This window comes from Rutilus rutilus (assembly GCF_951802725.1).
Source record: "Rutilus rutilus genome assembly, chromosome: 7".
NCBI classification, from domain to species: domain Eukaryota; kingdom Metazoa; phylum Chordata; class Actinopteri; order Cypriniformes; family Leuciscidae; genus Rutilus; species Rutilus rutilus.
The window spans coordinates 44,235,502-44,296,561 of NC_140221.1; the positions used below are offsets into that span (position 1 = coordinate 44,235,502).

At 37.3% G+C, this 61,060-nt stretch overlaps 3 protein-coding genes across 4 annotated transcripts in view; all 3 read right to left on the bottom strand.

The window, feature by feature from the left end:
- pxna (paxillin a) overlaps nt 1-5,829 on the bottom strand; it is a 40,358-nt gene extending 34,529 nt beyond the window's left edge. Inside the window, exon 1 of the mRNA XM_084415482.1 lies at nt 5,658-5,829. Coding sequence (XP_084271608.1) covers nt 5,658-5,670 — 13 coding nt within the window. The 5' untranslated portion in view covers nt 5,671-5,829. The remainder of the gene's footprint in view (nt 1-5,657) is intronic.
- Nucleotides 5,830-11,670: 5,841 nt separating this feature from the next.
- Nucleotides 11,671-20,389, bottom strand: crybb3 (crystallin, beta B3). 2 transcript variants are annotated; one of them, XM_084413635.1, is made up of 6 exons: nt 20,177-20,389; nt 16,183-16,265; nt 15,275-15,393; nt 13,474-13,606; nt 13,227-13,369; nt 11,671-12,092 (listed from the first exon to the last, which is right to left on the bottom strand). In XM_084413635.1, exons 1-6 carry the CDS (start codon nt 20,229-20,231, stop codon nt 11,819-11,821), a joined length of 807 nt encoding a protein of 268 aa, XP_084269761.1. In that variant the 5' UTR covers nt 20,232-20,389; the 3' UTR covers nt 11,671-11,818. The 2 variants fall into 2 exon arrangements, with proteins under 2 accessions (XP_084269761.1, XP_084269762.1); XM_084413636.1 differs by lacking the exon at nt 20,177-20,389 and adding an exon at nt 17,367-17,746.
- Nucleotides 20,390-21,035: 646 nt separating this feature from the next.
- tnks1bp1 (tankyrase 1 binding protein 1) lies at nt 21,036-53,254 on the bottom strand. The gene is made up of 10 exons (XM_084413634.1): nt 53,106-53,254; nt 46,367-47,307; nt 42,061-44,530; nt 27,777-27,886; nt 26,363-26,495; nt 26,017-26,182; nt 25,491-25,627; nt 24,773-24,921; nt 22,634-22,724; nt 21,036-22,093 (listed from the first exon to the last, which is right to left on the bottom strand). Exons 2-9 carry the CDS (start codon nt 47,290-47,292, stop codon nt 22,649-22,651), a joined length of 4,167 nt encoding a protein of 1,388 aa, XP_084269760.1. The 5' UTR covers nt 47,293-47,307; nt 53,106-53,254; the 3' UTR covers nt 21,036-22,093; nt 22,634-22,648.
- Nucleotides 53,255-61,060: the final 7,806 nt, after the last annotated feature.

Genomic DNA, 61,060 nt, shown 5'->3' on the forward strand with positions numbered 1-61,060 from the left:
TCTTCAAAACACAAATAAAGATATACTGAAAAATATTTAGCCAAAACTCGTTCATAAAGATATGTAAAATATATCCATATGAATTCTGACCTTTGACTAATTGACAGGTTTTGGTTCTTGCAGAAGCTCAAACGTGCTGCGTAACACGAGAATGAACCTCATTGGTTCTTGAGGAAGCTCAAACGTGATGCGTAACACGAGAATGAACCTCATTGGTCCTTGCAGAAGCTCAAACGTGCTGCGTAACACGAGAATGAACCTCATTGGTTCCTACTGAAGCTCAAACGTGCTGCGTAACACGAGAATGAACCTCATTGGTTCTTGCAGAAGCTCAAACGTGCTGCGTAACACGAGAATGAACCTCATTGGTTCCTACTGAAGCTCAAACGTGCTGCGTAACACGAGAATGAACCTCATTGGTTCTTGCTGAAGCTCAAACGTGCTGCGTAACACGAGAATGAACCTCATCGGTTCCTACTGAAGCTCAAACGTGCTGCGTAACACGAGAATGAACCTCATTGGTTCTTGCAGAAGCTCAAACGTGCTGCGTAACACGAGAATGAACCTCATTGGTTCCTACTGAAGCTCAAACGTGCTGCGTAACACGAGAATGAACCTCATTGGTTCTTGCTGAAGCTCAAACGTGCTGCGTAACACGAGAATGAACCTCATTGGTTCCTACTGAAGCTCAAACGTGCTGCGTAACATGAGAATGAACCTCATTGGTTCTTGCTGAAGCTCAAACGTGCTGCGTAACACGAGAATGAACCTCATTGGTTCCTGCAGAAGCTCAAACGTGCTGCATAACACGAGAATGAACCTCATTGGTTCTTGCTGAAGCTCAAACGTGCTGCGTAACACGAGAATGAACCTCATTGGTTCCTACTGAAGCTCAAACGTGCTGCGTAACACGAGAATGAACCTCATTGGTTCTTGCTGAAGCTCAAACGTGATGCGTAACACGAGAATGAACCTCATTGGTCCTTGCAGAAGCTCAAACGTGCTGCGTAACACGAGAATGAACCTCATTGGTTCTTGCTGAAGCTCAAACGTGATGCGTAACACGAGAATGAACCTCATCGGTTCCTACTGAAGCTCAAACGTGCTGCGTAACACGAGAATGAACCTCATTGGTTCCTACTGAAGCTCAAACGTGCTGCGTAACACGAGAATGAACCTCATTGGTTCTTGCTGAAGCTCAAACGTGATGCGTAACACGAGAATGAACCTCATTGGTTCTTGCAGAAGCTCAAACGTGCTGCGTAACACGAGAATGAACCTCATTGGTTCCTACTGAAGCTCAAACGTGCTGCGTAACATGAGAATGAACCTCATTGGTTCTTGCTGAAGCTCAAACGTGCTGCGTAACACGAGAATGAACCTCATTGGTTCCTGCAGAAGCTCAAACGTGCTGCATAACACGAGAATGAACCTCATTGGTTCTTGCTGAAGCTCAAACGTGCTGCGTAACACGAGAATGAACCTCATTGGTTCCTGCAGAAGCTCAAACGTGCTGCGTAACACGAGAATGAACCTCATTGGTTCCTGCAGAAGCTCAAACGTGCTGCGTAACACGAGAATGAACCTCATTGGTTCTTGCTGAAGCTCAAACGTGCTGCGTAACACGAGAATGAACCTCATTGGTTCCTACTGAAGCTCAAACGTGCTGCGTAACACAAGAATGAACCTCACTGGTATCATTGGCAAAATTTAATGTGAATATGTGGAGGGACAGAAATATCTCAGATTTCATGAAAAATATATTCATTTGTGTTACAAATATGAACAAAAGTCTTATGGTTTTGGTGAGGGCGAGTAATTATTGACAGGATTTTCATTTTTGAGTGAACCTTTAAGCCTCTGTTCAGTGAAAACCTGAAAGTGACTTCAGAACACCTGAGATATCATGCAAGAGTTATATGGACTATTTTTATGTTACTTTCATGAATTTTTGTCCTATTCAGAGTCTGACAGTACAAAAATAACCATGTACTTTCATCATATTGAAACAAGATGTTCAGGCATTCTGCTAGACAACATTTCTCATTTTGTGTTTCACAGAAGAAAGAAAACAATACAAGTTTAGAATTAGAACAACACAACCGAGTAAATGAGGAACTTTCATTTTTGGGTGAGCCATTCCTTTATCTCAGATATCAGACCATCAAACCACAGTGTTGCATTTTAATGAAAGCAGCAAACAGTGTCCACTATGTGTTTTTTGAGACATAACCACAATTTCACGCTTTACACATCAGAATAGTACAGCAAATGTCTGCAAACTCACAAGATGGTTCAGGTCAGACTCAAAATAAAGCTGAATTACACACAAGCCTTTATGATTCTCAGTGGATAATTGAGCTTCAATATATTGGTAAGATTGTTTTATGTTTTTGATAAGAAGTCTCTTCTGCTCACCAAGGCTGTATTTATTTGACCAAAAATACAGTAAAGTAATATTGTGATTAGAATTTATGGTGTTTTCTATTTGAATATATTTTCCGTGTGTAATTTTTTCCTGTGATCAAAGCTGAATTTTCAGCATCATTACTCCAGTCTTCAGTGTCACATGATCCTTCAGAAATCATTCTAATATGATGATTTGGTGCTCAGAAACAACTCTAATCAATGTTGAAAACAGTTGTGCTGCTTCATGATCCATTTATTCAGGATACTTTGATGAATAGAAATGTCTAAAGAACAGCATTTATTTTAAATAAAAATCTTATTCTATTATAAATTTCATCTCAATATTATTTTGATGCCAATATTATTAAATGCCAAAATGCGCATAAATTACGTGTGCGCTTGTTTGAGTGGGATACATTTAAGAAAACATGCGCATAAACTATGATGTAAACACATTTACGCTCGATATAATGACATAACTACATAAATTCGAAACTTTGAATGGAAACAGCAACTGAAGACTGGAGTAATGATGCTGAAAACTCAGCTTTGATCACAGGAATAAATTACATTTTTAAACATTTTACAATAGAAATCAGTTGTTTTAAATAGTAATAATATTTCACAATATTACTGTTTTTACTGTATTTATGATCAAATGAATGCAGCCCTAGTGAGCAGAAGCCTTACTGAACCCAAACACACAGATTTGCTACAGTGAATCAGACTTCTCTTCTTTAAGAGACATACATGGACATATTTGTTTGTTACATCAACAGTCTCAATAGTCCATCACTGAACAGAACGCTGACGTACAGGTTTTTTAGGTTCAAACAGTCGTCCACGGCCCACAATGCAGGCTTACGTTTACAGGAGAATGACCTGGCAAAAACACAGCTCACACACCTGCGATCTCAATGACTGGCTCGATCTACGCTCCACTGCTGAGGATAAAGCGATCGCTGTTCGTGTGCCATCGACGCAGGCCTTATGAGGAGAGGTGAACGTGCACTCAAGACAACATGAGCATATTCACTTTCTTCATGAACGCACGTTGCACAGAACTCTAATAATAATAATTGTGCAGAGATACACTGAAATCAGGTTGTGATGCCTTTAAAGCTACACTGTGTAATATTTTAAGTTGATTTTTAGCAAAAAACACTTTGTTCTTTCAAAATGATACATTCTCATTAATGTGTAATCACTTCAACAAACTAACTAAGTATTCTCGTAAGTGTATAATCTGCCATTTAGAATACATACGAGCGAGTCGCTCGAATGGCGGCAGCCATGTTGCGCCTCCATCTTGAAAATACATTAGCCAATGAGGGACATACCTGGAAATTCAAGCTTCGCCTTTCGCGTTTTTACACTCAGTGGCACCGTGACGAATGCGAGGGGGGGATTACTCGCGACTGCCGGCAGATTTGAAATAACACGGCCACCGTAGGAGTTAAAACGCCCTCGGAATGGGAGGGGCTAGAAAGTAATATTCAGTTGGTAGTCATAAACAATTTCACCGCTAGATGGGAGAAAATCCTACACAGTGTAGCTTTAATCAAACAGCATTTTCAAGTTCACTTTAAGCTATTTCTAGAGGCCTGTTTCTTGCTAAAACTTCTCATCTTGCTAATATTTATTGCACATCTCTCTGTGACATTTAACTTAAATAGAGCACCTACTAAATCTCTCTTTATCATGCGTGACAATCTGTGTCTGACGACCAGAAAACCAGCAGACAACATCAATGGAGCAAACGCAGAATAGTCTTGCGATGTAAAGACACTCAAGATGCCCCATTTATGCCAATCTGCATTACAGAGTTTTAAAGGTGCCTGTGATCAGAAAGCGAACAGATGTTCAGAACGGGACAGATAAGTGTGACGGACACTAAAGCGCTGTCAGGATGATACTGCCATACCACTGCTAAAAATAGATTTGTGCATTAGAAAGACTGAAGCTTTGCACAGCATCCTGAGTCAGTTGGTGAAAATATTGTCTCCCCTGTTTAGAATCTCATGACTATTAGCTCATGCAAGACATGTAGTTGCAATACGACACCTAAAGCAGTTTAGTTGCTTTAATTTAGCCATTTTAAACCCACCCTCAAGTTGTAGAAGTTTCTTTCTTCCGTTGAACACAAAGACATGTTAAAGAATGTTGGTAACCAGACAGCACTGACTTCCATAGTACGTTTTTCCTACTATGGAAGTCAATGGCTACCGTCAACTGTTTGACTACCGACGTTCTTCAAAATATCTTTGTGTTCATCAGAAGAAAGAAACTCATACAGGTTTGGAACAACATGAGGGTGAGTAAATTTCCTTTTTTGGGTGAACTGTCCCTTTAATTTCTGACCCTCACTTGTTCCATGTTTATGTCTAAACTCTCTGAGCCAAACAAACGCTTGTTGTTCGTCGTCGTCACAGGTTTACGAAAATAACTTTACTAAACAGCATGTCACTCATGAAGACTCAACTCAACAGCCTCAAGGCACTAATATTGAGATTAGTTAGATTAGGCAGTGCTGCTCTTTTTCTCATTGCCCTGGGCAACAAGTCAACAAGTTACAACACCAAGCTGTAGTTTATGGGATCAACTCTTACAGTAAGTGAACACAGTTCATTGACAACAATAACTAGCAGTTTTGTTGCTGATTTTGAAATGTAAGTGTCTCGGCAACTCGTGCGTGTTGATTCGTGCATTAAAGCCAATGCAATCATTAATGCACGCTATCAAGACCAACAGCAAGTTTTGGGCAATATTTGTGAAGTTTGGAGGTCGGGTGCGAAATGACACATTGTTGTTTTGTTGACACATTGCAGAAGCTGCAAAGACAGGAACTATAAACGCAAATAAATCAGCAAAAATTACAATCTACACTTCTGCATTTAGGGACAAATACAAAGCTCAAAGTGGTTTTGCACTAGCAAGGGTCTGATATTAATCACTCAATGTTGCAAGAACAGCAGCTGTAAAGAATGGATCAATCTGACTCTTGCAACACTGCAGCATCACTGCAGAACACCAAACACCTGAAGATATATGAATATAACGCGTAAAAGCAGCTTTAAACCGGCATCCAAGGCGCGCGAGCTTGTGTTTTTCAGCATGTTGCTGCAGTCAAGCATCGGCGCGCGCTGACGTTGGCAACAGCACAGTGTCCTACAGCGTCAATTCAGCGCTCTAGCGTCGCGTCCTTTCACGATTATCCGATGTAAAACGTCAAAGCAGCTCGCACTTACCTAAATCGTCCATGTTTTGATCCGGCAACGGGAGCAGGAGCCCGTGATTTACCGCTCGGTTCTGTTTCGGGTCTCGTGTGCGCTCCGCGATCGCACGCGGAGAAGTTTTCAACTCAAGTGCACGAGCTGCGCGAGCCCGTGATGAGTCAAGCACACGCCGCGCCCGCTCACTGTCCGAGGCGTTTAGAAACGCGTCTAAAACTATATATAAAATAATACAGAATGAACAAAAACAAATAATGTTCAAAATAACACGAATAATTTTAATGGGTGCAAATATTTAATACAATAGTACAAGTATTCAAACAATACATGTAAATAAAATAAAAATGTCTTTATAGCTATATATATTCAAGCAATAAAAATGCAAGAAATACATTTTAATAAAACATTATTTAATAAAACTGTATATATACATATATATATTTATAAAATAACACAAATAATTATAATGGGTGCTAATATGTCATGCAATAATACAAAATATTCAAACAATACATTTTAATAAAATAATAATAATTAAAAAATATTATAACATGTTGAAATGTAATCATATAATTTAAGAAATATTACAAAAAATAATAATGGGTGCTAATATTCAAACAATAAATTGTAGTAAAGCAATACCTATTACAATAATATAACATTTATTATATATAACACAATTGAATAATACTACAATTTAATAATAATAATAATAATAAAATGAACAAAAATGGGTGCTAATATTTCATTTAATAATAAAAATTATTACAATTATAATTAAACAATACATACAATATATCATATACAAACATAATATAATATATTCTAATATTTAAATAGAAAATAACATAACATACAATTTATGATAGAAATATTAATATTACTAATATTATAATAAATACTAATATTAAGTAGCCTACACCTAAAACAAAATGTACAATTATAAAAATAAATAAAACTTTATTTAGATAAAGTGTACAGACTATCAAAATACTAATAAATATCTAATTTCATGACAAATCCTACATGGTCAGAAACACAATTTGATTAAAGTATCTGCATTAGTTCATGAATCTCATGATAAATTTGCAGTCTTTGCTTCTCTGCAGGTGTTTAGCTCATTTGGACAGCTGTAATCACCCTCAGATGAAATGTCACCCCATCTTTCATGCAACACCTCGTCAACTTATACATTACATAGTGATCAAGTCATCAGAGCATTATTGCACAACAGCTTACACATGCTGTTATGGATTCTGCATACAGCATTCCAGCAACGACAACAGATATGAAATGAATTTCAGTGGCCTCCCACTAGTTTTTTTTAAATGTGAAGAAATCCTTTAATCATCATTCTGTTATGTGTTGGTGTGTGTGGCCCGTAATGGGGAGCTGTTGGCTATCATTAGACACTGGGATATCCCATCAACAGCTGTGAACGGGCTGCTGAAAGCCTCAGGATCTTTGGGAATCTTCTGAACACACTCTAAATTCACATGTTCATTTCCATCTCTGAAGTGAGCGGCGGTCACAGATGTGTATTCCTGTACTCGAAAACAAGCATTTTAATACTGAATTAAGACACGATTTCCTACTTGTTGCATAACTGGTTTCTTTTATATAATTAATTATCAAACATCGTAAGAAATTGCATATTTGTAATACTAATATAAATACGCAGTACACTACCATTTAAAAGTTTCAGATCAGTAAGATTTTTTTTTAAATACTTTTATTCATGCATTACATTAATCAAACGTGACATTGATAATGTAGCCTGAAAAATAAAATGTATCATGGCACAACTGTTTTCAACATAATTATATGATAATAATCATAAATGTTTCTTGAGCAGCAAATCATCATATTAGAATGATTTCTGAAGGATCATGTGACACTGAAGACTGGAGTAATGATGCTGAAAATTCAGCTTTTATCACAGGAATAAATTATATATTAACATAATATTACTAAAATATTTTGCAAAATTATTGTTTTTACTGTATTTTTTTAAATGCAGCCTTGGTGTGCATAAGGGACTTCTTTATAAAACATAAAAAAAAAACTCAGTTTCCAGTGTGAAGTAGATATTCCATAAGTTATATCAGCCACTATATTCAACATCTCTTTTCTCTGTCATTATTTAATCAGGCTACCATAACATTTTATTAGGGGCCCTATTCACAAAATGTAAAATAAGTCTTTGATGTCCCCAGAGTGTGTATGTGAAGTTTTGGCTCAAATCCCCAACAGATATTTTTATATAGCATGTTAAAATTGTCACTTTTTGCGGATGAGCAAAAACGCACCGTTTTTGTTTCTGTCCCTTTAAATGCAAATGAGCTGAAGCTTCCGGTACAGAGGGGGCGGAGCTTCAACAGCTTGTGTCCTTTTACCTCACACCGAAATGCACTGAAAATTTCAAAACTTTTAGGCTTTTATGTTCAAACCGGAGTCAGACAATGATGGAGAGACTCAAGAAGAAGTGACAACATGTAGAGCAACAGGACATTTCTGAATGGTTAGTTGATGAATTTATGTAGCTGACAGTGATGGGGACGAGACCGCCTATGGCGAGTCCGAGTCAAGACCGAGTCTTTGAAGGGTCGAGTCCGAGTCGAGACCGAGTCCGTTGGTTTTCAAATTCAGTCGAGTCCGAGTCAAGACCGAGTCTTTGAAGTGTCGAGTCCGAGTCGAGACCGAGTCCTTTGGTTAACATGGGAGGATTTGAACTTGAAACACAGAGTGTACTGACGCTGTGGTTAAAACAACATTGCTTATGTTTGTTCATGTTTATTTGAGGCTATAAATTAATTGGAAGATCGGTTCACGAGCAGCTTTAACTGATGCTCTACAGCGATCTGTCACGGCACATTTAAGAGCCACAAAACGGTATTTATTGTTTAAATTTCTTTTAAAAAATGACCAAATTTGAAAGGCAAGACTTTGTTTAATATGTTTAATATCAAAAGTAACCGAAAAGTAACCTGGTCTGTCCTGTCTGTCAGCGTGTTGTCAGTCTCCTCTCTGCTCCGCGATGTATTTTTCACTGCGTGAGAACATGGTGTGGCGTGAGAACGGTGTAGCTTGTCGGACATAGCGACAGTAACTAAGGGGGGCGGGTCTTTGCGAAGAGTCAATTAAAATTTTCTAGTGGTATGTATTCTAGTGGACTAGTGATGGGACGAGACCGCCTATGCCGAGTCCGAGTCAAGACCGAGTCTTTGAAGGGTCGAGTCCGAGTCAAGACCGAGTCTTTGTAAGAACAAGTCCGAGTCGAGTCCGAGAAAGCAGAAATCGGTCTCGAGACCGGACTCGAGTCCGAGACCGGACTCGAGTACTACATCACTAGTAGCTGATGTGTAGTTATCTTCTACTAGTCACTGATTAGCATATTCTGTCATGATAATCTATAAATCGTGTTCCGGGGGCGGGGTTTATGTAAATTTTAGGGTTGGTGATGTCACTAACCCGGGAGGAATGTCGTGTAGTCTCTACCAGCCATTTGTTGTAGTCCTTAAAAAACGATTTCTTTAAAAGCAAATATCTCCCTTTGCTTTGAACTTTGAGCGTTGTAACTTTGCAGATGTTGTTTATGCTCAAACAGCAACATTACACACTAACTAAAGTTAGAAAAGTGAAATCATAATCAACCCCCCCTTTAAAAATGCTAAATAAAAAAGTGAAAGAAAGAAAGAATGTACACTAGTTTTGTAGATTGACTCACTGCTCTACTACACATGCTGTTTTCAGGACAGCAAAGTAGAAGAAACTCTCACATGACATCATACTGTAATGATTTTAAATGCCAGGAAATCTCATAATTTCACAACTGCTGAAGCCAATTGCAGATTAACAAAACATTCTGAGAAACAGAGCACACCTAACTACACACACACACACACACACACACACACACACACACACACACACACACACACACACACACAAAACCTGTACAATGACCTGGATAACTGTGAACCTTCTCAGACAGATGACAAGAAACATACAATTATTAAAAGTGCTCGGAGAAACATGGCGATTCTAAAATAGAATCATTCTCTGAAAATATGTTCCTGTTCTGCTGTTTTTAGCAACTGCAGTCAGTTTCACAGAAAAACTCTTCTTCCTCTTAAACTCAGCAACTGAGCCGACACATCAGGCTAGAAAGAAAGCATTTATTTAAAAACTCATTTGAATAAATGTCACACATCTGTTGTCTTTTACAGCGAGGTTGTTTGCGGCACACTCTACAAACCACTTCAGAGAGTAAATAATGTTCTCAGTCATTTACAAGATAATACAGCAAAATAATTTTTTTTATAAAATAATCAGATATTTAGGTTTGGTGTATGCATATATATATATATATATAAATTATATGTATATAAATATAACATTTAGTTTTAATAATAGATAATATCAAATAATAAAATAACTATTTAATAAACCAAAGCTGGTTAGGTTTAGTGAATCTGCAAAATGTTACGTTTTATCAATACAATCTGTTGCACAATAATGTGAGATTCACAGTAGCTTGCAAAATATTTAGTTCAACATTTACAGTGTCATTTATCAGAGTCTCATCTGCCGATTTCTAACCAAAATCTGCCAGTAGGCCTATAGTTTGACAAGGCATAGAGAGGCCTAGTCTGGTTTGGTAACCTCATAGGTATGCCATGGATAGGCAGTTTGGACCGGCAGTGGAAGCTCGCCAGATGTTTTTCATCATCAGCCCTGATAGCAATGCCAAACCATGCCAAGCCCTGGCCACATCAGACTGGAGTTATTTCATTAGTTGTCGTTTTTGGTGGCTTCCACGCTTTGTTCTCCGTTCACATGACTCAGCTGAACTCCTGCCAAGAGCCAACGACTTACAAAGAGACAGGAAAGACATAAACATGATGAAAGGAAATGAAGAGAAATACTCACACAAGCACACCAAAATGGACAATAGCTGGCCTATTCATTGATTTCAGAAATATAGACAACGTGAAATCAACACAAAAAGCCATTCGCAACTCGTTTTCCCTTCATAATCAGATGTATTCATATCCTGAAAGCAATATGTCAATGCAATCAGTTTGATTACAGGTGTGATTACTGAAGCCAGCGGATTCCACTCCTGAGCTGGCAAGATGGCAGGTTCACATGTACCTGGCCATGTGCCAGTACTCTGCTAACACAGGGCCAGGACACATATTGGCATTATAATATCATATGTGAGTAGCAATTAAAGAGACCACTCACCATTTCTCCAGTCTAACAATTCCACGATAAGTTCAGAACACAACTGTACAGCACAATCGGTTTGCTAACAAATCCTGCATTATCCACGTAACGTTTTCCATGTGTTGAGAAACAGGAAGTATAATGTCCTCCCGCTGACCGACATTTGAACCGCCTCCTCTCAACCTGCTCAATCACTCTGTGAGTATCATACTATCTGTGATGTCACATGTTGACTGGGTCTGCAGGGTTATTATACTTAACTAAAACTAAAAAAGCATTTTCATTACATGAAATAAAAAAAACTGTATATAAACTTGATAATAATCAGAAATGTTTCTTGAGGTCGGCACCGATAGCCTCATGGGCAGCGTGCTGACATATGGCGCCGTTGTGCTTCGGGCGACCCGAGTTCGAATCCCGGCTCGTGGACCTTTCCCGATCCCGTCCCCCGTCTCTCTCCCACCTCGCTTCCAGTCCACTCTATACTATCCTATCACAATAAAGGCAAAAATCACCAAAAAAAATCTTTACAAAAATTAGAATGATTTCTGAAGGATCATGTGACACTGAAGACTGGAGTAATGATGCTGAAAATTCAGCTTTGATCACATGAATAAATGACATTTGAAATTATTTTGAAATAGAAACTACAAAAATATTTCACAATACTGTTTTTATTGTATTTTTCATCAAATAAATGAGACTTCTTTTTAAAAGCATTAAAAAATCTACCTTTGAGCAGTGGCGTATTATCAGTCTAGCAGAGCTAATATAAAAGCAGACACGAGCCAGAGGTCAGAGATCAAACCATGGGGCCGAGGCCTTTATTTCCAATGATAGACACACAAGAGGCAAGGCAGTCACTTTTGCTTTCGAGCTTTCTTCACGGCCCTCTGAGCAGGAGCGGGGCAGAGGTCATGGGTGACGGGGCGGGACGCCCTCCTTCAGCTGGCGTACGGGGCGTGGGGAGCGGGGTTGGGGGCGGGGTTGGGCGCAGGATTGGGGTTAGGATTGGGATTGGGGTTGGGAGCCGGGTCGGGGACGGGGACGGGGACGGGGATGGGGAAGCAGCCCCGTTTGTGCCACTGCATGTCGCGTACACGTCGGATGGACTGCAGCTGTGGTTCTGTGGCTCCCCAGTCGTTCCAGTGTTTGTAGTCACCGTGTTCAAACACGAACTGCCGGCCGCGGTAGCCGGGGTACATGTAGCCCACCCACCTGAGAAAACAGATCGCAGTGATACTTGAGTTTGATAACCAATCTGGGCTCTCATCCAGTCAGTGCAATGCCAGATTAAGTTGCGAAAAGATATCTTGAGGAAATACACTCTTAAAAAGAATGGTTTCAAAAGCAAGTTTTGCACAGTGATGGCATGGATGAACCATTTTTGGTTCCCCAAAGAACCTTTCAGGCAACGGTTCTTAAAATAACCACTTTTTTCTTTGGCCCTGTTTACATCTGGTATTAAGATGCGTTTTGGTCGGTCGGATCTCAAGTGGACGACACTAAATACAGGAGTAAACGGTGTCTAAAACGTTTTGAGCTTGTCCACTTTTGACCTCTTCCAGAGGAAGTCGAAAACACATTCGACAGGATTGCTTTTGTAGTGTAAACGCTCATGTGGTCGAGTGTGTTCAAACAGACACAAAAGACCGTATACTCTCCGTCTACTGATCTAATGAGTAACATTATGGGAAGAGCTCTAGCCAGACGGGATTTAAACTGTCGGCTGAAGACCCAAGTTTGGTTTGAAGATGAAAAACATACCAAGCACAATGTTCTCTCACCATTCCTGATTTCTAACACACACTCACAGTGTTCGGCTGGTCTTGTGGCTGTCAGAGCTGAAACTAAACCTGATGTTCTCTGTGTGTTTTCCCGTCGTCCCTGGTCGTGTTCATATGTAAATTCAGCTTATTTTGTCCATTAGATCAAAAGATCTGAAAAAACCCATACATTTACCCTCCCATAGACCCTCCCTGAAGAAATCAGGACAGAAGTGGTTGAAAGTGGACAAAAGAGACGGATTAAAACACCAGGTGTAAACTGGAATGTGCTCTCCTCGTCCACTTGTGATCCAATCGACCGAAACGCATCTTAATACCAGGTGTAAACAGGGCCACAGTATGAAGAACATTTTAATAATCTAAAGACACTTGACTTTTTCCACTATAAAGAACCTTTTGTGCAATGGAAAGATTCCATGAATATTAAAGGTTCTTCATGAAACCACTGATGCCAATAAAGAGTGTATTTAAAATTGATATATATATACATATAAAAAAAAAGATCAAGACCATCAAAGATCAAGATCATCTTGAAAACTGAAGGGTTCATAAATTAACAACTCACGTTCCATTGACAGCTTTCGCACTGGCCACACGGTCCTGGAAGCCATGAACCCACAGGCTGGGAATGTCATCATCCACGATTTCCATCTTTCTGCCGGCAAAGCTGCTGTTCTCGAACAGATATAGCTTGTGTTCGGCGCTGTCCTGGTAATGGACCATAAACACAAGACTCAGTGGAGCATGACAGCATCTCAGATCTTTAGGAGTGTGTGAGTGTGAATGTGAACGTGAATGTGAATGTGTCTCACCACTTTAAGAGGTCTGATGGACAGGAGACAGTAGCTCTTCTGGCTGTTGGTCCAGGTGGTCCAGCGAGGATATTCTCCTTTCTCCAAAACAAACTGCTCTCCCAGAAAGCCTTTCTGCTCAAAGGCGACCCATCTATGACAAGAACACATTCACAGACAAGCTCACATCATGATGGATAAATGGATGATTCCTATTGATTAAAGCAGGGATTCTTAATAAAATATATACTTGAAGTAGATTTTTAATTCATTTCGATAATTTAACAACACGTTCGCATGTTCACAATTCTCTGATCACATGACATGCAAGTAAACCAGTGTTATTTTAGTATCATTGATATGCTACATATTTTGAATTAGATATTATTTTAATATTTTCTGCTTTCATTTTAATTTGAGTAAAAGTCTTAGTAATTTTGTTGTATGTTGTATGTCTAGAGTATATAGTTTTAATTCTGTTTTAGTTTTTTCACTGCTAAAAATTATATTTTTGTCTCGTTTTCAGTGCAAATATCTAAACATTCTTAAACCAACATTTACATGAGAAGGCAAAATGACTTGAGATATTAAGTTTTGTTTTCTGAAAAATGTATCAAAGTTAAGTGAGATTTAGCTAAAAACAAGACAAAATATGGGGTCAGAAAATTAAACTTAATTCAAAGGGAAAACAGGATTTTTTTCTGACCTCATTGGCATTTATCCTGTTTTAAGCTTAAACTCACTTAATTTTGATGCATTTTTCATAAAATTTTCATTTTTCATTTTGCTTCTCATGTAAATGTATCTTGATTTAAGAATGTTTAGATATTTATACTGGAAAACACAACAAAAATACTGAGGAAGAACTTCTTTTTTGTGCAGTGTAGTTATTTAGTACTTTTTATTTAGTTGTAACTAAATGAAAACGGCTGAAATAAAATAATTTAAAGTTTTTTTTATATATTTTATTTTTCAAGTAATGAAAATGTTTTTAGTTAAGTTAACAATAATAACCTAGAGGTAGACAAATACAATATAGCCTATATAATTGTAACAGTGGTAATGTAATGCAATATTAACAGAACAATAACTATATATTATATTCAGAAACTGGCCGTTTATAGTTTGTTATGTAACCTGTCCATTTAGGTAAATTAATTAATGATAATTAATTTTGTGATTCCAGAATTTTAAGGAACTGTATGCAAAAACAACAGTAATAGCAACAAATATGATTTCACGTTACAACTTTAGATTGTTTTAATATATTATTTATAATATTAATGTAAATTATATTATTAATAAATGATCTATTTTATATTTAAATGATTTGAATTTTATATCTTAATTAAAACATAACAATGATATTTTAAGTCATCCTGTTGAAAGTTTGCCGAGGCCTGCATGAGAAGCACTGATATAAGTAGTTTATTTGAGTCGTATGAGATAATCATTCCTTCTGAATCCATATGCTATAATTTGCATGCACAACAGACTGAACCTTGTGAACGTGTGCTGTGCACTGACAACCCTCTCTTCCACCTTTTTTTTTTATATTTGCATATATTTACACACTTTTGCTTTTAAGAACCGTGTCAAAATTTGGTGACCTGTCCCTTTAAGAATCGGAGAGGTTAGACTCGAGGTTAGACCAGGGCTGGGCAAGAGATCCACTTTCCCTGATCAAACTCACCGCTTTCTAGCAATCCTGAGACCTGGATTAGCTTGTTCGTGTGAGTTTGATCAGGGTTGCAGCAGAAACTTTGCAGGAAAGTGGATCTCTGGAGACAGACAGACAATAGAGAACATGCACTGTACTCACGGGCAAGACTCCACTATGATTGATCCAACTTTTTCCAAGTTCTTCTCAATCAAGTCCTTGCATTCTGCTGACAGCTCGACCTTTTTCCCTCGGAAGTTCTCAAATTCATACAGTGAGACCTGTTAAGATCATTTGGTTTCAGCATTTACATGTAAAACCATTTATACAAATTGTCAATCATTTCAATAAAGAAATAGGTTCTTCTCGTTTCATAAATGAGGCCCTTTTGCCATTTTTTAATTTTTTTATAGCCTCAATTCAATATTTTAGAGTATTCGGGCTGACCAATAGATCACGGATCTGATCAAATCCTAAATATTTGCATCATTACAGGGAAGATCTTCCTAAAAACAGACATTGCTGCATTAAATCGGTAACACTTTATGATCAGGTTCCATTTGTTTACAGGTAACAACATTAGCCTATAATACATGTAACAAATGTATTGCTCATGCGTTAGTTAAAGCATTTACGTTAACTAATGGAACAGATACACTTTTCGTAGGACAAACAACTCACAAATGAGATCTCTTTAACATCTCAGTTGTTTCTCCTAGGCAGCAATGAGATTAAATATAAACCAAATGGAGACGTTTGCTTAAGTCTCCAGCTTCTTCACAAGAAGTAATCTCACATGTCTCCTCTAGCGTGTCAGAAGAGATCTCAATGTCTCCAATTGTTGGTGTGCAATCACAAAGTTAGAGATCTCAATATAAACTCAAATATTTCTCATCAAATTGTTCAAATTCAAATGATGTGAGATGCTCCACATTTATTTATAGCTCAATAATGTAAGTTGATACATAATGCTAACTGAGAATACAGTGAGTCTCATGAGATATAAAAGAGCAATTTCTGAGCAAAATATCCTCTGTGAATATTAATGGTATAAATGTATATATTTGGACCTTGTAAACCGCTCCTGCTCCTCCTTGGCTCTTCCCAGCAACTTGCTGATCTGGGACTCCCAGCTGATCCGACATGTCTCTGTCTGTCAAACACACAAAAACACGTTAGAGACGAGAAAGAACCATTCTGAATCACTGCATACGCATGAGCACTGAATACATGAGAACAGCAAGTAAATCAAACCAGATGTTATATGGAGAAAATATATGAGATCTGATCTTGAGCGGGCAGCGAGTTGGACACTTAGAAATACCTGAATGGCATTGCATAATATCGAAACAAAAATATTAAAACGAGTGGCATTTATTTTGAAGAGAGATGCATACTTAATGTATGAAATTTTGCATTTCTATTAATGCAAAAAAATCACATAAAAAATAGATAAGAACAATAATATTTATAAAGCACAATTCCTATTGCCCAACGTTAATTAGGTAAACATTTTTCTCGCAATTAACACAGCTGAGGATAATAAACATTGAAAAATTACTGAAAAACATCCAAAAGGAACACGATTAAACACCGATAATTATGTTCATTGCACGCATTTGTGTTTGCAAAAATATTCTTAACAAAACAAAACTAAGATGATAAAACATCAAAACAAGTGGCATTTGTTTTTTAACAAAAAAGCACAAGATGAGGTTTAACAAACATTGAAAAACGACTGAAAAACATCCAAAAGGAATTCAACTAAACACAGATGATTATGTTCACTGCACGGATGTTTCAAATCAAAGCAAAACAAATCAAAGCAAAATAAACAAAAACAAAACAAAACAAAAACAAAACATCAAAAGATCATAAAACCTCAAAAACATGTGCCATTTATTTTGAAGAAAGATGCATAAGCATGCTTTTAATGCAAAACAATTCAGGAAAATAAAAAAAGATGCGTGTAAGGTTTTAAACTATGAAACAATATATAAAAAAAAAAGTCAAAAAGGTTTTAGCAATAAAAGTTCCAAGAAGAACAAGACGACAACATCCTTGTTTCTGATAAAGAAACATCTATAAATCGTGCTCTCTGAAAAAAATATCGTCTCCTCTTTTATACCATTTTCTATAATAAATTCTAGGACAATTCATTAGATATTCAAACAATAAACCTAAGGCAGATTTTATGACAATAATAGATACGTATGAGAAGTAAGACTCTTTACCTAAGTAAATGCATCTTTACCTGTTTCTCCTGTCCGTGACCTTCAGCAGTTCTTCTCACCCCTCCACTCTCTCCCTCTCTCTCTCAGCGTGAGTGTGTGTGTGAGTGTGAGTGTGAGTGTGTGTGGAGGTGAGGGTGTGTCGGGTGAGTGGAGGGGACCCGGGGGGTATTTATGGTTTAATTCCGTCCACAGCAGCAGAAATGGGTTGTGCGTGGATTGCTGTTGATGCAGCAAGTCTGTCGGTCTCATTTGTGTCCGTCAGACTGCCTCTCAATAGGCCGAGAGTTGGCAGGAGTTGCCCACAGCACCAGCCTGCTCTGCTGCCAGCGTGGGTACAGCGGGCATCCACAGGGAGCGAGCCAAGAGGATTCAGACAGGATCAGCTGCTGTCATCACAACCTCTCTCTCTCTCTCTCTCTCTCTCTCTCTCTCTGTGGTCACTGCAGTCCCGTGAGCCGCCTCTGTGCCTTAACCCACTCACATTTCGGTCACTGATCCTTAGTTGATGGATTCTCAAACTTTGTGATTGTTTTCTATAAGTGTTTGCCCAAGACAAGCATGTGTGGAAGACTATTCCCAGGTTTCACAGACAAGGTTTAAGTCTAGTCCCAGACTAAAATGCATGCTCGAGCTGTTTTACGTGCACTGATATACCTTAAAATATGTCAGTGTCATTGTTTTGTCTCGAGATGCACAGCAGTAATGTTTTTTTCTAAGATACGTTTATAAAAGTTATTTAAATGTCCTGATTGAACTAAGGCCTAATCCTGGCTTAATCTAAACCCTGTCTGTGAAACCAGGCATACAGGTGCCACTTAAAGAAATCAATTCATTAAAAAATAAAATATAAATCACTTCTCAAATTGACAAATAAATAGTAAAAGTTTTAATGTAAATTTAACAGATGATTTTTTTTTTGCATTACAAAATATTTGGCATTTTACTTAAAAAAATTTTTTTACTCAAATTGACAAGTAATCATTTTATTTTTAAGTAACACGACTGTTAAAAAGTTTGGGTTCAGTAAGACAATTGTAATATTACAAAAGATTTCTTCTTCCAATAAATGTTGTTATTTTTATCTTTCTATTTATCTTTTTTTATTTTTTTTATGTAGGATATCAGTTTCCACAAAAATATTAAGCTGCACAACTGTTTTCAACACGGATATTAATCAGACATGTTTCTTGAGCAGTAAATCAGCATATTAGAATGATTTCTGAAGGATCATGTGGCACTTTTGAACGCCAGTGTACTTCATAATAATGGTCCAGAAATGGTTAGAAATGCAAATTGACTGAAAGTTCATCCTGACTAATTTGTTTACACAAACAAAAGTCATTTTTATTTGTTATATCAAGTAGAAATAATATAAATTCTTGAGGTAAGAATAAACTGTTACAGTGCATGATCTTGTTATATTCTGCTGTTGGAAGATTCTTACTTGAATGGCTTGTTAAAAAGCAAATTAAACAAATTAAACTTTTGGCCATCTAGTGGTTGAAAAAAATAAAAACGGCATGCATTTTGCGGAAGAACATTGTTTTGGTTGTGCTTCGGCTCTGTTACTGTTTGGATGAATATGGTTATAATACTGCTCATAAAACATTCACAGGCTTAAGAGATATAACCAGTTTAGATGGAAAGGATCTTAAGCTGACTAGCTGAAGACGTTACTGTATCTTCTTTACCCGTTAATAGGCATGGTACTTCATTGAAAATAAATTCCAGCCAGTGCTTTAAGTGGGCCGGTACGCGCCGGTACTCAGTACCGCCACTTCCAAATATAGCTCTTGAGCGTACCGCCACCTGTCTGTGCGCCCAGAACGTGCTTTTAGCGTACTGGTACGCTCGTTTGCACATCTGTTTTAATCCTTTGTCTGCGCTGCCGCTTTACTTCACAATGCACGCTTCCTCCTTGTTTATACTTTCGCCTGGCTCCGCAGCGCGAGTCTCCGCAGACTGCGCGCGCAATTTGCGCACCTCCCCAAACGGACGAGGTGTTTTGACGCGCTCGCCGTTGTACTAATCTTTGAAACGATAGGGGCGACTCGAGTAATTGTCCTCTAAACCATCAGGAATCAGCGGTGAGAAGATGAAAGCTATACACATGTGACAATGTTTATTTTAGTACACCACCACCAATAACACACTACAAACAGAATCGTGTAAAACCCAGTAAACCCTGAGATTATTACTCGTGACAATAAAACAAAATATATGGATATGAGAATGTGTATACAAAATAAATTAACAATATCTTATATTTTCTAATTTCACTAAATATTTCATTAAGTTTCGTGAAGATTATTCATTAAATTATGTTCATTAAAAATACTTTTTATGCTATTGTATGCTCATTTGACTTGCAAACCGGGTGCCGGTGTGGTGAGAAGTTCGAGCTCGTTATTTATGTTCAGTAGCTCTTTCTACAGTAGCTCTTACTAAGGGTATTTTTTCAATACCATTTTGCACATTTTATTTATGTTCAGTAGGCCTAGCTCTTTCTAGCTCAAACAAATCCACAAACTAATAAAAGGATTTATTATTTTTTATAAGGTCGTCTGTTGACTGCTGTATATAAAACCCCTTAAGTTGTTGTTACCTCAGGGGAGGAGGGGAGTCAGCAAAAAAATAATAAAAAATAATAATAATAATAATTTTTATAGAGTACCGGCACCTCTTTTGGGCCACTTAAAGCACTGATTCCAGCACAGAGCTACAACAACAACAACAATGAAATGAGCCTTCACAATAGATAATGCTTCACAATGAACTCTGTTAGAGAGCTATATGGCCATTTATCTGTTCAATAAAACACCTTACTCACCTGTTGAGTAATAAAAACGCCATCTCCAAAAAGCAAAGCCAAAGTTTATTATCATTTTGAGCTCTGTCGCCGCCAGCGGGTGATTCCTCAGAGTTTCGAGATTTAGCGGCTTCTTGTCGACCTTTCTCACTCGTTGTGACAACTAACCTCTGCCACTCTCACACACCAGACACACGTCAAAGTAGCCGGAGCAACTTTACTCTGTTTACGGATATGACGAGACATGCACGGGCGACGCAATTTCCCGCGAAAACCATCCCGACAGGTCTAAATAAACACGTGTAACAGGCTTACCAAAGTGAATCAGGATAATAAAAAATAAAAATAAATAAAAACACGTTTTGAAATAAGTATTCATGAGTTATTGACTTATTTACATTTTGTTAATTTTGAACAAAAGAAGTAACAGAGTGTAGGCTAGCCTACCTTTAAATAAATAAAAATTAACATAAATAAGCTGTACAGATCTCCATAGAACTGTATAACAACATCTAACCCTCAGGCTACTTGCATTTAAATTAAACGCCTACTGGAAAAGTAGATTTGAATGTAGGCCTATGGTTCTTGCACTGTACATTAAAATGATAAAGTGTTTATTAGACATCTTACAGCTCACTAAACCTAAATGTGTAATTCATAAACTTTTTATACAGCCATTTTCCACAAAAATATTATCCAGAGTGAGTAAAAATACATGAAAATGAATGACGGCCCATGGGACTTCCCACTTTTCCCATCAAATTCTCCAGTAACTGCGGTTTCCAAACACGAACCTCTCTTTCTATCACTGACTTGCTTAGAAAATTCACTGTGCTTGATCTACTGATATCTCAAATGGTATACAAAGACAAACTTGCTTCCCATTTAGAATTTGTTTTAATGAAGATATCCCTTAATTGTAATTCATAATTCATTTTTTGTAAAACACAACTCCCGTTGCCCAACATTAAACAGGTAAACATTTTCCTCTAGCAGCAATGTACACAGCTGAAGTCAATAAACAAACATTGAAAAAACATTCAAAAGGAACACAACTAAAAACACAGCTTATCATAATTCAGATTTGTGTTTTGTAAAAGTGTTCTTGGCTGGACTGTAAGGACGTGGGCAGCAAAGCAAAATAAAACATCATAAATGATAATCAGCCCGATTATTAGCTGATGCTTCTCTGCTTGCTTTAATTCAAGTAGAAATACAGAGAATAAAAGAATTATAATAAAAGTGAACGAGATCAAATGACCATCAAATGATGTTTAGAAATAGATCTTAAAGGAATGGCACGATGTAAACAGAACAAAAACAATTAAGAGCAAGAAAATGGATGTTTTATATAGCAATGCCATAATGAATTTCTTCAGACTTTTAGAAACACAACATTTAAAATCTGATTTAAAGAACAGTCTAGATCAAATGCAAAGTAATGCCTAAGACCTCAAGGCACAATTTCCAGTGGCGTGACTCATTTAAAGTGCATTGTAGCATGAAGCTATACTGACATCTGCTTTTCCCATGATCAGAGATGGACAGAAGACGACACGTGCGCTTTTGGCCCCTGCTTGAACGGAGGAAACGTCTTTAAAATGAATTGCTTGTTTTACCGTCCTGCTAAATTAATAAATGTAAACAGAATCAAAATGAGCTTCTGGTCCAAGACTGATAGTAAACAGCTCGTGCTTTGCTTGTGCTGATTATGATGCTGCAGACTTTCATGTTAAAAAGTAAAAAGGTGCATAACAGGACATCATCTTGGCAAAGCCTACAAACATTTTAGTCCAGGGACACATATTTGAAAAACATATCTGATAATCAGTCAGTATGAGAACGAAAGGCTCATTGCACTTCTCATTTACGCATGTCAGTTCCTTTGGCATCTTAGTGACTTCCTTCCAGATTTCCTCTCAACAAACTGCATCAGACCTGTGAGGAAAGACGGCAGAGTAAACGCCCGTCTAAAACTGGAAGAAGTGACATTTGCAACCAAATGACTGAAAAGTCAAAGTGATGTAAAAGTGGATTTTGTCACCCTCTACTGGGGATGAAGCGAGCGACATACGAACGTCCCACCCTACACTCTCAGAAAAAAAGGTTCCACGGGGTTCTATATAGAAACTTAGGGTTCTAGACTCAATTTTAAGGAGAAATGATTGCATAATACTTTCATGTTTAATGGATGGAATTTTTCTAGTGATAAAAGTATGTTTACAAGCTGTTTAATTCAAAACATTCAATTAAAGTTAAAAAAGAATTTCCCAACGTTAAATAATTCAAACTAAATCCATAAATTGATTCCGGAACCCCTAGAAGGTTCTATATAGAACCATTTCTTCTAAGAGTGTATGTGCTCTCTAATCATAATGAACTTTGAAGCAAATATGATGTGAAAGATTTGAGGAAAGCCCTCATCAAAAGTTCAGGACACTTCATAATTCAGGGAGGAATCAGGGGACACACACTCACCTGAGCTACACACATTCATGCTTCACTTTCAGGCTGATTCATTCGCTTCTTGGATTTGAGCTCAAGCAGCCATGAGGGTGAAGAGCCGGACCTGGATTTACATAAATCACAATTATTACACATAACACTTAACGTAATTCAGATCATTCTCATTAAATTCATCATTACGGATCCAGATGAATGTGCTTAAAGTTACTAAATGAAGCACCACAATAAACTATCTATCTATCTATCTATCTATCTATCTATCTATCTATCTATCTATCTATCTATCTATCTATCTATCTTTCTCGTTTCTGTCTTTGCCTGCGGTCCCTAATAAAAATAAGTGTACTTAAAGTTGTTAATTTTATTAAGTATACTGAAGTAAAGTTTAAGTATATTTTTAAGTATACTTTGTAGTATACTAATATCAATGTATTAGTAGTATACTTTTAACTATACTTTTTCAATATTAATTGGGACTAAACTGGCCCATTTTTTAGCATATAAAAGCATACTTTAAGTCAGTGTTACTCATTGCGCGGCTCGCGAGCCTCATGCGGCTCGCCAAGCTTTAATTTGTGGCTCGCATGGCGGTAAATAATATGGTGATATGATAATGCATTCACTACAGATGTTTCATAAAAACATTAATAACAAGTAGGGCTTTAACATAACCTTTTAAAAACTCAAAGTGTCAGCTCTATTACAAATAATTTCGATCGGATTGAAAGGGGTGGTTTATCGAGAGAACGTGAAAAAACTTGATCGACTGAAAACCGAAACTGAAAGGACGACGTATGACGCGCTGAACGAGCTGTTCTCCTGATGAATAAAATGAGTGTCCTGTCATTCTGTTCTCCTTTCACTCAGCATCTGTGAAGTGAAGCATGGACAACGGCTCACCAGTCCTTGTTTCAGATTATCATACAGACGACTGGTTTTGGGCATTTTTACCGCATGATAAATACAAACAGCACGGCACAACGGTTCATGTTCATATTCCGATTTGAATCTTGACTTATAAACACGCACATCAACCCGATCACGTATCACACCACGATGTTTGTTTAGCGTTCATGTAAACTACAATACATTCAGATTCATCAATCGAAATGAATTCAGTCCGACTGAAACAAAAGTTGTGCATGTAAACATATCCAGTCTCTGTGGAGTTGCCAGTTATGGCGGTCAAGCTCTTAATGCTGCATGCTCTTGGATGGTTAGATAAATACTTAAGGTGATTCTGGGATGAATATTTTCTGGAAATCCTGCTTTTTTTTTTTTTCATTAAAGGAAATTATCTTGTCTCAGTTACAAATTTGACTGATAAATCATGAATAATGTTTTTTTTTTTTTTTTTTTTTACCCTTTTGTATTTATTGCATTGCATATTGTATGTTCAGGGGTGACAGATTGATAGGCAGACATGGTATACTATTCGTGACTGGATGTAACTTTTGATACTTTGCGGTAAAATGGCTCTCCTACTGACTTTGTCCTATCAGTGCGGCTCTCATGAAAAAAATAGTGAAGACCACTGCTTTAAGTGTAACAGTAGTAGACGTTGAGTACTAGTTTACAACAAAATTTTTTATTTGTATTCCAACTATACTACAAGTGAACGTAGATATACTGATAGTTTACTAGATAAGTACTTGTAGCACATTTAGTTTATGAAAGTACACTTTAAAGTCTTCTCTCAGTAAACTACTAGTTTAGTAGTTTTATACTGCAAGTATACTTGTAAGTTTTCTTTAAGTGAACTTAACATCATACTTATTTTTGCACTACTACGTTCCTATTTAGGTATTATTTAGTATACTCTCCTATTTTTAAGTTTAAAAGAAGTATACTAAGAGCACACTTGAATAAGCTTCTTTTTTTGTAAGGCTTTGCAACGCGTTTCTTATTTATTTTTTAAGATTTTTTCTTAATTTGGTGTTTTTTTTCTTTAGCTGCAGTGTGTTGAGCTCTCTAAGCCACCGTAGTTTCACTCAGATATATGTCAAAAAGGAAAGGAAAGACTATCGTAACTTCTGTTTCATACGGATGTTAATTAATTATGGATCATTCAATTGAAATAACCAAAATGAATTCAACAGAATTGTGACAATTTCATTTCCAAAGAATGAGACTGTTTGCGGTCGCACTCACGCGCTGTCCTTGGCGTCCACAGGGGGTAGCACTCTGGGGCCGAGGGCCATGGTGGGTGTGCGGGGAGAGCGCGCGGGAACAGACGGAGGCGTCTGGGCTTCTGTTGGGCTTTCTGCTTCCACCACTCCACTTCTCCGCTTTAGCTGTGCCTGAAGAGAAAGACGAGACAACCTTGTTGAAACCACTGAGACTGAGACTAGAGTTGAGGCTGATTTATGCTGGTTAGAGCTGGTCTTGTTGGTTTACCACCACAGCCTCAAAACAATATAAAAAATATACTTTACAATAAGGTCTCATTTGTTAGCATTAATTAATGAATTAGCTAACATGAATTAACAATAAGCATGTGTTTTACAGGATTTATTCATCTTTGTCGTTAAAAAAAAAACCCCATTGACTTCCATAGTGTTTTTTTTATATATATATATATATATATATATATATATATATATATATATATATATACTATGGAAGCCATGGGGTCCATCAACTGTTTGGTTACCCATATTCTTTAAAATATCTTCTTTTGTGTTAGGCAGAAGAAAGAAATACTCATACAGGTTGTGGTGAGTAAATGATGACAGAATTGTTATTTTTGGTTGAACTATCCCTTTAAGGTCAAGCGTCCTAATGGAGACACCAGCATCCAAAACCTGACATATACAATACCAGCAATACTGGTCCCATCAGCAGGCACATATAGTGTTTGATGCTCTACCATGAGGGCTGAAGGGTTCATCCCAGGAAACATAGGGACTCTCTTCGGCTGGCAGGGGGCTGGCGAGGACACGGCGTCCCGGGACGGCTCTTCTTCTGATTCTGAGTCCCCTCCATTGAAACACTGATCTTTTGCATCTGTAATAGATTGATACATCACTGTTCAAAAGTTTGGGGTCAATGCTGCTCTTTTAAACGTTTTATTCAAAGAACCCTGGTTTCCACAAAAATATGAAGCAGCACAACTGTCTTCAACATTGATAATAATAGGAAATGTTTCTTGAGCAGCAAATCAACATATTAGAATGATTTCTGAAGGATCATGTGACTGGAGTAATGATGCTGAAAATTCAGCTTTGCATCACTTGAATAAATAATACTTTAATATATATTCAAATAGAAAATGTCTATCTTAAATGGTAAAAATATTCCACAATATTACTGTTTTTATTGTAATTTTGAAGCATTCGTGATCAGAAGAGACTTCTTTAAAAACGTTTGAATTATAGTGTCTATAATGATCCCACCTGTGGAGTCGCAGAACCTCCAGTCAGGGTTTGTTCCCTCCGTCAGCGCGGGAAGAGCGCCTCTCTGTCGGACGGCACGCGTCGGCATGGAACGCTTTATGCTTCGTTTCTTTGCCAGATCGACCTTCGACCGTAAAACGCTGGAGTCCAGCAGAGGAGCTGCAGACTGATCATGCAGAAATATACACAAATACACACTGAGAGAGGTGCATAAGGAGCACTTTTATACAATACAATAATATATATATATATTTATACACAGAGATAATGTAATGATGCATTATGCATTGCATTACATCATTGTAATATATAATAAAGAAAACAGTGAACTGAAACAGAAATGCACCTCAAGAACAGGTAGCGCCGTGGACTCCTCCTCATCCGGGACGTCTGGCGTGTCTGAACCAGTAGATGTGTTTCTCCGTCTAACCCGAGTCAGCCTCTGTAGGGCCTGACTGATTCTGCTCTCTGTGCCAAGACTGAACAGATGAAAACACAACTCTACAGTGAGAGAACTCAACTGTGATGCATTTCATGACCACTAGGAGACAGTCTGAGCAAAACTGACATCCACAAAACTCCTCTTATCGAATAAGCGATCATTGACATGAATGTTGAGTGAATATATACGCTATCGTTCAAAAGTTGCTTTCGTTGTTAATGTTTTTGAAAAGAAGTCTCTCATGCTCACCAGGGCTGCATTTATTTGATCAAAAATGCTGTAAAATCAGTAATAATGTGAAATAGTATTACAATTTAAAATAACATTTTTCAATCTGAATGTAAATCTAAAATGTAATTTATTCCCGTGATCAAAGCTGGATTTTCAGCATCATTACTCCAGTCTTCAGTGTCACATGATCCTTCAGAAATCATTCTAATATGATGATTTGCTGCTCAAGAAACATTTCTGATTATTATCAATGTTGATTTTCTTTGATGAATAGCGAGTGCAAAAGAACAGAGTGAATGTGAAATAGAAATCATGTAACATTATAAATGTCTTTACTGTCACTTTTGATCAATTTAATGCATCCTTGCTGAATAATTATATTATATTCTTCTTAATTTCTAATTCAAAACCCCCAAACTTTTGAACGGTAGTGCAATGGTTAGTCTAAAGGTAACAACTAACTATATTGTAACTTTGAAGTTATGTAATTACTTTGATAAATAAAATATTTTTTTACGTGGCACAAAAACAATGTGGTGACTATACGTCAAACTTGAACATGTAAATTTACATTAATAAAACTATAAAAAGCCTAATTTCTGCTATTTAAATGTAAACATGTAGATAAACAGCAGCATTTACCAAAATAATACTTTTTCTACTAAGAGGATATCAAGTACTACTGATTGAATTGGTGAATCTATTGTTTAACTCATTCATTGAAATCATCTAAACCAAACAATCTGCAGAAAAGAGTTGAGGGCATTTCAGGAGACTTGAGCCTTTTAGCACATTTACTCTTTAGACTTTGTACACCATGTGTACAAATGCAGAAATACAGTCATTTAGTCACCCGATACCAGTGAAAATGCAAATAGCTTGTTACTGGAAAAGCAACATTGTTTTGTCGAGCAGCTCAGACACTGAACATGTCAGTAGCATTGCTTTGCTTTTTAGTTACGTCCCCAAAACTGCTCTAATGCTGAACGAGTGCATGCGATACACTCTGTCTGCCGTCCTCAGATGTTCAAAAGACAACTGAAGGTTTGTTGCTGCGGTGAACATGATGACACGAGTCATTTCTTACCCATCAACATCGTCGTTGTTTTCACTTTGTTCATCGGTTTCCCCGATCAGATTCTCAGTGTCCTCTTCCGCAGCTCCATCTTCCTCGGGTTCACAGTCCTTCAACTGACCCTGAGAGCAAAGAAACACAGGACAACTTCAATACTCAGATTACAGTAAAGTCCTGCCATCTGGCAAGTGAAATGGTCAGCTGACCGGTGCAGTTTTTTGAAATTGCAACACAATACAAAGTTAAATCACATTGTAGGACAATCAACCAAAAGCTACATGACAGTCAAATGTCTGATTAAAGAGGAATATCAGTGACCAAAATAAAACGATTTTATTTAGGTGCATGTTATGTGATTATTAACAGACATTAGAGAACCTTTGATTGTGTTGTTAAATTATTGAAATATTGTCTTAAAATTACTTTAGGTCAAAGGGGATCAGCTGACAGAAAAAACCTTTGAATCCCTGCTTTTGAGGTTTAGATGCCAAAAATGTTGCTTTTGTTTGCTGTGATTTCATAATATCTTATGGTATGACACATTCCTGAAAACAGACACTACAACGAAACTGAGGAGCAAAATAATTATAGGTCTCAATGTTATGACAGATGACATTTCAGAATTTACATATACTGAAAATATACTGTGGCAAATAAAAGAATAGAAATATAATTTGAATTACACAATGCAAAATAATACAATTTCACAACAAGTAAAAGTCAGTCAAGCTTGAGTTGTCTATCTATATATCTATCTATCTATCTGTCTGTCTGTCTGTCTGTCTGTCTGTCTGTCTGTCTGTCTATCTATCTATCTCTGTCTGTCTGTCTGTCTGTCTGTCTATCTATCTATCTCTATCTGTCTGTCTGTCTGTCTGTCTGTCTGTCTGTCTGTCTATCTATCTATCTATCTCTGTCTGTCTGTCTGTCTGTCTGTCTGTCTGTCTATCTATCTATCTATCTCTGTCTGTCTGTCTGTCTGTCTATCTATCTATCTATCTCTGTCTGTCTGTCTGTCTATCTGGCCAGAAAATGCTCAATTCACATTCTATTGGCAAGAATTACAAAAAATGAACCTATCATTGTGGTGCAGCATCACACAAAAGTGATCGTTTCCAATGCAAAACTCTCTCACACACACACACACACACACACACACACACACACACACACACACACACACACACACACACACACACACACACACACACACACACACACACACACACAAAAATGACAATTCGAGCATAAATGTTTTAATGAGCTGGCATGGTCACAAGGGCGAAACTGTCCTTTACAAACACAGCAAACACACACACACACACTCAGTCATCCAGACTTGTTTTTGAACACAGAACAGATACTTTGCATTTCACATCCCTCTGCTGCTCAAAACATGTCGGCATGCAAGAATCGTTCCTAGGAAACAAAACACTTCCTCGTAAACAGAATCTCTGTGACACTGAGCAAATGTCCATCACGAGACAATCCAGTATATATATATATATATATAATATACGGTATAAATGACTATATCTCTGATCAGAATAAACAGAACCGATTCAATTCTCTTCTATATTACTGACACAACTATATGCCTATTGCAGCGTCATCTCTTCTCTTCTCTGATGATGTGGGCGGGGCAACCTGGCTGTCACTCACATGAGATCCACCAATAGCAAACCACAACCAGCCAATCAATTCCCCACGGACGAAATCAAGCCCCGCCCACATTTGTTATTGTTCCAGAAGCCGTTTCACTCGGATTTACATCACAATAGGGAAGAAAAGATGATCACGACATCCATTTCATGATGACTTCAAAAAATACACTAAACCATGTTCTGGTTTTTGGGAATCCAAATAAGACAACTGGAATTAACAGGAATTCTCTGTCCTGTAAAAACCTTATTTGTAATAGTCTTTAGTAATGAAATATGAATTTATATAAACTCACGTCCAAACACAAATGAACAGGAAAAAGTTCAAGAAATACTCTTTCATACAATACAATACTGTGCAGAATTGCTGACATGCTGCATATTACTGTATATGGCTATTGTAAATTTGCATGTACATCAGAGCAAACAAGGTCAATGTGCAGCTTTAGTTTGTGTAGTTACTCACTAGGGAGAAGACTACATTTCTGCTCTACTGCATACCTGTCAACATTTGGATACCAAAATACGGGAAATCTGAACGGGGGGGTGGGGGGGGGGGGGTTCTTTATTTATTTATTTTTTATTTTTTTTTATATCATGTTTCTTTATTTATTTTTATCAATTGCAACAATTAACTGCATTAATTAATCACGATTAATTGCCATTAAAAAAAACTTACTTTTTAACATTTTATAATGTAATAATTTCACAATTAATCTCCAAATTAAGGTAGAAAAACATAAAACAGTATATTTTAAATATTTGTCTAACAGGTAGGAAAAATATACAGAAATTGAAGTTATCAAACAGTTTGCACTGCATACAATTTAAATTGTACATAGATTAATCCTTATTAAAGTAAAAAAAGATCTTTAGTCAAGAGCAGTGAGTGCTTTTCTCTGTTACCTTTGTTCTTTGATTAACTTTACTGACAGAAAGCTTTATTGGCTACTGTCTCTTTAAAAACAGCCGCTGACGGATCTCACTCGCGTCTCATTCTCTCACAACTCTTTGCTTTCATTTACGACTTTTTTTTAAACTAATTTAAGACTGCTCAGACTGCTCTTATGAGGATACTCGACAAAACGAACATTTTGACATAATTGCGTGTGTTAATGCCATCTCTCTCATGTTCGTCCATCCTCGGATCATACCTGTCAACATTTGGATACCAAAATACGGGAAATCTGAACGGGGGGGTGGGGGGGGGGGGGGGGGGGGTTCTTTATTTATTTATTTTTTATTTTTTTTATATCATGTTTCTTTATTTATTTTTATCAATTGCAACAATTAACTGCATTAATTAATCACGATTAATTGCCATTAAAAAAAACTTACTTTTTAACATTTTATAATGTAATAATTTCACAATTAATCTCCAAATTAAGGTAGAAAAACATAAAACAGTATATTTTAAATATTTGTCTAACAGGTAGGAAAAATATACAGAAATTGAAGTTATCAAACAGTTTGCACTGCATACAATTTAAATTGTACATAGATTAATCCTTATTAAAGTAAAAAAAGATCTTTAGTCAAGAGCAGTGAGTGCTTTTCTCTGTTACCTTTGTTCTTTGATTAACTTTACTGACAGAAAGCTTTATTGGCTACTGTCTCTTTAAAAACAGCCGCTGACGGATCTCACTCGCGTCTCATTCTCTCACAACTCTTTGCTTTCATTTACGACTTTTTTTTAAACTAATTTAAGACTGCTCAGACTGCTCTTATGAGGATACTCGACAAAACGAACATTTTGACATAATTGCGTGTGTTAATGCCATCTCTCTCATGTTCGTCCATCCTCGGATGCTGCTGTTCTTCTTCGCGCGATTTTTCCCCCCTAACTAGCCTACTTCAGTGGAAATCCCGCCCTGCAGCCGATTCTAAAGATTTTATTGGTCATGTGAATCACAGTACTGATTGCCTACACCAAACAAACACTGATCCCTAAACCTACCCGTCATTGTAACCTTAACCAATGAAATTAGCTGCGGGGCGGGATTTTCGCTTAACTGGTTTGCGCCCATTGGGATTAAAAAAAAAAAAAAATTATAGAAAGATTAAAAATACGGGAGAAATACGGGAAAATATTTAAACGGGATGATAGCGGGATAGCAATGTAAAATACGGGAGAATCCCGGGAAAAACGGGAGGGTTGACAGGTATGCCTCGGATGCTGCTGTTCTTCTTCGCGCGATTTTTCCCCCCTAACTAGCCTACTTCAGTGGAAATCCCGCCCTGCAGCCGATTCTAAAGATTTTATTGGTCATGTGAATCACAGTACTGATTGCCTACACCAAACAAACACTGATCCCTAAACCTACCCGTCATTGTAACCTTAACCAATGAAATTAGCTGCAGGGCGGGATTTTCGCTTAACTGGTTTGCGCCCATTGGGATTTAAAAAAAAAAAAAATTATAGAAAGATTAAAAATACGGGAGAAATACGGGAAAATATTTAAACGGGATGATAGCGGGATAGCAATGTAAAATACGGGAGAATCCCGGGAAAAACGGGAGGGTTGACAGGTATGCTCTACTGTTCCAGGAGCACAATTAGGGTCGTCCCGTGATATTTTACTAACAATCCATGAGTCATGCAGCAACTAGTGACCTAAAACACACCGTCAAAATCTCTTTCCTGAAGTTACACAAACATTTAAAGATACATATACAGCCATCCACTATCATACTCATAGAGGCCATACAATACTGTTGAAAAGTATGGGGTCAGATAGATTTGTTTAAACTTATTTATTGAAAGAAATTCATATTTTAATTCAGCAAGAGCGCATTACATCGGTCGAAAGTGAGGGTAAAGACATTTATAATGTTACATAAGATTTCTATTAAAAAAAGCTGTTCTTCTTTTGAACTTTATATTTCTAGTCAGTTTCCACACAAATATGAAGCAGCACAGCCGTTTTCAACATTAGCAAGAAATGTTTCTTGAGCAGCAAATTAGATTATTAGAATGATTTCTGAATGATCATGTGACACTGAAGACTGGAGTAATGATGCTGAAAATTCAACTTTCATCACAGGAATAAATTACATTTTACAATATATTCAAATTGAAAACAGTTCTTTTAAATTGTAAAAATATCTCACAATATTACTGATTTTACTGTATTTTTAATCAAACAAACGCAGTCTTGGTGAGCAAAAGAGTCTTTTTTCAATAACATTCAAAAATCATGTCAACCCCAAACTTTTGAACAGTCCACCTAAAACCTCTCTATATAGACTACATGTGCACGCCTGTGGGATGGGTGCCAAATTAAGGTGGTCCAATTAAATTTTAGAGTTTTGGGAGGATCAAGACCTGTCATGACTGACAGAGATGCATATAGAGAAACAGAAGACCCATCATGAGAGGATGAGCAAATATAAGTGAGTAAAAACAAGCCTAGACAGCACGAGATTCCGAGCTAAAATATTCCAGGACGCCTTACATTCTGTTTAACAGTATTTCATGTGAACACACTGACTCATGCATGTGCGCTGACAGGAATTGTAATCACATTGTAAGGATTAATAATAATAATAATAATAATAATAATAATCAAAACCAATTGAATTCATTTAAAGTCCCAAAGAAATCAAAATGTAAGTTTTTTTTTGTTGCTTTTAGTATGAATATGTTAGCCTTAAGTAGCTAGTTTGCTCCAAAACAATGACAAAATTCGCATTTAGAAGATATAATAGTTCAAAACTTAGTCTCTCTCTTCTGCCATTATAGATCAATGATTTTGAGGACATCTCTCTGCACTTCAACTTCTCATCAGATTTTCTGTCCAATCAAATGCTCTCTAGAATCTGAAGCTCCGCCCCCTACATTATAAATAGACGCTGAAGCTGCTGCTGAAATCACATTTACTATTTTCTACACGGTGAATGGCAAACAGTGTGTGCGCTAAATAGGCGAAAGGGAACGATTCAGACAGTGTTCCATCGGGGCGAATGAAGTCTGGTATTAGGTTAGTGTCTCGCTCCGGTCCAGAGACACGGTATAACAGAGCGGATCATGTGATCGAGTCGACACAGACCAGTAAACATTTCGGACCCATTCGAATTCTGCACAGAATGTTGTGTTTTAAAGCGACATGAAGGAGATTGAGAGGAGAAACGGTTAGACAGACTCGGCATTAGCACTGACGAGTAGAAGAGATAACACCAACATAAATTACACTATAAACTTTTCAAACTACACATGCATTCAGGAAGCATGATTATGTTCACTGTTTTGCTTTATTAACAGTTACATAATAAATCTAAAAGGGAAATCTATTACACTGTGGCTGCCATAAGCTGTGAAATGCAACTTTACTGAGCTAAACGGCTCTCGGGCGAGCTGTGAAACGCTATTGGCTATTTTAAAAAGGGGAGGAGCTGCTCGATATGTCCCGCCCTGTCTTCCTGTTTCAGTGGAAATTACGTCAACACATTGAATAACGCTGCACGTTTCAAGGCACTTCAGTGGGCCTTTAAATTATAATGAATAATAATTAATATTAATACCAAGTTCTGGCTTGAAACACTAGATAACTCATTTGATAGCAATCGCATCATCATCTACATCAGCGGTCCACAACCTTTTTTGCACCACGGACCGGTTTAATATCAGACAATATTTTCACGGACCGGCCTTTAAGGTGTGGCGGATAAATACAACAAAATAAAATGATACGACCGGCATTTTTTAAATATAATAATAAACGTGAATCCAATGTGTAGGCCTACTCGCAACTTTATTAGCAGCGTCCTCGTAACATCGGGCCTAAAGACAACTGAGAAAGCCTGAACACAAACAGAATGCCCCCCAAAAGAAAAAAAAATCTCCATGTTTTCGGTGCTGATGCGTTCATGTAACATGTAAGGGTGGCGCTGCCAATAAAGCACCTAAAAGCTGTCACAACGAACCGGACAAATTAATGATTAGGCTATGAATATGTAAAATATAGCAGGAGACATTTTAATTGTTTAATAATAAACCAGTTTTTTTTATGTCAGTGTCGGCTGGAAAGATGAAGTTGACGATGCTGACTCGCGATCTTCGCAGTAGTGAACGCGCCAGAGAGAAATGCACATTTCATACGGATTACATAAGCAGAGAGCAGTCTGCTTTCTTGTTCTGTTTAAAAGTAGAGATTTCAAGCTTTCTATATATGTCTCAGGTCTGTGAGGCAAGTAGGCTACCTTATACGCTGAGTTTCGGTTCATTTATGAGACCGCCAGTTCACACGCCGGCGCCTCCGTGTCGTGATTATCTATTTTCTAATATATTTACTTCTTAATTATTAAATCCAGACAATTGGTTGATGAAACATTGATTAAAATTAAGATTCAATTAATACAAAACGAAATTAAATTTAAAGACAGGCTTTGTGCTTCTGTTTGAGGTCTCTGTGAAAGTTTTAAAGCAGTCTTTTAGTGCCGCTTTCAGAGCGCTCACGTCCTTAATGGAGAACTGTCCCGTCTGTAAAAATTTTAACAATTATATAAAAAAAAATTGTGTGAAATAAATTTCTAAATAAATGCAACTTACTGTCCAGTGCGACTTAGGCTATATATGTTTTTTCTTCTTCATGGCGCATTTTTTGACTGATGCGACTTATACTCCGGAGATACTTATAGTGCGTAAAATACGGTAAGTTATTTATTCTTTCTGTGCGGCCCGGTACCAAATGTCCCGGGGGTTGGGGACCCCTGATCTACATAACGCAGCTGACTGATTGATGTTGCATCAGCGGCCAATGAGCTGCGGCTCAACATTCAAATACCGGTAGTGTTGCCGTTAGCAGTCTGAAGCGTGCTTTCAGAAACCCTCCACCTTCCCCAGCTCCACCTGCATAGATCTGCTACGGGGTTATGTCTTACATGCTCACATGCTGTGAATGTATTGGCAGTAGCAAGTCTTGGTACTTGCTCTGCAGCAACAGCAGCGTAGCAAATCTATTTCACTAAGACCAAATACATTAACATTGCCATATCCATTACTATGCCAATCTCTACGAGAGTTGTCATGACAAAAATAATTATAATAATAATAATAACAGATGAAAATAATAATTTGGGCCTCAAGGTCCAACCTTTCACAAAGAAAATCGCAACAGTGACTTTCCAAATAACTTTGAGCATGCAGTAAAAACTAAAAACAGGAATGTTTTGGAACAGACTCAGTGTATTGAAGACCTGTCAAGAAAGCACAATACCTTAAAAATGGTCTGGTAAAGCGAGAACGGGAAAGAGAGAGAGCAGAGCACACACACTCTTACGTTATTTGAGTTTGACGTTGTCGTGCGTTTGCGCAGGGAAAAACGCTGCCGGCTTTGCTGAGACAGATTCCGAAGGGACCGTCGACCACGAGAAGCAAAACTTCTGAACGGTGTTATGGCCCTCTCAAACCTTCCCACTCGTTCTTCGTCGTCCTCCTCTTCGTTTATTACTCCCTCACGCTCCAGAGTGCCTGAAACCAACTCCACCGCCTCCTGTAATGAGCGACGCATGTTGCCCATCCAACCCGTCACTTGTGTCTGCACCTCGGAGAGTTTCTCACCCAAGAACTGCATCTTGATTTACCCCAAATTACAAAGTATGTCAGGAAAGTCAGTGGTATCTGGTGGTAACGCAACTCTTTCAGTGGGTTTCTGGGAATAAATCCCAGATGTGAGGTCTAGGGGGCGTTGCAGCCAAAACACACTGGCATCTCTGTAGGCATCTTGACTTGTAAACCAAACTGGACCGACCAAGTTTATGCCGATCTTCAGGTTGTCTATCAATCCTTGACGCTCTTCCGGCACTTTCCTCCACAGAGCACATGTAACGTGTCAATCCATTCTGCGGTTGATCTCCAGTGAAATCTTCCTGCTTGGATGCAGTAGAAATACAAATCAGGGGAAAAAAATCTTCAGACATCCAATATTGAAGTCCAGAGAGCACTTGTTCTTGTGCACTTCTCCCAGATCCCAATGGAAAAGCATAGCAGAACTTCGGCAAAAAAACCTCTTATACCTGTCCCGCTGCAGGTACGAACAGGTACCGGAAACAGGCACAGCCCTCAAATGAGTGACAACATCCCAGCTCGGAGAAACAGAGAGAAAGGGGGGAAGGGACGAAAGCTGATCGAGGAAAATCACCCGTCACTGACTGCATTTGTAATAAAATGTAGAAGGACACAGAGAGAGAAAACAGGAAAGAGTTTTATGTGGGAACCTTTCTGTACCTGTGAACTTGCTAAACCACAAAGCCCTTATGCAAACTACTGCTGAATCAGGTGCTTTGTACTTCACTGTGCATTAGTTTGACTATTTGCCATGAATAACAAGCTGTGTTTGTCTAGTTTGAGCCATAGCCTAGATTGCGTGTGCATTAGACTATACCTGACACCAGCTGCCACACTATGAGGACAAGAAACTTTGTAGAAGTCATTTATAAGTATAAAGTTAAATTGATTCACAACACATATTGGAATATATACAGTACCAGTCAAAAGTTTGGAAACACTACTATTTTTAATGCTTTTGAAAGAAGTCTCTTATGCTCATCAAGCCTGCAGTTAAAAATAAATAAAATAAAATAATAATAATAATATTATGAAATATTATTACAATTTAAAATAATGGTTCTCTTTTTTAATATACTTTAAAATGTAATTTATTTTTGTGATGCAAAGCTGAATTTTCATCAGCAAGTACTCCAGTCTTTGGTGTCTTATGATCCTTCAGAAATCATTCTAATATGCTGATTTATGATCAATGTTGGAAACAGTTGTGCTGCTTAATATTTTTTTTATAACCTGAGATACTTTTTTCAGGATTATTTGATGAATAAAAAGTTAAAAAGAACTGTATTTATTTAGAATAGAAATCTTTTGTAACAATATACACTACCGTTCAAAAGTTTGGGAACAATAACTTTTTTTTTTAAAAGAAATTAGTACTTTAATTTAACAAGAATGCGTTAAATTGATAAAAGGTGATGGTAACGATTTATATTGTTAGAAATGTTTTTATTTTGAATAAATGCTGTTTTTATGAATAAATGCTGTTAACGTTTTACTCATCAATGAATCCTGAAAAAAGTATTCCAAAAAAATATTTTTAAACCTAAGAATATACAGCAGTCCCAGACGTAGTACTGAAGGAAAATGAAATTGAGCGGAAGTACGTAGGAGGGCGGAGCCAGGCTATTATTGACCCCCGGTGGTTTAGAAAAGCACCTCAATCCAAGTATTCTTCAACAAAAACAACACTCACCAGTCACAACATCTATTCACACTACACTTCAGCATACTAAAGGATAGAGTCGAACAGTATTAGTGAACTACAACACAACATATCATGACTGAACACTGTTCAACAGAAGGGAAATTATAGATGTTTCCTCAGGCGAATGAAAACTACTCCCGAAACAGATCCACTTGACTTTACTGAGAATCATATTTCATAACCATACTGCGGAACAGCTCAAACGGCTTCTTTAGAATTACATTTGATTAACAGCAACAGCTTAAGAGGTGGAAAGTTAAAATTATACTATAATCACAGTGAATTTCAAAGGAATCCAGGAAAATATTATCTTATGTTTTAATATTACCTCTTAAGTCCACGTTCAGGTGGATGCTGATTTTTTCCCCAAAACTTATTGTTATTTTTTAAAGAACTGATTTATTAAAAAGTTAACAAGAGTACATAAATCAAAGGAGGAGGAGGAGGTGGTATGTCAAAAATTCCATACATGGACACATTTTCTCTCCTTTTCCTGGTGTAAACTCTCAGTAAGACCCGAGTCGATGCACTAAAACGGAAAAGTTTTTCCTCTGCGTTTTTCACGTACAGACAACAACGTTTTCAAAACGATCACAGATCTGCGAAAACAACTAAACTGCTACTATTCTGCAGTCAGGCCAGTAGATGGCGATGTCACGTTGTAAAAAAAGAAACACCACGCGCCCATAGACTGAAAATGTAATACACATGCATATGACTACCTCGTTTTCACAAATTCATGTTTTTGTAGTTTACACAGAGACGTTAACGGGATCGGTTTCAAAAACTTGCACTCTGAAACCCGTTTTCAAAAGTTTGCATTTTCAGGCCAAATGCCATTGTCGTGTAAATGAACGACTTAAACACATCAAACGATTTCTGTTTTTAGTTGAAAATGGCATTGTGTAAACAGCCTCTAAATCTGTAGCTCCAAATGACAACCAAAAAATTTAATAAAATTAAATATATGGCAAAAATATTTCAATCATTCGGCATCAGTCCACATTTGCTATTTGTTTCAAACATTATGAAGATTATAGAAAAAAAGAAATATGTCTGTTCCCCGTTTCACAGGAATCAAATGCAAGTTCAACTCTCTAAACCATAATTAGTGGTGCTTTCTAAACTCAGTTGTACTGTAACTCATACTTTGTGCTTGATCAAATCCAGTTCATTCTGTCATCATTTACTCGCCCTCAAGTTGTTCCAAACCTGTATGAATTTCACACAAAAGATATTTTGAAGAATGCTTGTAACCAAACAGTTGACAGTAGCCATTGACTTGCAAAATACTATGGAAGTCAATGTCTACCGTCAAATGTTTGGGTTGGTAAATGATGACAGAATTTTTGGGTGAACTATCCCTTTAGGAAAATGTAATGTTGCTGTGATTACATTACTGTGTATGTAAACAGAATATTGTGAATAATGTAATTCTGATCATAATTAGAGTAACCACAATCACACTGTGGTTTATTGCACTATACAGTGAGTCAAGTATAAAATTCAATTGCATTTCTGCCACTCAAGAGCCAGGGAATATTTAGCATTTGAAGCAGACAAATAAAACAGCAGCAACAAACAGGTCTAATGCATTTGAATTGAACATTAATGTTTCTGTGTACAAGAGAATAGCGACAAAATGGCTGTAAAACAACTATACTTCTTAGTGAATAATGGCAAGGAGCAAATAAACACATTTAAAGGCACAATATGTAACTTTTTTGCTTTAAAAATAGCAAAAAATCACTATATCTATGTTATATATTTTTTTAGTTGTGTACTTACATTATCCCGACTGTTTCCAACAACTTTCAAACCAGGAGAAATTTGTAATTTAATTCGAAGACACGTCCCTTTTCTTTATTTCCGTTTTGTCGCCGTCAATGTCGTCATATCCGCGTTGTCCCTGGTTTCCGCTCGTACTGCCATAGCAACCAGAGCTATGAACCAGAGCCCTTTGATAGTAACCAAAGCGACAGACGTGGACAACTGTGTAGTTCGCAATGTCTATTTGCACGCTATTGTTGTTTCGTTCAAACATTATGGACCATGGCAAGCAGACTTTGGATAAAAAAGGAGAACTAAAAGAAGAATCAATATCAGCGCGGTGTTTTCGAGATGCCGAGAGCTCCCATAGACAGTATATAAACGAGAGCTCCACGTCCGAGACTTCGACCGCTCCTACATGTACTTTATTAAGCAGGTGAGCACATTTACATAAAACTAATCAATGTTATATAGTTCAACAATGATAAAATGTTAGAATATGATCTGTATGTTATTCTAATGTTGATCTAGCTTACTGCTAGTCTCATACAGACAAACTAACACATAAATTTCAACACATTCAGATGCAGTTTAGTGTGATAGTGTAATGTTAGACCAAGTGAAACAGCGCTGCGTTACCTCACAAGTTTAATTTGTCTAATAAACTGACCTGTGAGTAGTAATTCTGCACTTGCGTGTAGTTCGGTATGAAATGTCCATATTCCTTTTATATCCGCGGGACTCGCGTCGCGTGTGGAGCTGATAGCTGTCTCTAAGCAATCCCGAACTGCTTCATATCACAGTCATGATAAAAGCATCGATGTATTCAGTCATCCATAAACATTATTAGATCGGTCGGCTTGACGTTGACGACAAGATCCATAATTCTTAGCAAATGTTGCGTCATCAAACTACGCCTTTGTTATTGTAAAGAGGTTAGCGACCCCTAGCGGCGAAAAATTCCATACTGTACGTTTAAAGATGTTCCCCCACCTCATGTAAACATCCTAATAATAATAATTCAATTTTATTTATCTTCATAAAAATTACTCATTAATGTATTATTATATTTGAATTGAACATTTTGTGTTGCAGTACAGCGAGTGGCTGTAAAACAACTATATTATATATTAGGGAATAATCAAAATAATGGCATGGAACATGTTAATGGGTCAATGACGTGACGGGTCATTTTTTTGTCCAAAGGCCTTAATAATAATAAAAAAACAAATATATAACATCCAAAGTATGTAAGGTAGTACAACTTGATCTCTTTTACGGAATCCAAAAGGTTTTAATTATATTTTAAAGGTATTTTAAAGATTTTGAAGTGTCAAAAGGTCATTCGGTAAAACCGATATAGTAAATATTTAAATGGAATAATATTGTTTTTAATAACTAAAGGAACTACAATAATACAAATATAAAGCAGATAAGGCTCTTTTTTTTTACATTTCCCCTTTTCTCCTTTCCCTGTGCAATGTTTTACTTGAATATGTTGGAGTGTTTAGAGTAGTCCAATAAATGATTACATTTATGAGATCAGTGATAATTTTATTTAATATTTCTTCTGTGGTACACACTATATACACTAACTCAACATCAATGTCAAATCAGTTTTTAACTTTCAAATCAGTGGTTTAACCGAATGACTTTTTTGGTGACAAATTTTTTCCATCTTGTAAAAAAATGACAAAAAACAGTGATAATTGATTGTACAAACCACAAAATCTTATTGTTAACACCTAGGTAAACTAAAAAATGGTTTCAAATATAGTTATATCTCCATTCTATTTTTTTACACTTTTAAAAACCTTATTCGTCAATGACCCTAATACAATTGAAGAGATTTGCCCATATCATGTAGACATCCTAACAATAATTTAATCAGGATTAACTGTGCAAGAATCAGTCATAACATATTAGTGTACATGTAATCAAAGGCAAAATTTGTGCAAATGCAAAATGTTAAGGTACACTTTGACAGTCGATAGGTGTTCTTTGAAAATTCCACAGGCCTGACTCAAAGACAAGCATTGTGTAAGAATAAACACATCCTACAAACACACACACACACCCAACACAAAACCATCTACTGCGGTGACATCACTCTATGCCGTCATAAAACACCAATGGGAAATTCCAACATGAAAATCAATGGAAACAAAGGCCCTGCCCTGAAGACACTGGTCAACCCTACAAGAGGAGCAGCAACAGAACAAGGCTTCTCTTACACTGCCTGTAAACTCACGGCAGATTATGTTTGTTGTCACTAATAAAATCATGCGATTCTCTATATGTCATATTAAAAGCAAGAACTTTTTGGCTTTGCGTGCCATTCTGTTCTCTTATTAAAGGAGAACTCCGTTAAATTTTAACATTGAGCTAATTTTTTTGTACATTTGGAGTGCTGTCAGTACAGAGAACAATGACAAAAATCGGTGTTGCCTACACCGTGTTATCCTCTTTTTAAAATTTGCACCCTGTTGACTTCAATGGGTCAAGTTTTAAACCTGCTTTTAGCCTCTTTACATCCTTGATGTGTCATTACAAGTGCACAGGTCAATTTAATATTTTAACGACCATTGGTCTCACCTCGTCAGATTGTGTTTCTGGCAGCAGCAGATCCTCTGGTTTGGACTCGGATAAAGTTGTGTGTTTAGAGGAAGAGTTCTGTGGACTGGAAGCTTCAGGCTCAAATCCCATCAGGTCCTCCACATCTCCCCGTTCTCCACATGGTTCTTGGGATCCAGGATCAGTGGACACTGGTTCTGGCTGGAGACTCTGCTCAGGTTCTCTGGATGGAGGCGGAGTTGAGGAACGTCTCGCTCCGGTTCCCCATCTTCGTGGTTTCACTGAGAAGTCGTCGTAAAGCACTTGGTTGAGTTGAGGAGAGACGGAGGAGTCGAGAGTATCTAACGATATTAAATCAAAACTCGTAGGAACTTCCTCTCGATGAATCTCTACTGAGTTACACTTCTCCATCTCCATCTCTTTCTTCAGTCCGTCATTTTCTCTTTCCTGTCTAAGCTTTTCTTCTTCTTTCTTTAGTCTCTCTTTTTCTCTCTCTCCTTCCTGCCTCAGTCTTTCTTCTTCCATTCTTTTTCTTTCTTCAATTTCTCTCTCTTTTTGAATTCTCTCCATTTCTCGTTCTTTTCTCAGTCTTTCCTCTTCTTTCTGTCTTTCCATCTCTTGGAGTCTTCGTCTCTCTTCTTCCATTTCTTTTTCTTTCCTTAATCTCTCCATTTCTTGTTCTTTTCTCAGTCTTTCCTCTTCTTTCTGTCTCTCCATCTCCTGGAGTCTTCGTCTCTCTTCTTCCATTTCTTTTTCTTTCTTTATTCTCTCCATTTCTCGTTCTTTTCTCAGTCTTTCCTCTTCTTTCTGTCTCTCCATCTCCTGGAGTCTTCGTCTCTCTTCTTCCATTTCTTTTTCTTTCTTTATTCTCTCCATTTCTCGTTCTTTTCTCAGTTTTTCTTCTTCTTTCTGTCTTTCCATCTCCTGAACTCTTCGTCTCTCTTCTTCCATTTCTCTCTCTTTCTTTAACCGCTCTTCTTTTTCTCGTTCTTTTCTCAGTCTTTCCTCTTCTTTTTGTCTCTCCATCTCCTGAATTCTTCGCTTCTCTTCTTCCATGTCTTTTTCCTTTTTCAGTCTCTCTTTTTCTCGTTCTTGTCTCAATCTTTCCTCCTCTTTCAGTCTCTCCTCTTCCCTTTCTCTCTCTTTCTTTAACTGCTCTTCTTTTTCTCTTTCCTGTCTCAGTCTTTCCTCTTCTTTCTTTCTCTCAATCTCCTGAATTCTTAGTCTCTCTTCTTCCATCTCTTTTTCTTTTTTTAGTCTCTCCTTTTCTCGTTCTTGTCTCAATCTTTCCTCCTCTTTCAGTCTCTCTTCTTCCATGTCTTTTTCTTTTCTTATTCTCTCCAGTTCTCTTTCTTTTCTCAGTCTTTCCTCTTCTTTTTGTCTCTCCATCTCCTGAATTCTTTGCTTCTCTTCTTCCATTTCTTTTTCCTTTTTCAGTCTCTCTTTTTCTCGTTCTTGTCTCAATCTTTCCTCCTCTTTCAGTCTCTCCTCTTCCCTTTCTCTCTCTTTCTTTAACTGCTCTTCTTTTTCTCTTTCCTGTCTCAGTCTTTCCTCTTCTTTCTTTCTCTCAATCTCCTGAATTCTTAGTCTCTCTTCTTCCATGTCTTTTTCTTTTTTCAGTCTCTCTTTTTCTCGTTCTTGTCTCAATCTTTCCTCCTCTTTCAGCCTCTCTTTCTCCAGTTCTTTTTCTTTCCTTATTCTCTCCATTTCTCGTTCTTTTCTCAGTTTTTCTTCTTCTTTCTGTCTTTCCATCTCCTGAACTCTTCGTCTCTCTTCTTCCATTTGTCTCTCTTTCTTTAACCGCTCTTCTTTTTCTCGTTCCTGTCTCAGTCTTTCCTCTTCTTTCTGTCTCTCCATCTCCTGAATTCTTCTCCTCTCTTCTTCCATTTCTCTCTCTTTCTTTAGTTTCTCCTGTCTCAGTCGTTCCTCCTCTCTCTGTCTCTCTTTTTCTTCTTCAGTCCTCCTTTTCTCCTCTTTAATCTGCCTCTCTCTTTCTAATCTCTCCTGCTCTTGTTGTCTCTCCTTCTCCTTTTCGGCCTGCCTCCTCCTCTCCTCCTCTTTTCTTTCTTCTTCAATTTTTCTCTTCCATTCTTCCTCTTGCTTTCTCCTTTCTTCCATCTGCCTTTGCTTCTCCTCTTCTTGTTTTCTCTCTTCCTCTTGCTGTCTCTCGATTTCTTTTGCCTTCCTCTCCTCCTCCAAAAGTCTTTCCCTCTCCTGCTGCTGCTTTCGTTCTTTCTCTAACTGCTCATCTTTTCTCTGTTTTTCTTCTTCTTCCTTTTGCTTTTTCTCCGCATCTATGCTCATCCTAACCCTTTGGTAAACAGGAACAGCGTCATAGTTCTCCTTGTCCTCTTCAACTTCATGGTCTTCCTCTTCTTCTGCGTTCTCCACACTAGAGCTCTTGATTTCTGGTGTATTTGGTGGTTTATCAACAGGAACCTTCTCTGTTTCTCTTTCAGATGATCTCTCATTCATCTTCTCATACGGTGGACTGCAAATAGAAGAGTTTGGAAATATGTTACAGCTTTGAAAGTAAGGACGACAAAAGGCCAGAAATATATAAACATACATAGGCTACTTGCATTCCTGCCAACATTTTCATTGCCCACACCACATAATAATGATTATCTTTAGCTATGCATTCACTGATAAAAGTGATTCTGTGGTGAAGTAAATACTAGAGAAAAAACAAATGTAATGTAGTTAGTTCAGGAAATAATTAAAAAAACTAAGTAAATTCTTTAATAATACTTCATTTAAGCTTGTAGAAATTGAAGTAAAAATATCAACGTTATAAAATTAAGTAAAACCTACTCAACTTTCTGATACTGGGGTTCCCATAATGCAGTGGGGCATGAATAATTAATAAGGTTGCATGTTCACTGTTTCCAGTTGTAAGACTTTCGTTACAGCGCAGCGCTTCTGGGTTGTACGTCAAAACGCTATTGGCCAGCATCGGCCAATAGTGAGCCTACGTTTTGATGTACAACCCAGAAGCGCTGCGCTGTAACGAAAGTCTTACGGGGTTGGAACAACATGAGGGTGAGTAATTACTGACAGAACTTTCATTTTTGGGTGAACTATCCCTTTGATAGAGATATTAAAGTATCCTAATGTACAATCTAGGTACTATTGGTTAAACATGCATTGAGGAGAATATGTTAATGATCTCCACCCTGGATCTCCACCCATTTGCCTCATCTTTTGGTTTCCTGTCGGTCAGGTTTGGTGTTGGTATTCCACTCATGTTTAACAATGCTTTGCTCAGGGTATAAGAAGGAAAGGTAACTGTTGATCTGGGAGAAAGGCTTTAACCCCGCCACTCCCGCACACCGGTGCGTAACCTCATACTAGGAGAAAGGCCTCTTTTACGGCCTCTTCTGCACAACAGTGCATTATTTGTTACAACTAAGTTTTCTATACAGTATGTTGTTCCATTCTACTGTCTGTATATTTAAACATGTAACTTAATAAATAACTTTGCCTGCTTTAAAGGCTTTGAGAATCTTTCCTTTTATCACTGATTATGTTGAAAGCTAAAGTGATTATAACTTTCGTTATCTAAACGTTCAGGTTAAATCCTACGTTTTCCTATCAGTTCTAAGAAAGACCTTTAAAGAATAAGAGGTTAAAGAATAGCAACAACTTTAATTAAGTCAGATTAATTATATTGGAGTCTGATAAATATTTGAATTATACACGTCATCCTTCAACTGCCTTTTGTTCCCGATTATTGTTTCAAAATAGCAGCGTAAGCTTCCAGCCTTACACGGTTCTGACTAAATGTTCCTTGCTTCAGACAACAAAAAGTCGGAAGTATGTGAAACAAAATATGGAAATATGCATGGAAAAATGTAAATTGACATTCGCAACACTAGGCTACTGATGTGTCAAGAGTTTATATACAAATATGATAATTAAAAAAAAATGTTTTATACACATACTAGCGTAGAGTGAAATATATATTATATAGCATCTTGATTGGTTGTATCATTGTAAAATCCTAAACTATACTGTTTTACCACCTATATAACTCTGCTAAATGCAACTATAAGGCATAAAGATATTAAGGTCACATTGTGACCTTCTATAAAGCTGCTTTGAAACAATGTGTATTGTGACAAGCACTATATGAGTAAATCTGACTTGATGATTAATCATGCTTTAGAAAGCTAGACATAAAAATTGATGAGCAAGATCAATTGACAGTTCTAGTATTAGTTCTATCAACTGAGCCTTGATAAATGTTTTGTGCTTAGAAAACACAGATATTATGAAATACTTATTAAGGGTCAAAAGAGAAAGAGAGAATGCAGGCTTCACTAACCTTTGAGGAGCACCAGTGGACGGCAAGCGCGTCCTCGGCGTGTCCATGCTCAGACTCTGGATTCTCTGTTTAATGTCAATAGATATTTCAGCAGGTGTGATGTCTCTTTTGTTGAAGGTGTCCCTGCGCTGAGATGCTGCAGATCGATCGAAGAGGAGGCTGATCCGTCTTTTAATGCTGCCTCCAACGAGCTCCTCGTCTCCCTCCTCTTCGTTCTCCACCGGAGACTTGGACTCAGACACTTCTGAAGGAGAAAGTGGCGGCTCCTCTTTCTCCGTCTTGCTGCTTTCAGGATCTCTCCCCACAGTATCGGGCTGAGACGGTGACTCGAACCTGGAGGTCAGATCCGCGGAGAGACGGTTTCGAGCTGGCCAGCATCGTGAAGGCACTTTGACGTCTGCATCAGTGTCTCCTTGTGGCTTCTGGATGAGAATCTTTTGATCCCGAGAACCCAAGGATTTTGCTCTGCTCCTGAGCTGAACGTTCTTCATATCTTCAGCGGTTACATCAAGCTTTAAGTTTGGACCAGTTTGGTCATTAGAACCAGTTGTGTCAGGACTCTTAGGCTTAGCCTGTAAGTCAGGTTTTGGGCGGAGCGGGACGGGTTTAGGAGCTGCACTTTGATCAGACCCATTTACCGTGCCATTTGAGTCTGATGTTTCTAGACCACCAGCACGAGTGTCTGTGGTGTTCAGAAGCGTTTCAGAAGAGGCGGCTCGATGGAACTGTCTGCTGAAGTTGGTTTTGGGGGCCCGGATCGGGCGGACGGTTGCATTCCTTTGCAGGGAAAATGGTTTGGCTGTGAAGTGGGGTTTCGGGTTCAACGCTGGCTTCTCTGTGTCTCCTGGGACTGAAACTGAAGGTTTGTCTGGGTTAATGAGCGATTGGCCCATTTCCCTTGTGGTCGCCTCCACCTCTGCAGCCATGGCTACACACTGCACCTGGATGGGAAAACAAAAGAGAAACACCTCTGTGGGATCTCAGTGGTATAAATATACTTCTTTAGGATGTTACTATAAACACGCTTGGAAGAGATTGACTTAGTGGTGGAAAGAGTACTGAAAATTTGTACTCAAGTACAAGTACTGTTACAAGTACTCAATTACAAGTAAAAGTACTGGTGTCAAAAAAGTACTTAAGTAAAAGTACAAATTACTCTTCTCAAGTAGAGTACTAGTTACTAGTTACTTTTTAGCTGGCGATAGTTAATGTATTACCAATAAATATTCAATCAAATCATAGATCTATGTAGAAAATAGCTAGTTTAACACATTTTTACCTTATTGACAAAGGACATTAATTAGTGGTCATGATACTGGATACGACACCTTGAAAAATTTCAATATTCAGTATCATTTTCAGTACCATCAGGAAACCCGCCACATACTAAATTAAAATTTTTGTCCATCCATTTTGTCAAGGCAATCATTATTTTCAAGCTTCAAAAAGCACAAAACTCATTGTAACAGTAATCTATTTTATCTTTCTGGGCCTTGCAAGTGGTTATGACATTGCAGTCTATGTGGGGTCAGAACACTCTCAGATTTCATTAAAAATATCTTTATTTGTGTTCTTAAGATGAACGGGTTTTACAGGTTTGGAACGGCATTTCAGTGCAAGAACACCTGCTGATTCTTATACCATTCGGTTCAGGAACTTCTTTTCTACCATAAGAAAGAGTAAACAGAGCTTAATATCAATCCGCACGAGCGGCAATCAGGTCAACACTAGTTAAGCTAGCGCTATAAAAATGCCGTCTGCCGGAAGCTAGTTATTTTAGTCGATACATTTTAAATATGGATATTTTTCTTACACAAACGCATCGCTTCACTTTAGAAGGCCTTTATTAAGCCCCGGAGAGCCGTGTCGAGCACTTTAATCATGAATAGATGTGCTTTGATGGACTTCCAAAGACATACACCCATTCACTTCCATTATAAAGCTTGGAAGAGCCAGGACATTTTCTAATATAACTCCGATTGTATTCGTCTGAAAGAAGAATGTCATATACACCTAGGATGGCTTCAGGGTGAGTAAATCATGGGCTAATTTTCATTTTTTGGGTGAACTATCCCTTTACCATATAATATGTTGTTTATTTAGATAAATCGAATTTAAAATAAATAAATTTGGATTTAGATTTATGGGCCAATATATCGGTTATCGGCTTTCAAATTTAAAGAATATCGGTTATCGGTATCGGCCACAATGTTGGTAACCAAACTATTTTGGTCTGTATGTAACGGAGGCCAGCTGGTTGTTGCTGTGCGAGTAAACCTCACTCCTCTGATCTCAATAGGCGCTGCAGTCTTTAGCCTCCTTGTTAGAGCGCCTGACTCTCACGCCGGAGACCAGGGTTCGAGACCCGCACAGAATGGACCCGGATGGAGGAGTTACATGTAAATATATCTAAATACCAAATCAGATACAGCTTCTGAAAGAAATCATGGCCACTGTAGCCTTAAAATTTTATGTGTAGTAAATCCTATGTAGAATCAAATAAATAATTTATTTTTAAAGCTACTTTTTGTAATGTCTATTTCATGCTTTTCTCATTTAACACAATAATGACTTTAAATGATCTTTTGGGGGTAATTTCTCAGCCAAATTTTATGTGCGATCAATTTGCAATTAATTAGATTAATTAATCGGCACATCATGTAATTAATAAGATTATAATATTCATATATATGTGTGTGTGTGTTAATTTACATGAGAAGCAAATTTGGATGAAATATTAAAGGTGCTCTAAGAGATGTCACGTGTTTTTTAGGCCAAAACATTTTTTTGTCACATAATGCAAACATCTCCTCACTATCCGCTAGCTGCCTGTCCCCTGAACACACTGTAAGAAAACGCGATCTCAGTAGACAGCCCAGGCTCCACAAACGGCAAGAAAAACAAACTGGCCCAGCCTGGACCACGAAACATAACAAATAGTGTTCTAGCCAATAACCGACAAGAATGATTTGGGGGTTAGTGCACATGAAGGGGGGTGTGGGAAGTGGAGGAGAGAGAAGCATGAAGAGGGAAGTTAGCTAGAGGAGAGATGTCCTAAAACAACGACTAACGTTAAAATGTTATATTCTTGAGAATTTTGATATGGCCGACACACGACCAAAGAGACGACGTTCCGATGAACAAATAACAAAGAATACGGAAAAGGGAAAAGGAGAAGGAAGAACTCCGCCGGCAGAAGGGCTTCCAATCCGACATTCAGGTGGCTCTGTTTTTGCTGGACAGGCGGTAAATCCAGTTTGGTTTTTCTAAATGGTTCATGACTGTTTCAGGAAGCACGGAAGGGAGGGGGAGGGGAGGGGACGGGATGAGGAGGAGGGAGGGTCGAGCTAGCCTCTGTTTTGTTTGACAATACTTCGAACGTCAACAAGAAGTGACGTCACCCAACATCTCTTAGAGCAGGGTTCACCAATCTCGGTCCTGGAGGGCCGCTGTCCCTGCAGAGTTTAGCTCCAACCAGCTCCAACACACCTGTTTGAAAGTTTCTAGTATGCCTAGTGAGACCTTGATTAGCTGGTTCAGGTGTGTTTAATTGGGGTTGGAGCTAAACTCTGCAGGACACCGGCCCTCCAGGACCGAGATTGGTGAACCCTGTCTTAGAGCATCTTTAAGATTTTAGATGCTATAATTGACAACACGTATGTCAAGTGATATACATGTTGCTTGCAAAATTATTTATTTTAGTCACATGGCTACTTTGGAATCACTGTCAAATGGAGAAAGATGCTTCCAGATGATGTAGTTGCAACACCTACAAGCACGGGTATATGGGGCCATGCTTTTGATCTTTAGTAGTATTAGCCCATAAAGCATACATGGATGAACACTTTGAAAATCCATTGGAAATTACATGCCATCCTGACTTTTCTGGTGTACTATTATAGGACACACTAAAGGATTTACTTGAAAATGTTAGGCAAGTGTGTAATAGGATTGTAATTACTATTAAAATTACTATTATTTATTAAAATCTGTAGGTTAAATGTCAGCCATATATAAGAACAGTTTTTTAATAAGAGAGTTTTCTGGTCCTGTGTTTGCCCTTTTTCAAATGAGGTGGCATTGCATTTATGTTTGTCCCTAAAGCTTTTTCTCCCACACATTGTGTTGTTCACTTTAGTGGCTAGCAAAAAAAGAAAGAAAAAAAAAAGCCCAGAACTATGAGGAAACATCTGAGAATCAATATAAATGCAGTACAAGTGAGATAAGGAAAGTGTTATGTAATGCCCATGAAGTGGTCGAAGGTTTTTGGGATTGTTTAATCAATGTGCACTCTGGAAATATTTGTCTGTATGTTCTATGTTTGCTGTTCTGATTTAGTAAGTAAATAAACAGTCACTTAGTCGACACTTTTATGTATCATTCAGCATTTTCGCTTTCAGTATGAACAAAAGAATAGCTTGCTCTGGAAATTTGTCACATAGCACCTGTTAGGACTTTAGTTGGAACTTGGAAGATGTGCCTTAGCCACCGCAATGGTTTGCCTGGTTAGTTTTACCAGTTTGTCAGTATCGGTGGATGCCATAACAACCTTATATAAGAAAAAACCTTGTTCATAAGATCTTCTTGGTATTTAAACAGAATACATGCTCGCTTAAGATAAAATGTATTTACTTGAGAAGCAAAATAGATAAAGATTATAAGATGTTTTCAGAGACTATATCTACTGTTTATATTTCTCACCCCATATTGGTGAAGCATAAAACCTCAATAAATATAGTTATAGATTTATGCTTAACATAAAAAAAACTATTTGCTAATAGGATAAAAATATATATTATAAATACATTTCATTCACAATATAAAATAAGAAAAATATTAGAAATACTATTAATCAAAATATATATATAAAAAAAACAAAAACATTTTGTGCTATGTTAAACAAGACAAAATGTTGATAAAGAAAATGAGTTTTTACAGTGTATATAGAAGAAAAATCGTTTTTCACCACGACACACCAGTAAAGCAAACATGGCAGCAAGCAGGTTGTGTATTTCTGTTGCTGCATGTGACATGCTATGCATGCTAACAGAGCTCTGAATAAATGAATGAACACTTCAAAGCAGCCATAAACTCAAGAAATCAGTGCACTCTGGGAAAGACACAAAGGCCAACCCAGTTGGTTTAGCTCTGTGAGGCCATGTTACTCTGGTTGGGCTAGATTTTTAAGTTTTCCCATCCAACTAGAGTTACTCACACAAGAAGCGACTAGACGTTTCTCTGCAGGCTATTTATTACACACCCTGCGTGAACCACAATAAATGACCAGTATCACTCCCGCCTGATGTTTGACTCTGAAATCATATCAAATGCCATCCACATGGACAAATTTCTCATTTGCAACAAGCTGAAATAGCCTGAAGTGAACTGGAGCAATCTGAATGTTGACATTTCGAAACCGTTGCCAATGTTCTCTTATCATTGTGCAAAACTCACAGTGCAAAACAAGTGGTTAGAGCCTGGCTTGTTGTGAGTGTTTAGGACAAAATCCCTACTCAGACTGTGAGCCAAGTTAGGCAAAGATGAGTTCTTTCTGACTTCCAATGGCCACAAGCAACAGAAAATCCTTCAAACGAAAACACTGAAACATTATCCACAGGTGGAAAAAAATGCTCACTGGCTCACTTTGGCTTGACATAAATCTGTCTTCGTTGAACAAACCAGTCTAACAGCAAGCCAGTATTGTCAGATGACATGTATAGCTGGAGAAAATATGTTATTATACTCAGAATATATTGTAACGCTAATGGTTGACAGATGTTTTGTCAGCAGCACAACCGGGTTATCAGACAATTCCTTATCGGTATTGGAGCTGCCACTATGCAAGATGTTTAGAATTATAGCTGCTAAATTCTTGAGAAACATGTTCAGCTCATGGAGACACTTTAAAAAAATGTGATTATTAAAATGCATACAAGTCGTTCTCCGCTTATTGAGATCCAATCATTTTGACACTCTAATAAAATGAAGACCTGGTGGTCTAAGGACAGAGTTAATGTTCAAAAGTAAGTAGGTTCACACACAGCATATCCAGTTTACACTCACCAGGAACATATGCAAATTATTATGCACAGATTTGCATGCTGAGCTTATTACATCCCAATGGACAGTCCAGAGAGGAGTTTTCTTTTTTTTCGTCAGTCAGGTTAAATACTATTTATTTACTTGCATTTCTGTCATGCTTGTTTGAATTTAAAATATATGTAGTCTACACTTCAAAATAACTTTTTATTTAACATTTTACACTTTACTAATAACCAACGACATTATCATTATTGAATGAATTAAATGTTCATTTAAATATAAATGACATTAAACTTTAATTGATGTTTTCATATATGCATGAATGTAGCTAAATGAGCTCTTGCTGGTAAGCATATAGGCTATATAAAGTCATTGACTTATTATTAATGATTTTACATAGGCCTATGTTCTAAAATAAAAATAAAAGCTTATATAACAGGGGCACAGTAATCTACACCTGTTGGTAATAAGTAACTTATTAGTATGTCTCTTACAATGAACCATCTGTCTTTGAACCCTGCATAATTTCCAGCGGTGGAAAATATACAATATTTTTGCAGTTTATACATAATAATTAACTAAATATATATAACAACTGAAATAAGTATATAAGTATATTTACATTGGAGACAGAATGAATGTTATCATTTAGCATATTAAATCCGCATATAAACAAGTTCAAACAATGTCCATTTACCTGTAGAGTGATAGAAATTATTCCATAAGATTATACATATATATATTCCAAGCTCAAATACACGTCTGCGTCATTTAGGGTTATAGGTGTGCAGTTCAAACTTTAAAGAAAGGAGGGCGGGTTGCAAATTTACGAATCCTACTGCGACTGCTTGTCTCATGAATATTAATTTGACGTCCCTTGGTTACCTTCCGGGAGTGTCCACTCCACGCAAACTAATTTATATTCATAAGCAAAACTTTGACAGAGTTTGATTCGTTTATTTGATAACTGCGTTGTCTTTCGGCCAATCAGCTGAGCAAACGGCACATTGCGTAATTAATATTCATGAGCCAGGCCGGTAATGACGTTTGCTGTCATCAGCACTTGTAGCTGCGGTCTCGAGGTGTTGCGCGTGGCCACTCCTCTTGTAAACGTGCTTCTTCAACCGGAAAAACCAGTAGAGCTGAATGGAAGAAAGACACGGGGTGTGTAGAAAACACTGTATAAGGTGGGAGACACAAATATAGGAACATGCTCCATTGTAAACAGCGTGGAATCTAATTCATTGGCTTGACAACAGCATATTGTACAAACAATTCATTCAAAATCCCTAACAACTTTCTGACTAGAATTTTGCACATGTATCAGGTATTCCCCAAATCCCTAGACTTCCATTGAAACATTGTCTGTACACTGAAGGCTTTTAAAACGTTAAAATTCGAGACATTGCTTTGTCAGCCAACATCAGTGCTTGTCTTTATAAACTTTAAGAACTTATGAAGCTAAATAGTTATTGTTTTCATCTACTGTATTGCTGATTTCAGATGAAATATGGCCTGTCATCTGTCCATATTTCTAATCCACACATATTTCCTTTAGAGTAGAGTAACACTCCTGTTGGTGCAATATTAATTTTATCTGTATACTTTTTTATTATATTTGGTGAATCGTAAGCAATGGACACAAGAAGCATTGTTTATTTTACTGTTGTTAAATAAACAATGTTTCTACATCTTGATAGCAATCACTAAGTTAAGTGGTCTAAATATATATATTTATGTGTGTGTATAAATATCGTCTGTGGAAGGTGTAGGACCATAAAATGTTCGTCCAATCATTGCATACGGACCGAATGCAATGATTGGACGAACATTTTATGGTCCTACCTACGATGTCCTACCTGCCTGTCAACTTATGTATTTTTGTAACTTTGCTTGCGCACCTGCTTGTGCAGATATCACACGTCATCAGCGCGTTTCATGCTATGCAGAGTCAAGCCTGGTTCATACTCTCTGTGTCCGCATGAGTGTAAAGGTGCACACAGCAAAAATGGCGTCACGTTTCACGTGGAGGTCTGCACAGCATATTTTTTTTTACTTTGCGTGCGGCTTCGCTGCCAAAGATGCACAGGTACGTTTGTTCCGGCATCTTAATTAATCGTTTAGCCTACATTTACAAAATGATGTTTAATAAAAATGTTAATGAATTTAAATGAAAATGTTTAATGAAATTAGAAAATATTTAAGAGATTGTGGTTTAATTTAGTTTTATTCGTGTTCTCATATCCATATATTTTGTTCTATCGTCACAAGTAATAATCTCAAGGTTTACTGGGTTTTTACAAGTTTTTTTGGTTCTTTCGTAGTGTGTAATAAAAACAAACATCGTCACATATGTACTGTGGTGGATTTTTAATAGATAAAATAGTAAACTGTATATTAAACTAACTTTATTTCTCTTTTTAGGCCTAACATGATAACACTTTGAAACACAATGTACTAAAATGTTCTGTCCTGTTTTTGAATGTTGTATGTTGTGTTGCCATACCCCTTTTACTTTGGTTGTGTGAGTGTAAAAATAACAAATATGGGAATTGAAACTAGACAGATGACTAAATTTAACCCTTGTGATTAACAATGAAGTAATCATTAAAACAAAGTTTGCTTTGCCTAGTAACAGAAGGGTTTGCATATGAAGAACCAATCAAATTCTTATCATTTTGCCACACCTCCCTATTCTATAAAAACTGTTGTATTTGTGTTAGCTGGTGGGATTCTCAATGGGATTTGTCTGAGATCATCCGGCCTTGCTTCTTCTTGGGGGAGATTCTCTGAGAACTGCTCGGCTCCCAGACGATGTCGATGTGTAGACGTGCTAGAGTATAGAATTAGACTCAGCCGACGTCGATGTGTAGACGCGCTAGGGTATAGGGTTGTACTCAGTCGATGTGTAGATGCGCTAGAGTATAAATATTATAGGCCCAGGTAGACTTCAGATGAGATAGGATTTAGTTAGGTTTAGGGAAAAATCTACGACAGTACCTTACTTCTCACCGCTGCTTCCTGATGGTTTGGACAATTACTCCAAATTGCCCCATCGTTTCAAAGAATAGTGCAACGGCGAACACGTCAAGTATAAACGGCAAGTCCGTTTGGCGAGCACCGAAACAGCAGCCACCTTTTACAGTTCACATCATAACTACTGCAATTTGTAAGAGAAACCCGTGACGTTATACTCGAAGTGGTTCGTGACTTGAATTTATTCTTTTCAATGGCAACACTATCAACGGCGAAATAAATCTGCAGCAGTCAGGTGGTACAGGTCAGTGCTCTTTAAGTTGTTTATGTTCATTGTTATTGTAATGTTATGTGCTGTGAGACATGAAGTAGTTTAACACTGTCTCTTGTGGCGCTTTTGTTTGCTCCCTGCTGTACGTGTTCATGTGTTTTGGAGAAGGTGCGGCTTTGTAGACGGCGCTCTGAAGGGAGGGTGGGATCTTATGCTTAAAGCTAGCTCGCTATTGCTAGCCTCTCTGAAAATTGCCTACTCTACCTTTAATTTAACCATGCATTTATAAGGGATATTGTCAATGTCTAAATTTAGTGTGACGACACTCAGATAGTTAGACTTTGGTCAAATGTACTTTTTATAGGTTAATATCTTACTAGAGTACAAATACAATGATTAGGAATATCTATACTGTTAACCCTTACAGCACATTTAAATGAGCAACAAAATCTGTAATGGGCCCAAAGGGAATATATGATTTATACACAATCCAGGTGAATCAGACTAATTTATAACTATAAGCCTATGAAACTATCTCAAATTCACGTTTATAGTCCAGTGCATGTTCAATAAATTAACCCATTCGTTACAGCTGTGTATCGATTGACAGATGATTTTCCCCCTTGTTGACAGAAGTCGGAAATGAAACCAATAATGAGTCAGGAATGTAAACACAGCAGGAAACACAAAGGGACTAATGCACTTTAACAATGGTTGATTTCACAAAATCCATATATGCATCAAATAGCACTGTCATGTCAACCTATAGATTCATGATCAATGGGTGCACATGCGAGTTAAATATTGCTGCTGTGTTGTGTCCGTGAGGCAGTGTTTAAGATACTATTGTAGATTGCATTAATATTTTGAATTAGTTTTTATTTTTGCATTTTCCTTCCGATTTTAGTTTTAGGTAACTATAATAACCCATGCTGCAAGGTTCTAAAAACTGTCATTTGAAAGTAATTTAAAGGAATAGTTTGCATAAGCAGTCCATATGACTTTAGCGCTACATCACATATATTCTGAAGTCATATGATAGCTTTTTGTGAGGAACAGAACATAGTTTAAGTTATTATTTGCTGAAGGTCTTATCCATCACAGTTTTTAAATCTCATTAGTGCTCATTCCATTTAATTTTTTTTGTTTACTTCAAATGCATACTTTTATGTTGCCGAAACCCCATGGTTCAATGTAGAACCTTTTTTTGTTTTTCAGTCGAGAAAGATTGTTGAGTTTGTCAAGTTTGATGTCACTTCCATAGTGCAGTGCAATCGTGCAAACCATATTTAAATGAAATGTGAACGAGATTTAAGAACTATGATGGAGCGGAAGATTTTCAGTGCGTAACACCTTAAAGGGATAGTTCACCCAAAAATGAAAATTCTGTCATCATTTACTCACCCTCAAGTTGTTTCTAACCTGTAAGAATTGATTTTTTCTGCTGAACACAAAAGAAGATATTTTGAAAAATGTCTGTAACCAAACAGTTGATGGACCCCATTGACTTCCATAGTATTTTTTTTTCCTACTATGGAAGTCAATGGGGTCCATCAACTGTTTGGTTACAGACATTTTTCAAAATATCTTCTTTTGTGTTCAGCAGAAAAAATAAATTCTTACAGGTTTGAAACAACTTGAGGGTGAGTAAATGATGACAGAATTTTCATTTTTGGGTGAACTATCCCTTTAAGTTTTATTCTGTTCCTCGGTCAAAGCTAAGTTCAGAAGACTTGGAATATAGCACACAAGCTCAACAGTTTATTTTCTGTTGTGTTGTGAGAAGAAAGTCATGCGTTTGGAATTACACTTCTTTAATGCAGCCTAAACATGTGTATTTTAGTAGGTTTAACGTGTGTTATTCACTCTCACTGAACCGAATACAGGAGAGAAACACATTCTGGTGAATCACTTGTTTTCACAACAACAGGATGAAAATAATGATAATACTGTAAGAACAGAAGTTTCAGATGCCAAGGGTGCTATACACTGAGTGATGTGACTAATCAAAATGATTCCACTTCCTGACAAAAGGGTTATTATCATAAATAATCACATACTTGCTGTTATCACATAAAGTGAACATGACTCGGCCTGTGAAAGAGCATGTCAGGAGCAGTATAGCTGTGTCCCAGTTCAGAGGCTGCATCCTTCGAAGGCCGATATCGCCACAGCTGCGTCACGGAGGCTGTCCCAATTTGAAGGCTCCTTCAAATGCAGCCTCCAAATGTGTCCTTCGTTTCCTGTGCAATTTAGGAGACAACCGACCGATGGATCCTTTGCAGCCTAGCTAACCCCAGAACTCATTGCGTGCTGATGACAGGATTTTTTTTTTTTTGAGAGATATTGTTCCCGCCCCCGGAACACGATTTATAGATTATCATGACAGAATATGCTATCTAGAAGATAACTACACATAAGCTACATAAATTCATCAACTAACCATTCAGAAATGTCCTGTTGCTCTACATGTAGCCACTTCTTCTTGAGTCTCTCCATCATTGACATCGACATCATCTGACTCCGGTTTGAACATAAAAGGCTAAAAGTTGTTGAAATTTTTTAAAACACTTTGGGGACATCAAAGACATATTTTACATCTTGTGAAAAGGCCACCCCTTTAAATGCAAGTATTGGATTTCAACTTACTTGAATATCTGATACAAATGTAGAAATAAAATGCAATTTTATTTAGTGTATACTCTTTATTATGTACCGAAATGGACCAGATTGTAAACCCTGTATTTTTTGTATTTTCAGACAGTTGAATATATCTTTCAAAAAAGTCTAGTACAAACGTTTCTGCTGTTCGTCAATGGTAGCTGACACAGTTGTTAGGCGACAAGAGCAGTCCTCCGTAGGCTAGACCGTCCCGTTTAACAACGCCGACCTTTGTAGACTTCGAAAGCGTGGTTTTTGAAGTACACGTCCTTCGAAGGATGCAGCCTCTGAATTGGGACACAGCTTATGTGTGGGGTTAAATGAGGATATGGACTTAACTGCCTTTTTCTTCTGCTGATTTCTTTTGCATGCTTGCTGACATCTGTTGGAAAGTGTTTGTTATTGCGGTTGAGTTTTCCACTACACAGGCAGGGGTCTTTAAACTTTTTAGCCCAAGGATTCCTCCCTTGGTGGATGGAAACAGAGCAGGATCCTGTTAAAGTCCCCCTGTAGTAAAATCACTTCAAACTCATTTTAACCAAAATTATACATATTTAAATGTTTTTTTCCTTAAAAAAAAACAAAACATCATGCCTTAAAATAGCTTGAATGTAACTCGACACCCTTGCCTCATTTAGTGTACATGGTTCTATGAATATGCAAATGAACCCCGCCTCCACTCACTCACACCAGCTCAGAGATCCACTGGTTGACGATCACACATTGATCTGATTGGTTACAAGGTAGTTTGTGACGTCAGAAACACCAGCGATTTCAAACCGTGTTTTTGTCTTTGGTTCACTGCAGTTTTAAGGAGAAAATACTCAACTACTATTGAGCAATGGTGTTGACTTATGAATTTGCACATGGTTTGTCTTAAAGCATATTAAAAACACCACATAGACATATAAACAACATTAAAAACTGGATTTTCACCACAGGGGGACGTTACTTTTTGTTTTGTCTTTTGAATAAGGACTTGAATTTAAGCCTGGCCTATAATATCATGTGTAGTTTTTTCATGCCTGACATATTGCATTGCCATTAAAATAATTATTATTAGTGTGCAGAGCCATGTATACTTGCATATTTTATTTTACTGAATACACTTAATGCAGGACGGATGACGAAACATTTAACTGAAATTTAGCTCGTAACTTTTTCTTTGGTTGAAATTTACATAATGTATTTTCATTTACTGAACTTTTTCCCCACAAAAAAATGGTTGAGCTTAAACAATTATTGGCAAAACCACAATTTGTGACCTCTGATTTAAGCCTTTGACCTTGACATGGTTTTATATTTTATGTCAGGTTAAATGTGTTGCATGTTTTTGCTTATTGGATGGCAGCATAGAATAATTTAGAAATAGCAATATGTGCGGTTTACTCCCCGTGCTCATGTTACCCGTCCGCCACACCCCGTGATCACAACTGATAGCCTCCATTATTTGTTTGATCCTTTTTTATATAACATCCTGACAAAGGTCAAATGGAGTCTTATGATCCATGGCAGGGCATGCATTTTCTGTTTTTACTGTTGCTTTTGTGCAGATCTCATTGCCCTATTGTGTGCTCGCCCATTGTTGCTGAAACAAATAAATGAGGCATTGTTTGGTGAACAGTATATATAGGGCATTAAATTAGGCAACATTTCCAATACTTTCACTCCAATAAATTAAATATTTTTACATTTTCTGAAGATCGTGTGAGTGGTGCGTGTGAAATTCAGGGTGTTGTCAGCCAGGGCATTACTATGTGGTCGAAAAGGTTTTCTAAGTGGTTGCTAGGGTGTTGAAGTCAAAAAAGCCCAGTCTACACACCAAACCATTTTTTGCCACATGGCAGGTTAGAAAAAGATCCCTGTCGCTTTGGATTAAAGCATCTGCTAAATAAATAACTGTAGATGTACCTGGAGCACTTCTGCCTTGGGTCAAAAGAGGGCGCCAGAGGAGAAGAGACTCCATTCAACTCTAGCCATTGATTCCTCTGTGAATGAATCCAAACTGCACAAGTACATTTAAGACATGTTATAACTATGTGTAAACATATGCAAACATACTCTAAAAAAATAGAACAGTTTATTGAACCTTTAGACAAAATCTGAAAGTATACAGTATGTGTATATCATATTTGATACATCAAGCTGTTGTTTGATATAGTGAGTATATGGAGCTCATAGCAAGGAAAAAAAATTGCTTAATTTTATTTAAAGACCAAAACAATTTTGTGCGGTTGCTGATATTTACGGCCAAAAAGTAAGATGGAATTCTGATGCTTGTAATGTAAATCAATGCGATGTTTATAACGGTATAGCATATACTTACATAAAATGCATATAAATATCAGTCGTCACTTTATAGCTACCAATAATATGTCTTAGTAAGATGATATTTAAAGGCTAAGTTTTATGATCAAAGCTCAGTTGTTTTATAAGGGGAAAACACATAATGCAATGAATACAATGATTGACAGATAAACAAATAAACGTTCCTCAAAAGCCTGATGATCATATATAAGAGTTATTCATATGTTTACTTCAGTGCAGATTTCACAGCAAAAAGACTCGTGAACCACGAGCTAGAGAAGGACGTTTTTACAATTACACCAAAAGGCCTTGCTAAAAAAACTATAAACTGTCATTCAGACGACAAAACGCATGTAGATTGTGTGCAACAGGTTTTTCAGTAAAGTTTTGTTCCTTTTGATCATTTAAAAGCCTTAGAAATTAGCATATCAAATATG

Bases quoted from the DNA above. Each gene is read 5' to 3' on its own strand.
- tnks1bp1 (XM_084413634.1), bottom strand. From the start codon at position 47,292: ATGGCTGCAGAGGTGGAGGCGACCACAAGGGAAATGGGCCAATCGCTC. The intron at 26,496-27,776 runs GTAAGAAATGAC...TCATCTGTTCAG, and splicing joins AACAACGACGATGTTGATGG to TCTTGGCACAGAGAGCAGAA. The intron at 22,725-24,772 runs GTGAGTGCGACC...ATGTAAATCCAG, and splicing joins GTGGACGCCAAGGACAGCGC to GTCCGGCTCTTCACCCTCAT.
- crybb3 (XM_084413635.1), bottom strand. From the start codon at position 20,231: ATGATAATAAACTTTGGCTTTGCTTTTTGGAGATGGCGTTTTTATTAC. The intron at 13,607-15,274 runs GTGAGTACAGTG...TTCTTGTCATAG, and splicing joins ATCATAGTGGAGTCTTGCCC to ATGGGTCGCCTTTGAGCAGA. The intron at 12,093-13,226 runs GTGAGTTGTTAA...CTGTTTTCTCAG, and splicing joins GCGAAAGCTGTCAATGGAAC to GTGGGTGGGCTACATGTACC.